We start from the raw sequence: 71,623 nt of genomic DNA on the forward strand, positions 1-71,623 counted from the left end.
GATTACTTTTCACTTTCAAAATTTGAAATCAGAATTTAACATTTTCTTTGCCCACAATTAATTGGCTTACTCAGATTCAACTTAAATTTTAAGATGCGTAAAGTAAAATAGGAAGAAAAAATTAAAGGAATATGTAGTTTAATAGTAATAAAATGAGTAAGAGAAATTAGTGTAGTGTAATCTGAAATTTATTTATCAAAAGTAATAGTGAAAGATAAATGAGACGTGACTGAAAAAGAAAATATAAACAACCTGCTTTAAAAAATACAGTAAACAACTTCTAGTAAAGAATAATAAATATTCAGTACTAATAATAATCTGCTGATATACCATCCCTATCAATCACTTAACTTCTTCAATAAATTTCCACCTATTCATATGAGTGTGCCTGTGAATATGTACAAATAGGAAGTGAGTTATATACAAAACATTTTTATAGAAATAGAGATTCACTAAGTTAAATATTCTATCTAATTTTGCCTTTTCTTTTAATGATTCCTGTGGGAACACCATAACAAACTGGTGATGCTCCAATTAGAAAGCCAAGATTGCAAGCATCTCGAGCTTGAGCCATAAACGAAGCAATCCTTGGTCTATGAATACATTTTGTGGGCATGCATCGGGCACACTCAGACGAAGCTGTTGACCGCTCCCTCAACCACGCGTTCAGCATTGCCTTCCCAAACCTGTCGATGTCTTTGTCCGTGACCTCCCACAGATTAGCTACGATGACAGGAGAGCCTGCCAGTATGTAAGAGAGGGGAGCCCCGTGAGGCAAGTATGATCCTCTCAGATAAAGGGAGCCGCTGCTGCATCCGAGAAGTAGAGTGGCAGCGCAACCATCCAGTTTCTGAATCTCGTGCCCGGGGATATATTGTGTGCCTGAAAAAGGCGATGATCAAAATCATATTGTGAGAGAATTGCTGGGGAGGTAGCTATGGAAACAAAGAAGATATTAGTTTTCTTGGGTGTACCACTTCCATGACCGAAATAGATGAAGAGGTCGTGGTCTTTTAAGGCGAGAGAGAGTTCCTCGACTGTGGGCACAGTTCCGATTTTTCCCTGTATAGCAAGTTAGTTGAAAGTAATCTTAGTCGAAAGAGTAATGGCACACAGGAAATTTGAAATTAAAAAACTTAGAATAGCAAGTTAGTTACCTCTATTATATTTTGATTTTTGAACCAACTCTCAAATTCAACCTGCGTTCTGCTGAGATCGCCATCTGGGTTCAACAAATAATATGAATCAAGGGGATCTATCAGAGGAAAAACCGGATCACTCGACTCTAATGGTTTTTGGTTTTCGCAGTGCCTGTCAAGTGTTGCAAAAATGCTACCAATGGAAGGCATTCGATAAACCTCCTGATTTCTTAATATTGGAAGACACTCCCATGGAAGCATCTGCAGAAAATTCATATTTAACATGTATTATGTATAAGAAAAAAAAAAGCAAGGGAAAGGTTTAGATCTTCATTTAGCAGAACAGAAAGTAAGTTTATGAACACACGTGATGATCATCGTGACACTTTGAAACAACAATACAGACCTCTCAAAAAAAGCTAACACGTATGAAACTGGTAAACCAACGACGCACCTGCACCTCAGTATCCAAAACCAAGATAATTGGCTTTCCACTGATGCACTCAGCCTGGTCAACACTATCAGACATTTCAAGCATGCTGTTGAACAATAACATAGTAGTTTCCTCGGATGTCAGACCAACATAGCATTTTTTTGTTACAACATGCTGCAAAAGATCCATCTCATCTCGGGAAAGGCTTTTCTTTATAGAGTCCAGATGGTTGCAGCTAGGCCACATCCCCAGAAGCAAATATTTCCAAGTACCCAGCCACAAGTCCTCCACATCTCTGATACACATAAATTTTGGCATGTTACTAATAGTTTTCTGAGGATAAAAACGATTCTGTTATCATAAAATTATGTTAACTGTATCAGTAATCCAAAAGAACTTATTCACAATTAAGGGAAAGCAGGAAACAAAATCCATTGAGGCTGCAGATTTCATTTAGTTTAACTCAAATATTTAAGAGTTGAAAACATTGTTTTGCAGTAAAAAAAGAGATTTCATAGTGACAATAATAATGTTAATATACTTAAATAAGATGAAGAACTTACTGCAAAAATTTGCAGAGGCATTCATTAAGTCTGTTCCTCTGTGTCCACCACAGAGATGTGTTTTCTCTAATAGAGTCCAGGAAATACTCTGAGGACGAATAGTAATTTCCTTCCAGTACATGTCTAAATACTGGGGCTATGTCATCGATCACAGAGGATATCCAAGGACATTGCCACTGCTTCACAAAATCTTTGCAGTTGTAGATAAGTGAGCTGGAACCGGATTCCTCATTTGAAGCTTCTTCTAAAAGAATGAAAAAGGGTAAGCTCAGCAGAAGAACTAAAGATGGCTGTAAATTCTTACAGGGCACTTCATGTTTGCAGTGTCCTCTAAATCAAACTACCTTTCAAAATTTCATGCACGGGAAGAAGTACAACATGTTGGTTATCCGAGCTCAAATGGGATAACAGAATCCATGCTTGAACTTTTGGAGAGCAATGCAGGAGGTCTTTAAGCAAACTAGCATCAGCACCTGCAACCAAGCTAATGCAGATGACTGGAGTTGATGGAAGGCCCTGAAAAAAATCTAACACAAATTCTTCCAGGTCCTCGCACGGCTCAGGTCCACACCTGAAAAAGGTACTGGTTAAAGAAACAAATATTCTAAGTATTTTAAGGCACTGATTATTAATGCTTATTTATTTACACTACCTGAGGGAATGAGGTAAATCCAGAATGTCTAAAACAGAGTCCAGATCCTGATCACCAGACAAAGAAGAAATGATTGAGCAATGCTTTGTTAATACATAAGTACATGTGGTGTAAAATGTGGTGTAGCCAATAACAGCCCCTTGACACACAAATTATGATAAACAAGTGCATATGCCAAAAACCTGTTCAATTAGAAGACAAGATCGATTACCTCAGAAACTCCAGCACTTTGATTTTGTTTCTTCTGCATTATCCCAGATAATAATTGTTGGTTAAGCTGAGTGCCAAGTGAAGATTGATGGAAGAAAGAAGCCCACTGACTTTCAGAACCTTGTTCATTTGAAGATAAAGAAAATTGCTCCAATGAGGTTGAAAGCACATATATGACTGCAAGCAACCTGGAGACCTGAAGCAGAGGGCAAATTTAGGTGGGGAAGAAGAGGTCAGACAACTTATTAGTCTTACAGGAAAAGAAAATGTTGCCTTGTCAATTGACAAGGACAAATTTAGAATAAAAATTGAACAAAGTGCACTATGACTTACTAGATGATAAGTCTAACACACCAAATTCCTTTGAGTTATCTACATCCACTAAAATTTGGATGCTATATGATTTATTCAGGTATAATCATTCCTTAATAATCTAACGTGCATCCAACTTTATTTAAGAAATAGTAGAAAAGAAAAACTCTAACTAAATTGTGCAAATCGATTATTGTCCTTACTTTTGTCAATACCGGGGTTTGGTAATGAAATAAATCTATCTAGATATTTCAGAAAAATTACAGACCTCCAACTGTTCCTTTTAAAGGACATTTTCGAATCCAAGGCAACATCCATCCATTCACAGAAAAATATTGAAATGAATAAATTAAAATCAAGCTAAATGAGATTCCAAGAGGTGATGTACTTCTTAAAAGATTAAATGGAAAACAAAAGTGTACAGTGACTTACTTTTTGGAGAAGTACAGGAACATCACGACACAGTATAAAGGACAACTTCAGCAAGGATAGCACCCTTACTGTGCCAATGCTAAAAAGCTCACAGCAGAAGTTTCTGTTTGATGACGGAATGCTGAAATAGTAAAGCCCAAGAGCATGAGAAGCCAAAAATTGTCATCATTTGAGATGGAAAAGTGATCTTAAAACAAATTTAGGACAAATCAATGTGGAGATATATTTCAGACATCACCCTCGTTTGCTCAAAGTGTTACCATTTCAAAATAAAAACTTGTTGGAATTGATCAAAACCAAAGTAACAAAGATATATGGAATGCATTTCATAGCAAGATTGGCATTACAAGCATTGTAGATAAGTCCAAAGTGTGTCTTATCTAAGACCTTATAAAATCAGATGGATAACAGTTTCTAAATACCTGGTAGCCTGGTAACAGTTACTTTTTACAGTGAACCAGCAAATAAAGTAAAGGAGGGTTGCACGTTCAACAGCCAATGCATCTTCAGGATAATACTTCCCAACCGACTCAATCAGAAAAGGAAGAGAATCTGAAGAATGCTTCGAACAATTTCTACTGAAGAGAACTGATAAACTTTGCATCAGAATTTCATGCGCTTCATGAACATGGCCAAACATGCCAGAAAATTTTCCTGGAAATGCATGAGGTCAAGTAAGAAATTCAGAATAAATGCTGCTGTGTAAAAAAAGCAGAAAACATTGCAGGCAAGACCTTTGGACATAAAAGAGACTAAAGGATCTGATGATACCTAGGCTCATAAGTAATCTTAAAGAAAGCTTTCTGTGAACAAGCTCCCAGTTCATGAATATGAATATGCTTAAATTGCAGCAGTCACCAGCTTCAACATGAAGACACTGCCAGCATTTCATTTTGCTGCAAAGAGATCTGATTTCACTTTGAAGATCAGCAGAAAAGCTTTTAGAGTCAACACCCATCAGATGCTCATTGGCTGAACCAGAAGAGTGACCTGTTTCTTTGGCAGCTGGTTCAATCACATGGGTGTCAACTAAAGAGCGATGGACAGACCGAGTAATCCTACGACTATGGCCACACACAGTGTCCTGTTTCTGAGAAGCAGGTTTTGCTTCTTTTTTTGTCCTTCTAGATCTTCTTGCTTCAACTTTGCTTTCACATTTATCATTTGCAAGAGATTCTTCAGAAGTAGAGTACAAAATCCCCCAGTCAGAAAGATTTAGCTTTTCTAGTGCTAATTTATACAATATTTTGGCACTAGACAATGTCTTTGGAGAGGGAGGCTCTTCACTACAGCAAGAACCGCTCAAGACTAAATCGCCAATTTGCTGATTAATAGATATTTCCCACATGCATAAACATTTTTTGCAGGAGATGTTATTAAGATTATCTGCTAGTCCTTTCTTAGCACTGGACAATTCTTTTTCAGATATGCTCCAAAGGTTTTGTTTGCGGTATAGCTTTCCTGATTAAAATATATAAGCATAGAGTAAGATGCCCACACAATCATGTGACATTTTAGATAAGTGAAAGGACAGGGATTATAGCACATCAAAGGACATACCCAACAGACAAGAAAAAGAAATTTCAAAAAGTGGCAAATTCTGAAACTGGGCCACATTTCTACCCCACTGTAAAAGCATTTCAGCCTCAGAGACATTTCCAAGAGTCTCTTGAACAAATCCAACCTACACAAAAAGATAATAAACGAAATAACCGATTACACAAAGTAACTTCATAAAGAAGCTTCAAATATGATAGATACGTGAATACCTGTAATATGCTTTCAAGATAACAACTGAGCACATTCCAAGGAGTAAGGACAGAGCCTTCATAATCACAAGAACCTTTTGTCACCACAAAATCATTGATGTTGAAGGTCTGAACACTGTAGTGAATCTTGTCAATGAGCTCGCCTTTCACGTCAAATGTCTCCACCACTTTCTCCACTGAGTATTCAAATTTTTGTTGTAAGAGTTTACTACGTAAGCGGTGGGCTTCTTTTGCATATGCAAGAGCCTATAGTATGTTACACACTTTGTTAAAGGAGAATGTGTATGCTGAACGAAGTGCAGTTCAGTGAAACTAACATGTTAATGTAACCACTGAAAAGATATGGAATTCATACAATCTACAATCTGAGTTACCCCACTCGGTTGAGTGCTTCGCAATTATGGAATTGGCATATGGCATTCTTATAGAAACTACATATTTTTGTTTCTGGTTTGAAGCTATCGTAGGAAGAAGCAGCAGAAATTTAGTCTCATCAAATCAAGTATGGGGGACCCATAGTGAACCTAATTTTCTCACAAACAAAACCTATAATTGATCATAACAAGTAAACAAATCGAATGGAGACGATAATGGAATTCTGGTGCAACTCCACAAGTGGATCAAAAAATGAAACAAGAAAACAACTTGAAGTGTACTTTTTAAACATGCATGTCCTGCAGAGTAAATTTGACATGACCTTTCTTTCTATTATATGAATAGTGAAATCTATTTGCAAACGATCAGCAAGCATAACTAGTTTTACAAAATTGCCAGGGAGGTATTCTCATATAACTTGCATAAAATCTTAATCTTATGCAGATCCCCCTTCCCCAGAACAGAACACACATTTAATATTATTTTCACTGAGAACATAAAAGGACATAAGAAATACAATGGAAGAAGTAACTTAATTTTGAGTTACCTCAATCATTTGTCCACTTGATATCAGTCTTGCAGACAAGCCATAGTATAGATTTGATGAAAGAAAGCTCGAACAACTGGTTATTGAAACCTAAGAAAATCAAAAGGGATAAAAACAGAAAATGTTGTTAAGCTTGCGTGTATAACAGATGATCATTGATTTACTAAAAGAGCTTACACTGGAAATGAAATCAGAAGCTGCTTGCTTAATCTCATTATTGATGTGATGGAAACCAACAACAAGAGGCTTCAGCTCCTCCATACACTTGGTCCAAAATATGGAAGAGTTGCAAAGTTGACTCTGGTGCTTAGAGAATGTGCTGATAAACATATGATTTACAGGTGAAGCACAGAGAGCATGACTAAGCCTCTTATTTTTCCAGAGCTCAGCCAGTGTTTTCGCGAACTGAATGTTCTTCTTGTTAAACAACTTGATCACGACATCATACAACCTGGGGTGAATTTCTAAGTAACCCTGGAGCAGGAAACATATAAGAGAGTCACAATACAACAAACAGATCAAAAACCTCATTAACATGAGCGGGCACATAAACATATCAAGTAAATTTAACCTTTATTGATAGCAAATCAATGACTTGATACCATAAATACAGCATGTCTTCGTATTGTTCATCTTCATGGCAATGATCTGGGTGGAGGCGGAGATTCAATGCATCATGAATGTCATCAAGAAAACCACTGTCAAACCAAAGTCAGTAAAATATCAACATTAGGACAACCATTTGCAATCATCTACTAGTCATCTACTCGTATAACATTGCAGTGGCTATTTGTTTGATATATTAGACTAGCCTTCCAGGTGATAAAAACATTGACTGTGGTGCTGCCTCCTGGGTATAAAGAGCACGCAAAAGGTAAGCATGTATAAGGAGATTATCAGCCTGAGAACTGCATCTTCTTCTTGAGACATATGTTAACTTCTGTCATTAAAGAACTTCTTGTCAACAGATAAACATTATAAGGAATCAAATAAACAATGAACAACAAGATTGTAGCATATAGCTCACCAATGTTGAAACTGCATCGGATAGACACTGGATGCCCTTATCTAGTTGTTCTAATCCTAGAGCTCTTAGTGATTTTGCCTTTTGAATAAGAACTCTGCACTTCTCCACAATACTTTCCTTTGTGATATAAATCTCTTCCAAAAGGACATTGATTACTTTCATTTTCATTTTGACACTGTATCTTGGATTCAAGTAGCTCTTTTCATTGTATGCAAAAAGCTCCTACAAATTCCACAAAAGAGATGTGAATAGAAGAGGACGATTTCAAGGTACATATTACAGTGGATTAAGACTTAGCACGTGTAAGTCTGGGGGTAAGAGGGTAGAAAGAAACCTCTTCCAATAATTTTCCAAGTGCCCTTTTAGATATCTCTTTAGAAGATGAAAGCAATGGATACAGCATTACTTCATGCTCGTTGTCGTCCGAAAGTTTATATTGTATCTGGGAATCATGTCAAAATCAGATCAAGTTGTCTTCCAAATAATGCTAAAGCAGGCAATGAAAAGTAAAACGTTACCTTTACCCATTCCTTTATCAAAGACACAGGAGCTGGTAGCGTTGCAATCAAATTCTCTGAATTGGACCAGCATATAATACTTTCTCTAATTATCCCATTGACCTTGAAATTGCACTCTTCATTAAGTTGCAGTAGAAAAGCCACTTTATCAGATGCCTCCATGACAAGATCTGGAATAGACTTTTCTGACATGTAGTCCTCAGATATTTGTGATTTGGTCATCTCTATTTGACAAAGATCTACAATATAATTCCATAAAGCTTTACAGCACATTTTTAAAGCTTTAAAAGCCTGCAAAGAAATATGGCATGTTGTTAGCGAATACTCAGGATACATAAGAAAACTGCATGTTTCAAGATCTTTATATCCAATAACAGATTAAGTGATAGGGAGTATTATGATTAAGCATGAAATATAAATATTTTTTCCTGACAAGCATAAAACAAAACTAGTGTTCTGGTAAGTACATTTCTATGAGAGTTTCAGGAAAAGACCCCTGGCATTGATAAAGTCACTAACGGATGCACTCTAGTGATCATCCAGTATGTGTGTGTGAATATTAAAATTTTAAAAAGCTACTCTTTTGACTTCCCAAATGGCAAATGGACTTTTAGACTAGATATACCTGACTTATTCCACATAATCAACTGATCATTTCACTTTTCTTATATTGAATTCCTTATCCAAATGTGTAGTTGAGAGGGTTACCTCCACGTTATATGTCACACTTCTATTCATTTTTATTAATAGAGAAGGTGGGGAAGAAAACAGGATGTGGAGCAATTTCTTGTACTATGGCATCTACCAAAATAAGGAGGCAAAAAATTGGGCTAATATATTGAAACATGCACAAGCAAGTCAGCAATCAACCTAAAAATGAAGAAGCAATTCATTTTATTTTATTGCCGGATATGGAGGTTTGCCGAAACTTAGCCATAAGGTTTTGGCAGTTGTGATTTTTAGTAATCAATTGAGTTTCTGGTAAAATGGATCTGATGTGTGTGGCAAAATAAAGTTGTTTCGTTTTGGCTAAGTTCAACGCATAATTTTGGATAAGTTTGATAGACATGGTGTATTCTTATTACCACAAGCATTACCATTGACTAATTTGGGTAAGTTTGACGGACATGGTGTGCTCTTCTTACCATAAGTTTAATGAATGACTTAAACTTCAAAATTCAAAGGTAGTGCTATAATTACTACATGTGATTGCAAACCAACCAAAGTTCATGTTTACAGGCAATTACCTACTCCCTCCTCTCAAGGAAGGGGGGAAGATGACCCCTTTTTTGGGCGGCACCGGATTTTATGTAACTTTATTTTGTGTGTTCAGTGGAGAGAATAAAGTAAGAGAGATGAAATAAAGTAGAGACAAAAGTGTTTCTATTTTAAGTAATGGGTCATCTTGGTTGGGACAAACCAAAAAGGAAATTGGGTGGGTCATCTTTGGTGGGACGCAGGGAGTATTTATTTGATCTCTAGGGAACAATATTACTAACATTAAAACTTAATCAATTTAGCTAACAAAATCTGAGAAATTCAAACAAAATAACTCTCCTAAAAAAGCAATAGTTGAATGACTAAATTGATAATTAATATTTAAAAATATGCTATGACAGTAATCATTCAAGTTATATATACTAATTGAAATTTCCTTAGTGTGAAATCCTATGCGGCACGGATACGGATACGCGTATCAGTATCTGAAGGATACGGATACGCGGATACGGCTCTTTCCCAAACAACCCGATACGCGGATACGTTTTAACTATTTTTTTAATAAATAATAATAGTGCATAATAAATTACAAAATAGATATTCTAATGTTATTATACAAATAAAAATAATAAAATTACAAAATATTAAAAGCTAAAGTCAATTTCTTTTATGGTCGATTACACCACATCGATTTTTTGGTTATACTTATCCATATTACCAATAATATTGATCAAAATATTTATTTATAGTTACAAAATTAGACAAAGTTAATGGAGTAATAAATTGGCCCAAAAAATGAGCCCCAAATATACTCCTTTTCCATCGTGACTACTTCTTGCCCAATTCATTCTCCCATTTCCAATTTTCTTCAATCCCTAGTTGAGGCAATAGCGGCGCCTCCCCTTTCTTCTTCTTCTTCTTCATATCCGATTAACTGTCGATTTTGTTCCCAAATCGGATTGAAGTTCGTAAATTGAAAGTTGCGAAGTTCTTCGACAGAGATGGACGTTGATTTCGAAGAGGAGAACCTCAGATCTTTGCAGATAGAGGAGGATGAAGGCCCAATACGGCCCAGCTCGCGGATACGCCGAAGGATACGTATCGAATCTGAGGTTTCCCGGCCCAATACGGCCCAGCTCGCGGATACGCCCAGGATACGTATCGACGGTGTATCCGTCGCGTATCGGTATCGGATACGTATCCGATACGCGATACGGCAACAGGGTGGCGTATCGGTGTTATATAGGTGAAATCAAATACTTACCTCAGCAAACTAGGAAACAAAATCGAACTGTATGAGAAGTGATGAAAAAACTATTGAATACCTCTTTCAGACGCTTTTTACTCTTCAATATTACTGCTATGTTATTTAGAGAAACATATAGATACTTAAGCCTCTTATTTGGGATCCACTGTGCAGAAATAACATGCTTTACTGATAGAGTACTCTCCTGCAAACACCATGCAAAATTTCAATATTTTGATAGTAAAATATAGTTATTAGAATAAAATTTGTGCTGACAATAACCACCCTCTGTTACTTTATGATGAAATCAGGACCTTGATGTTTTGGTTTGTTTTGAATGAGAGCATTAGAGCTGCCACAACTACAACCGATATTACTTTGTGATTGTCTCCAGATGTCTCTTTCTCTCTTTCGGTATCACTGCATCCATAAAGGAAAAGGTCATTGCCATGAAATTCTATCTCAGTAAGTTAAGAATACGGTCACGCACAAAAATGTTACTTCCCAGTTAAGAAGTATATTGTCTGTAAAAGAGCAAGTATTCTCATACGGCATATATAACATAAAGTACCTGAGACAATAGAGGAAGATATAGCAATATTGACGAAATGCGTCATGGATGCCACTTAAATTTTCCCAGCAGGATGCAATCTCTGCCTTGGAGAAAATTTCCTTCCTATTTACAAAAATAGACTCCGCTAGTTTCAAACAAAAAAATTTGAGCGCTTCCCGGTATGGTAAATGTGAAATTGCTTGTTCACAGGAACTTTTTTCTTTGCCAGCAGTATCAAAATGATCGTTCAAACAAGTGATAGAAAGAGCCACTTGTTGAAGCCTCTCTGTGTTATTGAGAAAAAACGGAAGAGAAGCTCCACCTTTTCCAGCGTCTTCCCCTTTCAACTGGTTTGATGAGCTTCCTAACAATCCACTTGCGTAAAGAGTGAGAATAGAACTGATGAAGAGGAAATCCTTCAGAAAAAGAACACATTCGCCCTTGTCAAATTATGGATAATAAGGTTAAGATTTAATGTAGTCCAATAAATGACAAGCACCCAACTTTTGAGCGAAGTGTACCTGATGAAAAAACCTTGCTAATCTATAAAGATATTGAGCAACTGGATCACTTAAAACAACAGTTGCACTTTTATTTGCACAGTAACACACAAGTTCCAGAAAACCTGGAGCTAATTTTTCGGCTCCATCCTGCATATTCAAACTTTGAAATATTTAGTTACTTAACTTGTAATAGCAACACATATAGCTAAAAGGGTAACCAAATTGTGCCGGAAGCGAATGAGAGAATAAGATCACTAAACATCATCAAAAGTATCCCTAATGCAAAGCTACTCCCCGGAGCAGAGTTATAGGCTCAGAAGCTTGAACAAACTTCAGGGTGAGGGTTATCCAAATTGACGCATGAGTCCTAGTGTCAACACTTAAAACAATAATTATACAAAGAATTCAGTCATGCCTTCAATCTCTCTGGTTGGCTTTTACATGATCAGAGTGGGATACTGTCTTGACTACATTAAGGACTATTAAACAAAAAGGCTAAAGTTAATAGCAATTAGCTTGAAGATTCCATTGACAGACTTGCTTATACATGGAACATGTGTTTGCCCTGGAAATCTTGACCTCCTCGTTTGTTGCACAGATCACCATGTTAGTACCATGCATACAGGCAGAATTTCAACACATTATATATTTCTAGTCTGACAGAGAAATTGCTCCTTGCAGGTGCAATAGATTCAATTAAGTCATATTAATGAGGTGTGCATATTGGTTTGAGATAAATCTAAACTAATGGGGCCGCACGGATTAGTGATTTTATGGTCCAAAGGAAACCCTGTAAACTAGCAGTCAGTATCATCTTGCACATTCCATTTCCATGGTACCAAATACAGAGGCTCTGCCTTTTCAATATTGAGAGTTGTCACTCATGTACCAACAATATTTTGGAGTAATATGTTTAAAGACAGCCCTCATGACCATCAGATAAAGTAGCATAAAACAGGATTCTCATACACACAACACATTCATAGACGTATTCAAAGCATGTCAGGAAAAGCACATATCCATCAAATGGTATTCTATATATGTACTGTAAATGCACCTATCATGCTAAACTACCTTGCATTCCGCAGCCATAAAATCTAGGACGTGTTTTAACACATCAAGTATGATGTCAGCGGACAGCTCATCTCTCTGAGAGAAAAGAGAATGACAAATCTTAAGTGCAACCTGAGCCAAAATAAAGAAAGAGAAAAGAAAGCATTAATAGCAGAACAGGATTAACCAGAAGTCATTGAGTTTTAATGATCTTATGTTCTGGAGAGTTCCCACCTTATATATTTGATCATGAGCACATGATTTCTTGTACTCATTGAAGGCGACTGCGGAGAACTCACGTATCAAGTCCACACTGAATAATTTTATTTCTGCTACTAAATATACAGTGATTATATGAAGGTTTGTCTCCAAGAAATGATGGAATTTCTCATAGTCCTTGGCGTCCAATATCCTAAATAGCGCAAACAAATCTAATCAGCTTCGTAATCTTAACAATTCAATACCAATTCAGGCAAACATACAACTAACAAAAAGATATCCAAGACCTCGCGTAAGCAAGCTTAAATCATACTTGAAACAAGACTCGGATTCGTTCACTAAAGAAATGACTCTCCGGTAATCAGCTTCAATTTTGCTCCTCCTCTTCGATACACATTTCACTAAGGTCACAACGACCTCCAGAATTATAGCAGCAAGTTCTCGATCCGCTTCCTCCTCCTTCTTCAACTCAGGAACCAAACGCGCCTTCAATTTCCGCGACTTGGCTTTCAATTCACCTCCGGCAATCGCATTTAGCCTCTCCAGCACAACTAAACCCTCGGCTTCCGCTTCTTCAAACAAACACCAATTCTCCAGACAATGAACATACCGTATCCTCTGGACTTGAACAGAATGCGGTTTCCCAGAGAGCTCGGAAGCAATCACTTCGAGACAATCGATGCAGAGGCGATAGCTGTCGAACAATTCCGTGGCGGAATATTGGGGGATTTGAGGTGACTCGCAGAGACGCTTGGGGATGAGAGAGAGGGCCTTGTGTATGAATGAAATGAACTGTTTGGCCAGAGGGCGGATGGCAGGGAGCTCGATTTTGGGTTTGGATTTCGATGATTTGGCCGGCTTTTTGACGTCTGCGGCGGTTGGAGCGAGGAATGGAGTGAAAGGGTGGAGATAGGCCGTGAAGAGGCGGTGGAAGTCGGATGGCGATGGAGATTGGAGTTTGGAGAGGATAGATGCATCCGATTCCATTGCGGCGGCGCCGGCGGCGTTTGGAGAGAGAAACGGTGGTGCGAAGTGTGTGAGAGAAGTGTTATATGTTCAGCGTGGGCGGGAAACAGACCGCAAAAAAGGCGATGGAGTTTGAATTTTCGTGCAAATTTATTACTCGTCTAACAATTGTTCATTTTTCCATTTTCATATATCCATTAATAAATGTCTCGTTTATTTTTTACTAATATTTTTTTTATATAATTAATTCTATATTTTACTAAATTTATTTCGCTTATATTAGACCACTGACTTTATTTTACTTAGTTAGACCTTGTTGTTAGATCTCTGGATTATACTAAATAATTATTATGTTTTTTAAAAATACCAACTATTTTCATTTTGGGTAATTTCTTAAAAATAAAAACTTTATAATCTTTATATTTTAGGCTATGAACCCTACAATCCACTAACTCTACTTTCACTATTTTTTTCTTCATATCTCTTACTTTACTTATTTTACTTTTCATCTATCTTACTTTATCAATTTTTTTTTCTTACATTACCAATTGTGCATTAAAACCCGTGTCGTTACAAATATTTCTATTTATATTGGAAATTCTAGTTTTAGTTGAAGTGTTTGTTGAATTAATAATTTTTTTGTGTTTAAAGAAGATTTAGTACTATTAGTAGTATATTTTATGGATATATAATTGTGAAATTTGTTTTCAGTTGGAATAAAAGTATTTGGTAGCTTCAAATATCTATCCAATAATTTGAGTTTATTCATAAGTAAAATTTTTTATTTTTGCCAAGATCGTTCATTACACTATAAAATTAATATTCTATCCATCTCATCTCAATTAAGTTAAGTCAAAATTTTTGGACTTGGAGATTAAGACATTGTGTTGAAAAGTAGAGGGGAATAAAGTATGAACGATAAATAGATAGTATAGTAGGTAATAAAATGAATTAAGAGTGATTGAATGTTTTATTTTTTTATCAAAAAGAAATGACTCATTTGGACATTCCAGAAAGGAATACGACTCAACTTAGTTGGGATAGATTAGGTATTATACAAAAGTAAGATCAACTTGTCCCTAATTTTTTTCTACTCACTTTCTACTGCTCCCTTTGTTCTATTATATATAATGATTTCTTTTCGGATGTTGTTTCGGCGGAAAAGTGGCAGCTGGAATCATCCGCCTCCCCATTTATGATGGCTTTATTTATTGGGTTGCACAGTGTTTTTTCACGCGGGCCTAGTAGGCCCATTTTATTTAACATGGGCTCACTTTTGATAGCTTAGCCACCAAACGAGCAATTGATGTTATTTTTGGTTATGGATGTCAGTGTAGCTCGAAACCCGTATATTGGCTCGAATCGTCCGTCAAATTTTATAGGATTACGGCTGAAAAATTATAGCCCAATAAAACTGAAACCCGATTAGCTCGCAACCCGTTAAGGCCAGACCCGAAAATTCGATGGGCTGACCCGAAAACCTTATAAAATTTCTATTATTCTATTTTTAACTCCTAATTCGACACTTCATTGATTAATTTTATAATATAGATAACTAAAATAATAACTTTCAATTTTATATTAAATATACAAATTATATATTAATTTTTTATTATTATAATAATTGATAAATAAATTAAAAACTTCAAATTCACTAAAAAAAGATTTAAATTTCTAAAACATGCATTAAAATTTCATGAAATATCTCTAATATTAGTATTTGATCATGTTTATAATTGAGTTTAAGCATATATCTCAAATTTATCATAATTAAATATTTTACATTTTATGAATATTATTAATTCTCATCATTATTTATTGGATCGATCGCATGTTAATCTTATCGGAAGCAACCCGATTAACCCGCTGAGCTAGCCCGAATCCCGAGCTTTCAGGGTTAGGGTTGAACCTTTATACCCGAAAAGAAATTACAACCCGATTAACCCGCAACCCGACTAGGACTGGCCCAAAACCCGACGGGCTGACCCGATTGACATCCCTTATTTTTGGTACTATAAAATTCATGTCATTAAAAAATTTAGTTGCTGGAGCAGAAAATCGGCGAAGCTGAACGATGAGGACGAAGCCAATCGCTGTGTTCATGGCATTTGGTACAAAAGGCGACGTTTATCCCATTGCTGTAACCCTCTAATTTCTCTTCTCATATTCGTATTGCTGTAAAAACCAGCTCCTTGTTTATGATTATTTCAATCTCAGGCTATTGCTGCGGCTTTCGCTTCCGATCAAAAGCGCTACGAAGTCGCATTTGTAACCCATTCCGCGCACGAGGTTGGGGACTTTTGATTGTAGTTTAATTTGCTTATTTCTGCTTGTCTGTTGCAGTTAATTTTAATGGCTGCTGTTTAAACTTGTAAATGAAGTGCATTTACATACATTTCTGTTGCAGTTAAGTTTGATGATACCTGTCGCTTCTGTTTAAACCTGTAAATGAAGTGCATACACATCTATGCATATGCTTATTTGGAATTGTTAGTGTATTCAATGTGCTGATCAGGATAGCAGACATTTTTCTTGGAAGTTACTTGGAATTCTTGCATTTTGGGGGTTGGTTTAGTCATTATTTGTCTGGAAAATTTTGGTGGGAGTAAGGAAGGTATTACAGATCTCATAGTTCATAAATAGGGAATTTGGAATTTGGTTCGACAGTAATTCATTGTAGATTTGTTGGAATTCCTTGCGAGTTACATTGGATATTAGTTGTTTAAGTGAGTTGTGTGTAATCGATCGATAGTTTTTTATTGTATCCTGGGCTGTGTGCCCCTTCCGTTGCTAGACTCACATCAGAATTCCTTTTGGAACGTGAAGTCCAAAGCCTATTCATGCCTATCATATGTTGTATGCATAAAAGAGTTGAGGTTAAATTAACAGTTAATTTAAGTATTTTTAAGCATCATTCTTACATCACATTTTTTAGATTTGAATTATAGTGTTTCATTAGCATTGACAGTTTCGTTGTGTTATCATAATTGTTAATTCTTCTGGTTTTCAGAACATGAAAGGTCACTTGGGAGCAAAGCAAATTTCATACTTCTCAATTTCTTCACCGCCTGTTTTGTCTTTCTATCAAAACCATGATCATGGAGGTCTCTTTTCCTAGTATAAATTTTTTCTTTGCCGCGGCATTCTTCAGTAGGAATTCAAGAATATGGGTTTCCATAAACAGTTTGCACATCCATATTCATTCTATATATATTGTAGTCATCTAAATTGGCATGCTTTGCTATATGATCTTCTCTAATATTTGATCTATATTACAGGCTCTATTGATGAGTCTTTTCCACGACAGAAGAAAGAGATTACAAGAAAACACAGACAAGAATGTGTTTCAGTTGTTGAAAGGATATATAGAGAGGACCCAGTAATGGATGGCGATCTTATCTTCATAAATTTCTTTGCCCTGGTGACTTCTGAGCAAATTTATGTGCATTCTTAATAATCATATTTTGTTAATCACATATATGTGCATATAGATATAGTACCGTTAATCTTCAAACGTTGGCAATGTATAGCTTGTATGAAGTTTGCTGAGTGGCATATTTATTGCAAATAACTGTAAACTTATTAGGACATAACTGATGCGTCTTTTAAGTGAGGACTTTGGTCGTGTTTATGATGAGCTGTGAAGAATAATAAACAAGAGTCAGGAACGAAGGATAGTTTTGAAAAAAGTTGTCGGTGCATTTTTTAGTTTTGGCAAGTTGTAGTAGTTAGAGGACATAGTTCTACCGAGTGATTTCTTATTACAAAAGAAAGATCAACAAGCAATACCTATAATGTTGTCAAATTAGTTAGTTCAAGTAAAAGATGAAAACCAATGTGTTTTTACTATAAAAAAAATGATAACCGTTACCTTGGATATGATTCATGCGTGACATAAACAACTCAATCTGGCTATCGAATAATTCCTCTTGGATTTGGACTCTTCTGATTTGGCTAGTTTTTCCTTCATTATTTTGTTTGGTCTTGTTGAATCTATACAATATGAAAAATAAGTATTGCATGAGAAAATGAAACGCATCGAGTATTATATAATTTGAGATTGACATTAATAAACCTTTGAGCTCATTAGGCAATGCAGTAATGCTGCTGATCAATCTGTTATTCTGAGTACCTAATATAAAAAATGAAGCACTATTTTCCTTCACTTTTTGATCAATGACATTACGACATTGCTTAATGAGCCCAAAGGTTTATGGTTTATTAATGTCAATCTCAAATTATATAGTACTCGATGCGTTTCATTTTCTCATGCAATACTTATTTTCTTATTGTATAGATTCAACAGGACCAAACAAAATAGTGAAGGAAAAACTAGCCAAAACAGAAGAATCCAATTCTGAGAAGGAATTATTCGATAGACATATTGTGTTGTTTATGTCACACATGAATTATATCCAAGGTAACGGTTCTCTTTCTTTGCACATTTATAGGAAGGCTGGAGTCTTGCCGAACTTTTTCATTTCCGATGTGTTGTTGCTGCTCCTTATGTTGTTCCATACAGGTATAGATTTTGTCAAATTATAAACCATTTACTTTTTTTTGTGGTTGAATCGTTGAAGTCAATTAAATATGTATGTCGGGTTTCAAGGAATACAAATTTCGCTAGGATTCAAATCGGGCATTTTTTAAATGTTAGATATTCAAAATTTGAGATGCTTGTTGCATTTAGAGGAATATAAAATTCTATAGTTACCATCACTATGAATTTTAGATTTTTACCCCATTATTCTTGGAGTTCACATGGAAATGAAAATTTGTTTGGCTAGAAGGATTTTCTTAGAAAATTTACTAGGTGTATGTTTGGTTTCATATGTAAGTTCTTAGATGTTTTTCTTGGGAAAGACAATAAAATGAGTAGTTTGTTAATACTCCTTCCGTTCCCTCATAGTCGAGGCGAAACTTTACAGCACGAAGTTTAAGAAAGGGATGTTGAATGTGTTAAATAAATAGATAAAAAAGTGAGAGAGAGAAAAGGGAGAGAGAATAAAGTAAGAGAGTAAAGTAAGAAAGAGAAAAAAGTTACTATGAAAATGACTCAACTATGAGGGAACTTCCCGAAATGGGAAAATGACTCAACTATGAGAGAACGGAGGGAGTATAATACACTGGACTTTTAGCTACTCTTTCGTTTTATCAAAATGAAGAGTTCCAATAACTTAATGATTGCCTTTTCCTTTTATGCAAGCTAGTGCACCCACTTCTTTCGAACGCCAGTTTAGGAATGAACTTCCTCTTCTGTACAAATATCTTCGAGAAGCTCCGACCGGTAAGGTATGTAATCATAGTTTTTTTAGCCTCATGGTTTTTATACACTTGTACAGTGTACTGCAATGCGTTTTACAGTCTTTCAAATGTGAATTCCAATCAAATCTAGCTTCCATATTTTTTTGTTTTCTTGTACTGCAATATTTTATGTTATTTTTGGTTCTTTTACACTACCTTTTTATCGTAGATTGGGTGGGAAGATGTCATCCACTGGATGTGGCCACTTTTCACTGAAGATTGGGGGAAGTGGAGAAGCCTGGATCTGAATTTAACTTCCTGCCCTTTACGGTAGTTAGAGGAGCCATTAAAAATCTCATGTAAATTATGTAATATGTGATCTACATATATGAAATAAGACTAATGTTTCTTTACTAATACAAAATCCATCTGATATAAACCAGGATCCTGTAACGGACGTACCGACATGGCATGATAGACCTTCATCTCCCCTGCTACTGTAAGAATATATGTTCCACCCATGATCTCGGTTCATGTTCTCTAGGGGCTCCTAACAGTAACAAATGTTAGATATTTGGTGTTTGATTGCTTTTCTTTAGTTTACCAGCTCAGCAGGTTTGAACACGAGAATATGCTTTTGCAGATATGCCAAGTTGCCAACAAGCATCAGTTGACCCATTTTACGTTTATTTCTTCGTTGGGATATTTGAAGAGTTGATATTTTCTTGTTTCACTATCATTTTTTTTTGCAAAGCTCTTGTCATATTATTTTCTAAATACCTATATTTGGTTGGCTCTAGAGTTACCTGTCTCTTTTCCCATCTTGGATTAGCAGATATGGATTCAGTCAAGAAGTTGTTGAATGCCCTGGTAATTTTCTAATAAATGTTTTTGTTGTTTCATTGCAGTAAAAATAACAGTTTCTTTGTCTTCTATTCATCTGCTGTATTAGTCTCTGGATATTTTTGCACCATCATAGGTTACTGGCCATCTGCATTTCCTCCTATTCAAATTAATAAACTATCTTGATGCCTACATTGCTGGCTGTTTAGGTGCCTTGAGCTAGAAGTCATTAAAACGTTTTCAACTTTATATTCATGCTTTTGGTTTCCTCATATATGGATTTACTACATGTGAGAGCCTAAAAAGTGATGCATGCAAAGACTGATTTGGAGGAATGTATATCTGGTTAGATCAAACCAGGAACATAGTGATTATCATGATTGGGAGCTTGGTTAATACAATTCAGTGACATTCTTGCACCATCATAGGTTACTGGCCATCTGCAGTTTGGGTTTGTGGCTTTTGGTTTCTACCTGCTGAATGGCAGTTCTCTTGTGCCAGATGTGCAGAAATCTCATCTTTGATTTCCAGTAGGCAATTGAATGATGGGAAAAATTGGTGTCCAAGTCATGCAAAATTGAAGACTTTCCTGGATTCTTCAGAAGATCACCTTATTTTCATAAGTCTTAGTTCTGTTGGTAGGTAAGTCTGTACTTAGATGCCAATTTCTTCCGTTCTTGATTATCAACTGGTGGCATTCAGTTAAAAAATGCCATGCGTAGTTAACTTCCTTCTTTACATATCTATCTGTATTTGTTGGCACTATAATTTCTTAAAGAAAAAATTTACATGTTATTTTCCTAATAAAAATTATGCATCTCAACTGACATACGATTATAAGTTAGAATTCAGGTACTTATCATGATTTTATGAGCTCAACATTTGTTCTTTATGTTTATATGTTTATTTAGAATTGAGAAACAGTGCCTTCTGGGTTTGTTAGTAACCAATCGACTTATTATGGTTGTTTTATTAAGTCAGTTTAATGTTTCTAAATTCTGGAAATAAGAGATGAATTGTTTATTAGTAATCCGACTTTAGATAGTGATTAATCGTTTATCACCAAGAGAGGTACTTGGAATCCGCTGTACACACTATTTACTGAGTTGATAGTACACACTATTTACTAAGTTGATAGTACACCGAGAGTGGTACTTGTAATGTGTTGCACATTATATTTACTAAGTTGATAGCACACACCTATCATACATATGGCGATTTATTTCATTCTAATGAGTTGCTTTCCTGCAGCATGGGTTACTTCCAAAGTCAGTTTAATGTTTCTAAATTCTGGAAATAAGAGATGAATAGTTTATTAGTAATCCGACTTTAGATAGTGATTAATCTTTTATCACCAATAGAGGTACTCGGAATCTGCTGTACACACTATTTACTGAGTTGATAGTACACACTATTTACTAAGTTGATAGTACACACCTATCATGCATATGGCGATTTATTTCATTCTAATGAGTTGCTTTCCTGCAGCATGGGTTACTTCCAAAGTCCTCAGATTTTCTTACGGGTCCTTAGAAATGTTCTAAGTATTTCAAGCCATAGATTCATTTTGTTCTCGGCTGGCTATGGACCTTTAGATACTGCAATCAATTTGCTTTCTCAGAGACCACAATCCGCTTCAGAGCAAGTGCAATCTAGTGAAATCCAGATAAGCCTTTTTGATGGCCGACTGTTTTGCTTTACTGGGTGAGTACTTGCAGAAATGTTCTAGAATATAAATTGATCAATACCTCAAAATGACATTCTTGCTTGCCTGAATATTTTATGCTTTGGCTGTTATTCTACTAGCTGAATGGTACGAATTATGAATTTAATTGTATGACTTCTAGACATTGAATCTGTTATAAGTTTTGCTTCATACAGTAGATTGGTATTGTTGATCTACTATATCTTTGTTCACAGAGCTTTATAATACATGATTGTTATCCTGCAGATTTTATTGGTTTCCTTTTTTTCTTTCCTTGGGCAGTTAAATGCCTTTTGAAGCTGATGATATCAATTCTTCTTTTGAACAGTGAAATACCATACAACTTGCTATTTCCCAAATGTGCTGCTGTTATTCATCATGGTGGAAGGTGATATTTCTTGGTTGATTTTTACTTCTCTTCCAAGCTTATTACTGTTGTGTAAATACTGAGAGTATACAGTGTTTCTAATCTTTTATTATGACCACTTATGTCAGTGGGACAACCTCTGCTGCTCTGCACGCTGGAGTTTCTCAGGTCTATTTTACTCCTGTTTTTATGCTTTGCCTTTGTGGTTTTATAATACCCACTCTCACCTAACTTAGAAGTTAAAAACATTACTAAATTATAAAATATTTTCAGTTAATACTTTTCAAATGAACCACAAATAATACTAGTAATTAATGACTTATTTTAAAATACAATAAATATACTTGGCCCGGAATTATAACTCATGATACGAAATAATAAAGCCCCAAAATAAGCACTGCTAGTTTTTAACTCAACTTCATAAATGTAAAACACTATATCCAACATGTATTATAATTACGTCTAGTTGCAAAGTAAATGATGAAGTTTACCATGTTACAATTTGGATCTCACTTTCAAACTTTGCAAATAAATACCAAATATTTACATAGTTTGCAATTGGGGCTTCTCAAAATTTTCTGAAAAAAATGAAGTGGATGTCTACATGTACTGAAAAGATGACATGGTTGCCAGTGAGGACTAAAATCCGATAGAGAAGGATTAATCAACGTGGCTTAATTAAGCACACAAAGTTGCAGATTCGAGGATTGTACATTTTAATTTTGGGCTGAATTGCATAATAGAAGACATCCTTTTGTCCATGCTGGTGTCCACATCATCTTTCCGGTGGCTGTTAAATTGGAAAGCCCAATTGCAAAAACTAGAAATATTTGGTATTTATTTCCAAAGGCTTGAAAGTGTGGCCGTAATTTCAAACTGGTAAGTTGTCTTTTTTTATGTGGCCTTGGTTGGACCTGCTCATGGTCCCTGAAAAAATCATTGTGCACATAGGTTTTTATGCCCCCCTACCTATCTATGATCATTGACATGGTCCTACTTTCAAATCAGCAATCGATCACTACTTCTAAGCACACAAATAAAGCATAAAAAGCAATAGTTTTAAATAGCTAAACTTTGTCATTAACACTTAAGCTTTATATGTTTTGCTAAATGGCAAACTGGGAGGAACTTGCATTTTGACTTCTTTATGCTAGGCAAGTTGTAATTACACAACAGATTTTATAATTTGCTTGAATAATGATTGTAATTAAGTTGCTAACTCCATTAAAAAATGTTTGCGTGAGTTTCGTTGCATTGAGTATAGCAGCTAGAGAAAGAGATGGTTATGAATTCTTGTAATCTTCGTGAGACATTTAACATCTTTCCTCTTTAGACAGTTCTTTGTTTGCCTGTGAAGTCTTTGGTTCTTCATGTGTAAATGCATAATCTTCAGATATTTGTTGAGTATAGTTGCTTGATCTCCTAAAAACTCATTGGTGTGTTGTAACAGGTTATCTGCCTGTTTATCCTAGATCAATTTTATTGGGCTGAGAGAATGTTCTGGCTGGGTGTCGCCTCTGAGCCACTCAATGCTAGTTCCGTGCTCCCAGATAAAGACGATGATAGCTGCATATCAGGAGCTGCTAATGTGCTCGTTCAGGCAATCAATAAGGCATTGTCTCCTCAAGTCAAATCGCGTGCAAAAGAGATTGCTGATAGAATTTCCACTGAGGTAATCGCGCATCATCCTTAATATTGAATGAAAAAAGTCGAACAGCTGAAGGATTTGCGTTCACGACAAGTATAAAATAGAAAATTTGACATCATCTTGCAATGAAGTTTCCTTCTTCGACTAAAGAAAATGTCTCTCGTAATTTTAGCTCTTCTCAACTATTTTTCTACGCCTGCAAAATAATTGGTCCACCCTTTACTACCGAAGATTGAAATTTGATCTCGTCTCAAACTATTTTTCTGCGTCCGGTCCTGCTTATCGATGATTTGAATTACTCAGGATGGTGTATGATGCCAACTTTTAGCAAGTATATTGCAGCTTAATTTCCTTAGATTAAGGTGGTTGTGTGTGACAATACTATTGTAACTGAATTTCTTTTTAATATTTTGCTTTTCTATTCATGATGACAAAAAAAGCGACAAGCACTAATTTGCAATTGAAGATTATCGACTAATAAAGATGGTTGGTAATGACTTTTTTGGCCTGAATTTGAATACTTAATGTTACTAGTTGTTTCGGTAAAAACCCAATTGTTAGAAAAAGTCTACTCTCTCACCAAAAGAGTCAAAAACACATCCTCACAAGTCCACAACTAGTGTGAAAAATGATTAATGTCGACTTGACCACACATAGTGGGTTGGTTAAAAATATTTATTGCAAAATTAAATTCTAAAGACAAAGATGCACCAATTGTGTAGTGATGGGCAAACCCTACAGTATGTCAGTTCTGGCAATTGAGGAAAAATATCGAGTGCAATAAGTTCACAAAACAATCCCACATGGTGCGCAGACTTCGGCAATCGATATCCGAGGGTTAACGACGGATCTAGTATACATAATTCGGAGACGTTGAAGTTGTTGGTGTTAGCTCCAATGGTTGGATTTAATGGAGTTTTTCGGTTCTTATGGGTTGGTGATGGAGTCAGTCGGCTCCTTGACTCCACTTGAATGTGTCATTGTTGATTGCTCGTTTGTTGTGAGGGATGAAAGTGTGTTATACTATATCCATAGTGTTTTGATGTCTTATTTGCTTCAAATTTATATTCTGTGTGTCGACTTGTTTTGAGATATTAAGTTAATGCCAAATTCTAATCAGTCCTATAAGGTTTGAAATCGGAATATTAAATCAAAGATTTAATTTTCTTAACTATCTCATCCAAGTACTTGTCTCCTTAAGGATGCTCAAAATGATGTGTTTCATTAAAAACAAGTAATGTATAAGTATGAAATAATTAAGAAAAACTAAAATTCATGATTTAATATTCCGATTTCAAAAGTTATAAGACTGATTAGAATTTGACCGAACTAAATGATTGAAATGGCTATTATCTAGATTTTATAAATATGTTAGTTTAAAATATTTTAATTTTACCCTTCGATTATATATATTTGTTTAAATATTTTATATTACTATTCAAAGACATCTCAATAATATATATCTTACACTAAAATCTCATTATTCTAAAGATATTAGGTACTAGTACTATACACATGATTTTATTTGTTGATTGATGGGCCAACATTTAAGACTGGATATGATTTAAAATAGAAGAACATATGAATTTTCTCTACTCCATAGCACTCTGTCCTTTTTTTCCTTTGAAAATTTATTGTGGGTCCACCATCAAAGCCCAAAACCATGATTCCCATTGTCTATAAATCAACCAATTTGCAGTTTGATTGTATTGTACCACTACACAACTAGATAGTAGTGTATCTTGAGTGAGTGAGAAGAGTATATAGTAGTGTGTGTTTCTTGCCTGAGAGAGAGAGAAGATGGCTATGGGAAGAGGCAGTGCGATAGTTGTTGCTATAATGGTAGTGGCTATGCTTATGGTGTCTCAAGTGGCCGAAGCTGCCACCTACACGGTGGGCGGCTCCGGCGGCTGGACCTTCAACGTCGCCACTTGGCCCAAAGGCAAGCGCTTTAAGGCCGGCGACACCCTCGGTACGTCAAACTATCATTTTCTTAACATTGCATGAGGTCAAATGGTTCAAATTTGAGAATCGAGACGAACTTATGTTTTCTCTCGGTCAAAAGTCGAACTCGCTAACTTCGTAGTCCAAGAGATATTTACATGCTCACACACTCGTCACATCGACACTAGCTAGGGGTTTGAAGTTTGAACTCCCGACTTATTGGTTGGAGGAGAAGTATCGACTGAGTTGCCCATTGTTACTACTAAAGTTTTGTTAAAGTGTAAGTGTTTCTTAAGTCAAATGTTTTAGATCCGAATTCCACTAACGCTTTTAAATGAAACATGTAACGCCCATTACTCGATTATTAACACACATTTTTATAACCTTTTTTTCTAAAAATACAAAAAATTGATTAAAGGGAAAAGTGTTTTACCAACTGAACTTCGTGTTTTTCAGTGTTCAACTACAACTCGGCTATTCACAACACCGTGCCGGTGGGCAAGACCGGCTACAACAGCTGCACGGCCCCTTCGACCGCCAAAGCTTTTCAAACTGGGAAAGATCAGATTAAGCTCAAAAAGGGACAGAATTTCTTCATCTGCAGTATTCCTGGCCACTGCCAATCTGGAATGAAGATTGCTGTTAATGCTGTGTGATTTTGTTATACAATGTCAAATTAATCTCCCACTATTTGATGGAGAGGTATTAATAAATTATAATGTAGTGTTTTACTATATAACTAATTATCAACTTTCGTTTTTTGAGTAATTTGAGTGGGGTTGCTCTAGTTATATAGTAGTATTATGTGTAGGGTAGCGTTATTCTCCTATTCATCCCTTAGATCTTTTATTCTTCTTAATATGAGCCGTTAGATCTCATTCATCAACGGTTCAAATGATCTGCATTATTACACTATAATGGTGCATTATTAGTCGGTGTGCATTATTCAACTGAAAATCTGTATTATTAAATGACACATGACGTCAATCTAACCGTCGGATGATAAAATCGTGGCCGTGGGGCTGAGATTAAAAAGAACAAAGAACAAAAGATACAAAAAGGAAATGAATACATCCCATTACGTGTATTCCCATGGGACTGCTTTTGAATTGTTGTTACCACCACGTTTTGGTGACAATGATTGACCGATATTGTCATGATGTGTGTAATTGTTACTAGTTAGCTTTTGTTTTCTTATTTTTAATCGTTTTAAATATAACGCTTGCTTTGTTGTTATGTTGATTTCATTACTTTTTGTTGTTGTTTTTATAGTGAACTGTATTGTTCTGTTAGCTCGCCATTTTTTACTTGATATTATGTATAGAGTAAATTTAAGTCTTTACTATTTTGTCCAAAGATTACTGATGAGTAAAGATCGGCTTGTCGTAACATAAAATTGACCTGAAATTATCAGAGAATAACTTTGTCACACATGAGAGCATTTCACACAAGTAAAAATACTTTACATTGTTTATCCAATTGAACAAAATTCATCAAACACATCTTATCTAATGTTGTAAACTAATTAAGTTGTATACTTGAAATAAAAATTAACAGTGTCAAAATTATGTACTCCTCCATATGCTAGCTGATGCTGAATCTGAATCATTAATAAAAATTTGATTAATACTGTCGCTGAAGTTGCTCACAAATACAAATCAACTATTGATGCAATAATTAGTTAGGATCTTGCAAATAAAGTGTGTTAACTAATTTCAAGAACCCAACAAACAAATTAAAATAGTTGGATTGGAAATTATGAGAGGTAAAGAATCACTTGATCATATACAACAAGAAAGGAACACTCTACTTTTGGCTTTTCAATTCTCTCATGCATTCTTTCACACTCCATTTACCCATAATATAACATCCATTCAAGAATTTGAAGAGCACTCATTCAAAACTAATACTGCTAGTATTCACTAAGCTATACATGGCAGTGGTCATCAGTCTTGGAACATTTTTTCTCATCATTTTTCTATTCATAGCATCAACAGGTAAAATTTCGCACATTATCATTCTCATTCTATGCTGTTGTATCTTGTCTAGTTAGCAGCACCCCGTCATTCTAAAATATTCAAATTTTAGCCAAAACCTATCTATTTTTCTGCATTCGCCCCTGCCTGCTCTGATACGTATTACTACAGAATGCACGAACATTACAATCACCAACAACTGCAACGAGACCATATGGCCCGCGATCCACCCGAGCAACTTTAGCATCGGAGGCTTCGCCCTCCGCCCCAACCAGTCCGCCGTCTTCACCCCTCCGCCCGCCTGGCACGGCCGCATATGGGCCCGCACCGGCTGCGACTTCGGCCACAACGGCACGTGCCAGACGGGCGACTGCGGCCCTAGACTCCGGTGCACCGCCCCGGGCCAACCCCCCGCCTCCATCGCCGAATTCTCCCTCGGAGGTGGCGGGGGCACGGACTACTACGACGTCAGCCTCGTCGACGGCTTCAACCTGCCCGTCCTCGTCATGCCGGCGGCGGGCGGCGGCAAGGGTAACTGCAGCTCGGCCGGATGCGAGGCCGACCTGCGGCCCAACTGCCCGCCCGAACTGGCGGTCAGGTCGGGCGGGCAGGTCGTGGGGTGCCGGAGCGCGTGCAACGCGTTCGACAAGGACGAGTACTGCTGCCGGGGGGCATTCTCGACGCCGATGGCGTGTTCGCCGACGGATTATTCGAGACGGTTTAAGGCCGCCTGCCCGGCGGCTTATAGCTTCGCTTATGATGATCCAACAAGCATCGTTACGTGCTCTGCTGCGGATTACATAGTCGCATTTTGCTCTTCTAAGTAAGTCTATATATTGTGCAAATTAACTAATTAAATTTTCAATTAATTACGAGCTTTTATACATTCTGCAATTTCAACATAGTATGCTATTAGGAACAAAATATCCAATCTGAATAATCAAAACGAACCAAAAGTTTGGTAAATTGGTTCACAATATTTTGGACTTTGGTTTCAGATCGATTTGAATTGATCTGATTATATGAAAAATATCCAAAATCCAAAATTAATTCAGTAATATTAATATTAATTGACTTATTTTAATATCTTAATTGTCTAATTGGATATGTTAATTGATGGAGTGTATTTTTTTTTATTTAAGGTAAAAAATGAGTTTAAAAGTTTCTCAATTTTCTGTTTTTGGATAGTTTATACATTTTTCTTCCAGTTCTGATTTAATAATTCGCATTTTTAGATAGTTCGATTCAGTTCGTATACTTTTTTCATGAAAGATTCAATTTTTGGATAGATTCAAACTAGAGAGAGATGATATTAACGTATATTTGATAGCTAGAGAGTCCACATAACACATTTTGGATGCTATATAATATTAAGCTCTACGTGTCAATTTACGACTGACTAAAACTTCATTTTTTTCGCCAGTCGAAAATTGACACGTTGAACTCAATATTAGCCCAATCCATATATTGAGATAGCGTGATTGCACTTTTGCAATGTCGATTTTGATGAGGCATGTTGCGTCAACTCATTAAATTTTTTTAGAAATTTAAATTTGCAACATACTAAAATAGGTGGGGACAAAATTATTGCAAAAATAAGTATAAGCATAAAATTAGACCTTGATCAATTTATGACTGTTGCAGGAACCAAACGGTGTCGTCGCAGTGTACGTATCGTGACAACAAGTGCAACGGAGCAAATGCAATGTTGAAGATGAAGCAATTGTGGCGACTTCTCGCAGTTGTGGCTGGAATTTTTGCACCAATTTTGATGTAATGAAATAATGGATATTGTTTTTCATCGAGATTTTGATTTATACATGATTTTTTAATTAATTGTTACTTTTATTAGAAATTTTTTTTATCACTAGTCGATAATTTACTTCAAAATTATATTATATTATAAAAATGAGATTTTATGTAAATTTAGTATAAACCTTTAGTCTTGATTTGAAAAGGAACCATTTTCATCACTACCCCATTGCATAATACATTGTTCGCTTTATTAAAACATAACCTTTATCTAGAACGATTGATGTAGCAAATTCAAATAATTAATGACATATTTAATTCAAGCATAAGAAGATAAATGAATGAATTAAATTTAAGCAGCATTAGCAGCAATCTTCATCCCAAATCCGCAGTGTCGAGGAAAGCCGCAAATGAAGTAGTTTGGGCCTTTGCCAAGAGTTATTACATCGTTGCCGGAAGAATACGATTTTGCATTTCCAGGCACAACGCAAGCATCGTAGCTAGCCTTGTCCTCAACCACTACTTGAAAACTTCAACCAAATATCAAAGTAGTCATTGTTCGATTTATAGGGTTATATAGTATGATATTTTTCATTAATGAGGAGACCAAAAAAACTATAAAAGGATTCCATGTCTCACTATGTATTTAAATTGATTTATTTTTTACTTTATGTTTTCGATGCAACCCACTTTATATTCCAATGCCCTTACACAGAAATAATTCATGTAACATTGATATTAACATTATTCACAATTTATCAGTATTATTAGAAATTAATAGTCAGGCAATAATATGAGAATGCTTGTATTTTATGACTTTAATACCCATACATGATTTTTTTTGTAATGACACATTAAATTCTCATAGATTTGACTTGGCATGCTGGATCTGATGCGACATGTATATCTACATTCAGATGTCGAATTTCAAATGCCAAATTTGAGCCTTGTGGCAACACCAAAAGAAATCTAGAAATGTTGTTTACTAATTTTATCCAAGATTAAAGCTTCTCAAAAAGAAATAGTGTATAAAATCAAAGTGTGATGTTAAAAAAAAATTCTAAGGTCATGGTAAAATATGGTATTTTTGTCCAAAATTTATAATTCGTTTATACGGATATACATACCTAGAGTGTCGCAGGCCTTAAAACTTTTGCCGTTTTCCCAGCCTGCGACGTTGAACTTCCAACCCGTTGCGTCCCCAACGACGTAGCTTGCTGCGAGTGCCGGATTGCTGTGAAGCAACACATTGAGAAGCACTATTCCGGCAATGATGGAGTTCATTTTTATGAACAATTGTTTGTTATCTTAATGTATCTGAATTAGTGATAATATTGGGTAATGGCATTTGGGCTCAAGTTGGCCGAATGCTTATATAGTGATACAATTGAGTCAATTTGAGTAACAATTTTATTGAATTTTGGAATTGAACGCAATATTTTTTTTGATACACCTCTTGTAATAATAAAGAAATTTCTAAACACGTGCGACCAAAAAAAGTAATTGTGAATTAATATGGGGATTGCCTGCAATTTGGCTGATTTATTTATTAATTTGCTGGATACATAATATATACGGATTTGGAAATGTCTCCAATTAAAAATAAAAAGTTATTGCTCTTCACATAAAATTAAGTGCTAATATATAAATTTGTTTTGCACTTTATAATATACCCGTCTTTTAATTGAGATAGTTCATTTTTAATTTTCACCCATATTAAGAACAATAAGATTATTCATTAATTGTTTATCTCATCATAATTATTTTCATAAGCATTACACAAGTTTATGTTAGTAAAAGGCAATAAAAAGATGATTCATGGAGTATTAGGAAAGGAACTATTATATTATAAACAAGGATAAAAGAAATTGTGGACTATATGAGACATGAAGTATTAATTGTTTTATTTTCTGCATGAAATTTATGTTCCGTGAAGAGGACATATTAAAACCTTATCTTTTATTATCTTGCCAAGAGTATAATATATTTTATTCATTTAATTTATTTATTTCGAAATCGGTTGAAATAAACAGGAAAACTTATTATTGAATAATTATATCGCATGTTATGGATCATTGTCCTTTGAAATTCATTATGCCAATTGAATTCTAGAAATTTGGTTAATCATATACAATTGAACCCCCATATTTAAATCGTTTTAATTAAGTAAATTGATCAAGTTAATTATGATTGATATAGAAACCAAATTAACATCGTCGCAGTGTTCGTATCATGAAAAAAGGCTTATATGCGACGTAGCAAATGGAATGTGGAAGATGAAGCTATTGTGGCGACATGTCGCAATTTTGGGGAAATTTTAGGGGGATGGATCCCTTGCTGTGTAGTGAAAACACAGCACCCCTAGAAACGACGACGTTTCATGTTCACTTCCTCTTTTCTTATTTATGTGAGTTTTATTTAATAAACTTTAATTGGAAGCCAACAACGCCGCATTCTTAGTAGTTGTATTTTTATATTTCTTTTCTTCTTTACTAGTAGTTCATTTTGTATGATAATTTAATCTTTAATTAGTTATTTTATTGATACATTTTTATAAAACTAAAATAACTTGCTTCTTTTTTTCCTTAATTAATAACTGTAATTGGTAGTAGTAATAGTTAGTCAGCGATTCTTTATGATTAGATTTAATCGGATCCTAAAATTACGCCGCATTCTTATAGTGTTGTTTCAATGATAGTATAATTAGTACGTATTGAATTATATATTTTTGGTAATGCCAATAATTTATTTTTAATTAGTCATTTAACTACATGTTTATGACACTGAAAAAAAAACTAATTTGATAATGTCCAAAAAACTATTTTTTTAAATATATCAAAAAACTAAACTAAACTAAACGTAATTAGAGATTTAAAAATTAGTAATTAAATTTGTCAAACAATAGAAGTAAACCAATGTATTTTACTTTCCTCCATCCTTTAAATTTTATCACATTTTTTCATTTCCGTCCGTCCCACTAAATTTGTCACATTTCACTTTTTACTATTTTTGGTAATGGACCTCATATCACACGTACTCATTTCAACTCGCATTTTATTATAAAATTAATATATATAAAAGTAGGATCCACTCTCCACTAACTTTTCAACTATTTTCCATTACTATATTTCTTGAAACTCGTATCCGGTTAAAGTGTGATAAAATTTAAGGAACGGAGGAAGTAATAATCTTTTGCAATTTTTTTTGTTTATATAGCAAAAGTATCAGTACTAAGGTTAATTAATTAAATTTGACGATAGTATTTAAGAGAATAATTAAATTTATCAAACAATAGAAGTCCATATGTTAGAATAGTGTATTTTTAAAAATCTATTCCAATTATTTTTATTTATATAGTAAAATATTAGTCCTAAGATTAAATTTGGTAATTCTTTGGAGAGTAATTAAAATTTGTCAACAAATAGAAGTCCATATCGGTCCCTTATTACTGTAATATAATCAGTCCTAATTCCATAATTTTTTAATCTCAAATTATAGTTTAGTTTAGATTTTTGGTATATTTTAAAAAATAGTTTTCACAGACATTATTAAGCTGGCTTTTATTTTAGTGTAATAAAAATGTATCAATAAAATACTAATTAAAGAATAAATTATCATACAAAATGAACTACTAGTAAAGAAGAAAAGAAACATAAAAATACTAGCTACTAAGAATGCGGCGTCGTTGGCTTCCATTAAAGTTTATTAAATAAAACACACATAATAAACAAGAAAAGAAAGGGCAGTAAACATGAAACGTCGTTGTTTCTGAGGCACAGCATGGTGCTGTGTTTTCACTACACAGTAGGGGATCCATTCCCAAATTTTAGCATCAGTTTTGATGTAATGAAGTATTTTTTTTGCATCCAGATTTTGATTTATACATATTTTTAATTTATTGTTAATTTTATTATTTATAAAAATTGATTAGTATGTAGAGTCGATTTTTTACTTCGGATTTATGATATTTGAATTTTTAAGGTTTCAATTTTTTTAATTAACTACTATTATATATTATCAAAATTAATTTTTTCTTAGTTTTGATTTCAAAAGGAACCGTTGCTAAGTAATCAATTTTGTGACTACCCGATTCATAGAAAACATTGACAGCAAATTTATTATACTAATAATGACATATTCGATCCAATCAAAAGAAGATGATGAATGAAGTAAAATTTAAGCAGCATTAGCAGCAATCTTCATCCCAAATTCGCAGTGTTGAGGAAAGCCACAAATGAAGTAGTTTGGGCCTTTGCCAAGTGTTACCACGTCGTTGCCGGATGCAAACGTTTTCGCATTTCCGGGCACAACGCAAGCGTCATAGCTAGCCTTGTCCACGACCACCACATTGTGGGCACCCGGAGCGTACTTGAAAACTTCATCAAAAAATTCAAAGTAGTCATTGTTAGATTTATAGTAAGATACATATTGGAGTACTAGCTAATTTTGGAATTATATAAAATCAAAAGAATGTGATATTAAAAAAAATTCAAAGGTTATGATAAAATATGGTATTTTTGTCCAAAATTTATAATTCGGTTATAGAGGTATACATACCTAGAGTGTCGCCTGCCTTAAATTTTTTGCCGTTTTCCCAGCCGGCGACGTTGAACTTCCAACCCGATCCGTCTCCAACGGTGTAGCTTGTGGCAAACGCCGGATTGCTGTGAAGCAACACACTGAGAAGCACTATTCCGGCAACGATTGAGTTCATTTTTATGAACAATTGTTTGTTATCTTAATGAATATGAATTAGTGAGGATTGGGTAAGGCATTTGGGTTTAAGTAGGCCTACTGCTTATATAGTGCTAAATTTGAGTCATTTTGGGTATCAATTTTATTTGATTTTTGAAATGGAAAACAATATTTTGTCGATACGCTTCTTTGTAATAATAAAGAAATGTCTAAATACACGAATTAATTAGAATAGAATTTTCGGCAATTTGCATTAATGCTGTATATACACAATGTGTAGGATTGGAAAAATCTAATTATTGATTTATCTGGCAAAGAATAATCAGGTAAAGATATATTAATGAAATATGCCAATGTGCTCTATCCTACTCATAAAAATAAATTATTTTTATCTTTTTGAGCTGTCAAATAAAACAACTTTTATTTTATGATTTTTTTCACTAACAATACTCCAACTACTTTTTTTTTTCTATCTACAAATTGCGCATTAAAAATTGTAGTAATATTATTTAAAAAACAGTATATTTTTACAGGACGAAGGAAGTATTATATTGAATCAAACTACATAATTATATGCTCTTCGTCAATCTACTTGTGTCATTATATAATGATCCAGAAATTACAATCGAGAAAAATAGAGGTATGAGATGATTTTTCAATTTTTACTAAGTAATTTAGTATTTCCACATAAAACTAAATGCCACAGGTGAAGATAGGGAAGCAATCAAAGTATAATTAATTATAAGTGTATAACTAGAGAACAAATCTCAGCCACACAAATAAAGACAACAAATATTATTTATTTTAATAATGTAAAATAGGAAAATGGCATTTTTGGAAATCACTTTATGAAATTCATAAGCTGGAATTGGCCGTATCTGGATACCAATTTCACTCTGAGCTCCGATTTTTTGAGAAATTCCTCCAATTTCACCGGATCTTCTTCCTCCTCTCTCTGCGCCACCGCCACCATAGTCTTCGAAACCGCCTTCGCCGCCGCGCCGCTCAGCTTAGAAAATATCGAGAACAAAAACGGCGAAGCTCCGTGGAATGAGAATAATTGCATGGATTTCTTCATCAGTGATGTCATCGATGGTTTGTTGCGTCGTTGGGATATCTTCAGAAACAGATAGTGTAGTGCTTGTTGGTGTGATGCAGATGATTTGCTTACTCCTAACTGATCTCGAAATTATATGGTGATTCATTCGCTAAGTTTGTTTTGATTGTTGATAACTATTTAACCAGTAACAGCTTATTCATTGTAGCTCCTAAATATATTGTAATACAGCTTGTAAGGGAGCTATATTGTAGTTAGTACTATAGCATACCAATTTCAATTAAACCTCTAATATTAGCTTTATTTGTTGAATGATTTTTTTAATTTTTATTAGACAAATAAGAATATTTAATCTCTGACTTAGTGCAGTTAACATCTAGCATTGAATTAGAGTTGGTCAATGATTCGATTTTGTTGAATTTCCAAGGTTAGAATGAAGTTTCTGTGTTATTTTCGTATAGTGATGTATTTTGTTAAGATTAGTGAATTAAGTACATACTTATAGTGATGTGTCCATGCTTAGAATGAAGTCTCTGTTATATTTTCATATAGTGATGTATTTTGTTAAGATCAATGAAGTAATTACATGCTTAGAGTGATGTGTTCCAAGACTAGAGTGAAGTAACCATTTGAACAATACAATTGTCGCGTTATTAAATCAATAATCTCTATTTATAATGAGAAATGCAGCAAATTCAATATATTAATTAATGACATATTCAATGCAACATTAAATATATGAAAAAAGAAAATTAATTTCATGAAGCATTAATCTCAATCCCAATCCCAATCCCAATCCCAATCCCAATCTCAATCAGGTGTAATGGCAGCAATCTTCATCCCAAGTTTGCAGTTTTCAGGAAAGGCACAAAAAAATTGTTTTGGCCTGCGTCAAGGTATACGGAGTCGTTGTCGGATTCATACGTTTCCGGCCTTTCCGGCACAATGCAAGATTCATAGTCATCCCTATACACATTGTGGGTTTGTACTTTAAAACTTTAAAAATATATATATAATTAGTTCTTTCAGTAACAGCCCATTAATTCTTAAAGAAATGAAGTAACAAGTCAGATCATGCAACATACAACTTATATGTCTACATTATATCTAGGTTGTCACGTCGAACTTTCAATGACATAACCAGAAAACAATATGAAAGCATGCATTCCAATTTCATCAAAAAAAGAGAAAAAAGAATTATACAGAATTAAAAAATTGAATGATATAAAGAATCATAAAATATACTCCACCAGCTTAAATATAATTCGGTTATACGATTATACATATCTAGCATCTCTTGCGACGTTAAATAAATGCCATTTTCCCAGCCGGGACGTTGAACGTCCAGCCCGCCGCATCTCCAATGACGAAGGTTCGGGATACTCCGGTGGTTACCCAACATAGTTCCATGTTACCGCTAAGCCACAAAGTGCATGTGGTGCCATTGAGAAAGGGGACTCTTACATCTGCGCCGCCCTATGTGACTATTGGATACACGAGAGTTGCGCGCTCCCCACACTGTCTAGTATAATAGTAGTGTCTTTTAAAAAAATGATAGAGACTAATATTACTCCCTTCGTCCCACTTAAGATGATACGTTTTTTTTAATTTGTCCCAACTAAGATGATATATTTTCTTTTTTGGAAACTTTATCTCTCCAATTAATATACCCAACCACTTTTTCTCACTCATATTAAAATATTCATCTTCCTTTCTCTTTCTATGTTAATATTTACACCCACCTTTTCTCTCTATGATTAACACTTTAACCAATAAATCCAAAAATCTCGTGTCGGCGAAGAAATGCGTCATCTTAGTCGGAACGGAGGGAATAATAGATAATCTAAAATAAAAATATAAAATTATTTTTTATAGATGAAAATAGCGATAAAACTTTATATACCAACCTGGCAACCTGCAATAATGATGAATCATTTCATAAATAAGTATAGAGCTTATGGGCTATGGCATTAAAATATAATAACAGATTGTATAATGAAAAACCAATAAAACTTTTTGTACTACTATGTTAAATAAATTTCTAAATTTTGTACAATGAGTACGTAATTATTCCATAGAACATCCAAAAATTATAATCTGGAGTTTAAATGGATTATCGAATCGAATCGAATCGAATCGAATCGAATCTGTGAAGTTGAATCCACAGTTTATCCATCACAAAAGTAGTCGAATTATAGATAAGGAGTTGAAAAAGAAGAGCATATAGATTGAGTGAGTGCGTTTAATGGCATGGAGATGGAGAGAGCATTTGTTCGTCCCCCACTTCTCTCTCTCCTCAGAGACACCAAATCTGGACAATTCTATCCACTCTAGAGAGATCAAAATTGAATCCTTTGTTAGAGAGAGAATCGCTCGGAACCGATGCTGTGCTGGGAATGGGGAAGGCCGGTGATCAGCAACTGCCAATTGTGCAGCAGCCGCCGCAGTCGCAGCCGCCACGTGGCAGTTCTAGAACCTTCCTCTGCCATAGATGTGCGGCGGGAGCTTCCAGGCTCGTCAACTTCAGATGCGCTCTAGTTTTGATGCTCAGCCTCGCCGCTTTCCTTTTTGCTGCTTTCTGGTTTATTCCTTCTCGATATAGGCATCCTGGATTTGATGCGAAAGCCTCCGTCAAGCACAGTGGTGAATTGGATTTCTACATGTTTTGATTTGGGGGTTTAGGAAGTAATTGATCTGGAATTAGGTTTTTATGTTATGAGGTTGATTGAATTTCTTGTGCTTGCTTGCTCGAAACCCTAATTGATTTAGATTTCGGTTATGGCGTGTGATTTTAATCTGAAAATATGCTGGGAATGACTATTGCTTATTTTACTTGAATATGCTTATAGTAGTAGTTCATACTGGACTAAGTTCATGTGTTGATTTCTTTCGAAGTCCAAAGGTAAAAGTTGGCTTCTGGTGGGTAACCTCATGGTATAACTGCTAGTGAAGCTCATGATTATTGATAGAGTTGGAAAACATAGCATGGAATCGCCTCTGCAAACGAAGTATATATAACGCTGGTATGGCAAGATTGTAGCAGTGAATTGTTCTTGCATTTCGTTTGGGCTGTTGAACAAAATGATTATGATGTATGAGTTGAATGATGTATGTTTCTTTAATCCAACTAATTCTGTATAGATAGCTTTGATTTAGGTCTTTATTGGAATTTACTTACATGCAGACTGCAGACAGCGATGCTATTTATGCTTTTACATGAAATTGCTGATCTGCAGCACTTGAAACCTGTGCTGCTATCCCAGCCTTAAGATCCGATCCTCCGTGAGGCAGGAGAAATGTTCCTCTGATGTCCTGATAATCTGATTGGCGTACTGTTGCCAATACTATTGGTAGCCTAGAATCGGACCATTAGGTTTTCTATCAGACTATCAGTTGCTCTATTTGAATAATCTAGAACAGCTTATTAATAATGTTGTTGCAGAATCATCCTTTAAGCAGCGAAGGCTGCAGTAACATTTAGAAAAAAAGTCGTTACTATAACAGCTAGTGGGATGGAGTTTGTTCTTACCATTGTTACAATGTTATGTCACATAATTCGTGTTTTGCTTTCGTTGAATCTTTTAATGATTTATTATCATAGTTCTAAGTAGCAAGACTCTACATAGAAGAAAATGGTTGTTTATTATTGATGATTCTGTTTAAAATCTCCACTCCTTATCCGACTAATGGTTCTTGCTCTTATTTTCAGCAACTGTTCAATCATATTTCCAGCTTCAAAAGCCGATTTCTGAACTTATACCATATATCTCAAGACTAGAATATGATGTCAATGAGGAAATTGGTGTCCTTTCCTTGAAGGTTTGGCCTCAATCTTCTACTTCGTACAGTTCTTGCCTTTTCAACCATCAAATTCAAAGGGAGAATTGTTTGATAATCACTTATTTTTTTGTCATAGGTTGCTGTTCTGTCCATACACCAGGCAGACTTATCTAACTCAACTGATGTGGTGTTTGGTTTCCTTCCTGATCCAATTAATACTACAACAAATCTTGTGGCCTTGAGTGTGTTGAAATCATCCCTGATTGATCTGTTTCTTCAACAATACAATTTGACATTAACCCCAACAATTTTTGGAGAATCTTCTTCATTTGAGATTCTAAAATTTCCTGGTGGAGTTACTATAATTCCAGAGAATAGTCCATTGCTGTCTTTGCCTTTAGTCAATTTCACTCTCAATAGCTCAATTTATGATATTAAAGGAAATCTTCCAGAGTTGAAAAAACAACTAAAACTGGGATTGCACCTGTTGCCCAATGAGGTAAAATTAAATTCTACTTTAAATACCATTATAATTGTATGCCAGCAGTTCAAATTGTCAAAGTTGATTTCCTTAGCTCAAATCCTGGAACTTGTTGCATAACATTGTTGTATTAATCTGCATTAGGAGATGAGAGAGTCAACCTTTTTTTGATCTGGTCTACCTACTAGTACTATTGTTGCTGCAGCTGCCATTTTTCTCAATTCAGTTTCATTCCATTCCTTTGTTGAGTCTTCAATTGATATGTTTTCCATTTCCATTTGTAGTTATAGGCCTATAGCTTTTGAAATAGAGCCTTCTGTCTCATCTAATTGAGTCGTAATTTGGTTTATACATTTGCTCTTGACCTGATACTGATGAAATCTTTCTTGATGCAGATGGTGTACATACAAGCAACAAACGAACATGGCTCAACAAAAGATTCGCCAGTGATGGTTGAAGCTTTAGTTGCATCTGACATTCCAATACAGCCAGAGAGATTAAGACAGCTAGCTCAGACAATTACTGGGTCACCTACTAAAGAAAACCTTGGGCTTGATCATTCTGTTTTTGGAAGAGTTAAGGAAATAAGCTTGTCATCATTTCTAAATCATTCCCTTTTCCCTCCAGTGCCAACACCTAAACTGACACCTACACCTTCTTCATCTCCATCACCATCACCGTCACCAGAAAGCGCTTATTATACCAGACCATCTATGGTGCAATCTTATTCTCCTGGTATTTCACCCGACTCACGCCATGCTCCACCACCTTGCCCTACATGTTATGCCTATGAACCTTCACCCCGTCCACATAATGCTCCTCAACATTCTTTATCTCCAAATTCTGATTCTCCCACACCCTTAGGCTGTCAGCATTGTGGTTCTGATGATTCACCAAGTCCATCTCCAACTTCTCGTCTTGACCAAATTTCACCAAACTCGTCTCCTCGTGCCACCAGAAAATCATCTGAAGCAGTATCAACACCCCAGACCTCACCAGCCAGTTCTCCGCTAGCTGGTATTCCACATGGTTATCAAAGTCCAGACAATAGGAGTGGAAAAGGTTTGGGATCACCACTTCTTGTTTCGGCGACTTATACTTAATTCACGTAAGTACCAAAACAACAATATCTGTTATTCCCCTCAGCCTCAAAGTTTCATACTTATTCTTCACCTTGTTACCTGCTCGTATAATGTCATAAAAGATAGTACTCCCTCTATCTACAAAATATAGTCTCATCTAGTTTAATGTTTAATGCTCAATTAGTAAAACATGAGAGAAAAAAGTGAGTAAAGTAGGAAAGATAGAAAAACTGTGGTGAGAAAGTTCCTTAAATAGAATCGAGACTAATTTTATTGGACGGATCAAAATGAAAAAATATGAGATTATTTTTTGTAGATGGAGGGAGCATATCTTAAATAAACAAGCTATGGCAAGGGGGAGGGATTGTAGGTTTTTGAATAACCCTATGTCCCTATCAAAGTAGACACTAGTTTCAAATCAATTTCTTGTGTTGTCTATGGAATCCTATCCCAATAACTAGCACTAACCATTCCTAGAAAACCATGCTACGAGCACTAGGATATTTTCTTCTGTACAAAAACATAAGTTATTTTGTAGATATTGCTTAGGTCTAAGTTTTTTATTCTTCGAAACACTTATTAGACATTTACTCTCATCTATCGGAAGAAAGCTTTTACTATTTTATAAAATACTGTCATTTTGTTTTATTGAAAAAGAGATGAGAGTGGTTCAGTTCAAGATATGGTTTATCTTACATAAATTGCTATTTGCTAGGGTAAGTTGCATGAAGTTTGGTCAATTCTATTCAATCCCGATTTATTGATTTTTTGTAAATTTGTATATCAGTCACAAATTTATTGATTTTAATATGAAATATATAGAATACTTTAAGATTCGGTTAAAGTATTATGGCTTCCAAATCGAACATAAATTTCCCCCAAATCTGAATCAATTGGACAATTGAGCAAAATGACAGTAATTGGCTATTTTTGAAAGTTGCAGGACTAGAATTTGACAAAAACTTCATGATCTTTCTAGCAATTTTCCCTCAAAACAAATACTATATGAATGGGGAAAACATTCTATGATGCGTCCATATACTAAAATCATGATTTTGTTTGCTAGCTAGAATTTTCCAGCAATTGTCTAAAACTCAAATTTCTGGAATAGTATGCATAAAATATATGGTCATGTGCTATTGCTCTGTTGTTCTGTGCATAATTATCTCTTCGTGGTGAAATTGTTTCAGTCACCTAAATTTCTCCAAAATCTCTTTCGTGCGTATTTACTTTCCATCTTTTGATCTACAATATTCTTGTTTCTAGACTTGGCTAAACAATAATGCACACTTGCATCTTACAGTCTTGAGTATCCAATTCTTAAACCGACTGCTGATGTTCCTGCTCCTGCTCCTGCTCCTGCTCCTGCTCGGGATGTCCTAGATGATACCCATGTATTTAAAGACAGTTTTGATGGTGGAAAGAGCAACAAACAAGTGAATTGGAGTTGATACCTAATCTTATAGAATGGCCGTATGCGACCTAACCATAAAAGGAAATTGGTAGGTTGCCTAGTTGCAGGTTTCCAAAAGAACAAACTGTAAAAATGCACGTGTTCTTTCGGGGATCTAGTTGCAGATGCGGAATGTAATGGTAACGAAAAAAGAGTAGATATTTGTACAGTTTTAGTTAAGAAATGAGAATTATTATCACATGCTCCCACCTCGTATAAGATTTGTTGGGTTAGTGTTTTTTTCTCGTACTCAAAATTCAAGCATTTTAGTACTACCATTTTTTACATAAATTTTTTTTCTATTCTATTATGCGATGTATTTTATTTTAGAGTGAACTACACAAAAGGGTCCTAACTTTTTCGCTGTGTAACAGTAGAGACCCCTAACATTTAAAAATCCCATCAAAGGGATCTAACAAAATATGTAATCGCAAAACGCGTATATTTTGCCATTTTTCGGACGAAAATGCCCAAATGTGCTGAAGGGCAATTTAGACTTTTTACGTATCACACCTGCACCCCTATGCCTGCACATAGTCTGCATGTGCAGGGGCTGTTTTATCCAACATAATGTCAGAAGAACATTCCTTCTCACTAATGATGGTGAAGTGAATAAATAGGAGTATAATTTATGAGAGGTGATGGAAGATTGGTCAAATTAATTAATAAAAAATATTAAAATTTACATAACTGTAAGTGAGAATGAGGCTGTCGGTGCATTGACATCGAATTTGACTTGGGAATTATATATGGTTTTCTGGTTTCATGAAATAGATGAATTTCCTTTTTCAGATAAAAAACCTAATCATATTGTAATCTTGAATTTAAAATAAGTCAGAGCAATAAGATAACGAGCAAAATAAATAAGTTTCAAAATCAATCAAAATTTTTAAAAGTAATACAAATAGGATAAAGATATTATTTCTTAAAATCATTACAATTAAAAAATATTAAAACACTGAATACAAACTTATGTACTATGTATTATAGCTCTAAGATATTCAAATCTTATCACATTTTAGATTTTTTTATTAGAATTCACCTATTTTTAGATTTACACTAAAATAAATTCAAATCATTTTTTAAAAATTTTGAGTGAAATAAAATAATAAAAAAAGAATATTCTTTTAAATATGACTTTAGAGTAATTAATTAGGGTAAGTTCATTATTGGATGTAAATAAATAAAAAACACTTACAAATATTGATTTGAAATTTATAGTTTCCATGACATTATTTACATGTTTTCATTTGTTAGGGGGGGAGGGGATGATGTATGAAGCATGGCTGTTACATTAAAAAATTAGGAAAATAAAATGCATCATCACGCAATAGTCGGTGAAAAGGTGTTTATAAAAAATGTCAATGCACCGACAGCCAAGGTTCGAATTGCTTTTTGAAGAAAAATTAATTGGTTTACGGTCACATCAACTGCTTTTCGCCATCACATCAACAGTGCATGCAGCAGTGGCAGCCATACAAAATGGCGATTTTAAATCGCCCTTTTGAGCCCTAAGAGTGTTATGGTCCGAAAAACACGTTTTGTGATTACATATTTTGTTAGATTCATTTGGTGGAATTTTTAAATGTTAGGAGCCTCTACTGTTATACAGCAAAAAATTAGGACCATCTTGTGCAATTCACTCTTTATTTTATTTTTCTTTGGCGTTGCTTTCTTTGGCTCGGAATTTAAAGATATAACCTTTGAAAAGTGAGGAAATTAAATGTGATGTGTTTTGTTGGGAATCATTAAAGGTATAAGCCTTGAAAAAGAGAGAAAAGTAAATGTGGTGTGTAATAAAATTGAGTTGATTTGCTTTAATTTGAAACTTGCTTTAAATCGTGTAATAAAATTGATTTGATTTAAACAATTTGTATAGTGCATTAATTCTTTCTCACACTTTTTTTTTCTTTTGAATTAAATAGTATGAACCTTAGTTATTTGGTACTCGTTTTTTTATTTACCTTTCTTAATATTACTACTTGTCAATAAATTTCCGATTCCAATGTATATTCTTAGGTCGCACTACAAGTTCGCATGATTCCGCATATTATTACTCAAAATTTTGAAACATTTTAAGACACATTCAGTGCTCCATATATTTCCAACGTGAGCGGTGATAAGAGGGAAACTATAGAAAAAATTTGTTACACGAAGAATGCATGGAAATGCCTCGAGAGATTATGCACCCTATAGTTTTAACTATGTTAGTAATTGATAACAAAAAGTAATGTATGGGTGTATCATCATTGATCAAATAAACAATGCTGTCTATTCATATAGAAAAATGACACTATTTGGTAGATATATATAAACATTTATTACACATATGCGAATATAATTTTAACTATGTTAGTAATTGATAACAAATTTAAACTTCATAGTTTCTCTAGCTGATTTTCAAAGTCACGAAATATAATACCAAAATTACACAAAACTTCATGATTTTTTGCAATTTGCCCTTGATATTATCAATTGTTTACAGTGGCGGATCCAGGAATCAAAAATCGTGGGGTCGAACCGATCAAGATTATAAATATAATATTTTAATAAATATCTCTAAACAAAAATACGTAAAAATATAAATACCACAATCTTATGCTATGCGAGATAGTTGGCTTCTTCGAGTATCCATTTTCTGAAAACGACTCAAAATCCTTTCATTTGGAATAGTTGCAAACACATCCTTCTCGCTATATACCGTCAAACTGTCGTTCAACCAGTCATCTCCCATCCTATTTCTCAGCTCTGACTTCATAAATTTCATTGCAGAAAACACTCTTTCAACGGATGCTGTAGCTACTGGTAAAAGTAAGACCAATTTTATCAATCGATAAACCAATTGAAAAATCTTATCTTTCATCGTTTCAACCATCTTCTTTGAAAGAGTTCCCAAATCTTCAACATCTGAAAAACGTGCATCTCTTCTTACATCACTCACAAAACTTTGAAGTTGTTTAGTTAACAAGTTAAGCTCAATGGATGAAAAGTCTTCCGGATAAAGGGTGGCAAGATAAAATATCTTATTAAAGTCTTTTAATAAGATATTTATCCATTAACCTAAAAAAAAGTAACATAAATTTAGAATTTATATTTAATCATTTTTCATATACAAAATAAATGAATAATCCACAACTCCAAAGCAATTAAGCAAAGAATTTGCAATATCTACTTAAATGATGATCAATTTAATAGTGCTAACGGCTACTTAAATGTAAAAACTGAAAAAAACAAACAAATAATAGTATTACTAACTTAAACTTGAATTATGATTTATTGATTTTACCTACCTCGAATCCTTGATACAATGAATAAGGCAGAAATCGAAGCTGTTTTCTTACTGCGTATAGCTAATTAGCCTGGTTTTTGGGAGTGGAGATCAATTTTTGTTGTATGCCTTACTGATTTGAATTCTCTCTTTGCCTGTGTTGTGGGGTATCATTAGTTTGAGGTGAGGCAAAAATATGAGTGAAATCGTGAACTACTGTCTACTATTTTAATAGGTTAAAATGTGGTCTACTCATATTAGAATTGGGTCAATTAAAATAATGAAGCCCAAATTGTAAAGCCCAATTGTAAAAGCCCAAATTAGCAATCTTTCTTCCTCCTCCTCTGCAAAAAATGGCGACGCTGGGCAGTGGGCAGGAGACCTTCTCCCCTGCAAAATCGGCGACGCGGGGCAGGAGATTGCCGGCGTGGGGTCGGCGGCTGAGGGAGGGCATTATCCGGCGATTCTCCGGGGACAGCGGTGGGGTCGGCCGACCCCACCTAGATCCGCCCCTGATTGTTTACCAACTTACAGTTTTTCTTGTTTGAATTTAATTGATTTAAAATTTTCTAGTTTTTGAAAGTGTCGAGTGATTTGAAAGTAAATCGTTTTTTTTTTCAAACTTTCGGCCTATTTTATTTTTATAGAACACCATGAAACATATAATATGGTTGTAGCCTAATATTTTATTTAAGGCCCATACAAACCCAAAGTAGTCCATAGTAGTGTATCTTGATTCTTGATAGGATTATATCTAACTATATACATGGAAGGGTACATGGAAGGGAGGTAATTAAATGCAAACTCTATATACTGTATAAATTTTAAGTTATAATCTAGATCGTTCAAGATTTAGATGCCAAATAACGTCAACAAAAAATGTCAACACAACGGCAACATTGTCAACTTATTGATGTTGTGTTGACATTAATTTTCTGTTGACGTTATTTGTCATTTGTTGACATCAAATATTGAAATCTAATAATCCAGATCATAGTTTGAAGTTTGTAGGAAAGATACAGTTTGAATTTTATCACTACTCATTAACGAAAATTTTAATTAGTTAACTATATTGATAACTACACAAATTTTAATTTGACTTGATTTACACAGTTTATAGTGTATTAATTCTTTCTCACATTGTTTACTTTTGAATTGAAAGAATCTTGAAGACCAACACGTTGGTTTTGATCAAAGTAATCAATATGCATAATGCTATAACTATTGTTTCAATAAAAAAAATATTTGGTACTTTTGGCATACTACATCAATATTAGAATCCAATAGTTCATATCTAAAGCATAATTTACCTTTTATCTATTCTTTGCTCGTGCTCCAAGTTTATAAGTAACTTTTTCCCATCTAATTTGTGATGAATTTACTTTATTTTCGTTTCCTTCTCTTGTCTTTTCTTTATTTCTTTTACTTTTCTTTCTTTCTTGTTGAAATGTGAGAAAAGTAAGGGTGGTGTGTGTAGTACTAAAAATTGCTGCGATAACAAAACAATATCTCATTATATTTTTTTTATATCTTGTTCCTTTTTCTAGAAAAAAGAATTTCAATATCTTTTTTCTTCATCATTTTATACTCCAATGAAGGTGAAATATAGCGATAGTATTATTCGTGAAAAAAATGAATAAGAAGAAATGGGAATGTTATCTTATAGTATTGGCCTACATTGATTTAATTTGGTAATGCATATCATTTCATCAGTTAAATTATCAAAACGTTAATTTTAAACTAAAATAAGAATATAGTACTGTATGAGATTCTGTGAAGATATATAATCTAACTTTTAACTATTGCAACAAAAAGCCGATTCCGTCGTCTTGGCAGCCCTCACACTCTGACCCGACATCATGTGAGAGGATTCAATCAGGGTACGCATTAGCCCGTTAAGGGGGATGCCTTAACCCACTGGCTGCAAATATACCTTTTAACTATTCTTTACTTGCGTTGCCGTGATCATGATTCTTTGTATTAGTATTACTTACTCAAAGTTTTGCATCATTTAAATACATTTTATCCGTACTACAAGAATATGAACTTTATAATTTTGGAACTCTTTTCTCTCTAATAAGGTGTGGCTCATTCTCCACCAATAATACTTTAATTACTTTTTCTCTCTACCTCTCTTACTTTACCAATTTCGCATTGAAATTCATGCCGAACCCAAATTGCATATTCTTGTGGGACGGAAAGATCAAATTAAAGGTAATTTTATAAGGATTCTAACAAGATCCTAATTGAATATGTTTTGACGATAAAGTTTAATAAATTTATTTGAATTTTCGATATTTTTGACAGTCAGATTCATTGCAACATATAGTACATATAACGTCAATCATATACATGTTCTATGTCAATCAAATTTAGTTGACATTTTTACGATACCGGGTTGACATCACGAAAATTTCCATATGAAGAAATGACTAAAATACCTTTTTCGAATTAATTAATATAAAATGAATTTTCCACGTGACACCATTAGATTACTTAGATCTAATGACTAAAAATTGATACTCCCTCTGTCCCAATCATGTTTAATTTGTCTCCTTCAAATTTCCAATTACCATATTTGTACATAAATCATTTTCTCATCCCTTTATTAAAATATTTAAGTATATTTTTCTTTGACTTACTCCACCTAAAAATTCTTTCTAAAATTCAGTGTCACTAACAATATGAACATTTTGAATAGGACAAAGAGAATAATAGTTAGCCATTAGCAAATAATTAACAATTTGTTGCATTCCATAGTCTATATATATCGTTCTTCACTTTACAACCAATTAAAAATGTGCAAGAATAACACCAAATACAAACTTTTGGATCATTTTTATATGAAACATAAAATAAGGGCCATAAGTTGTAGCCCAATATATTAGAAGTATCTATCACATATTCACATATAATTATATAAACGGAAATTCTAATTAGTTAATTATATTGATAATTCATTACTAATATTTAATTTAATTTGATTTAATTTAATTTACATGTATTAATTCTTTCTCACTTTGTTTTCTTTTGAATTGAAAGAATCTTGAAGACCAACCTTAATGTCACCCGTCGGTTTTGATCAAAGTAATATCAATATATATATATATATATATATATATATATATATAGGGGAGCGTTATTCTCCTTTTCACATCTTAGATCCTTTTTCCTTCTTAATATTACGCGTTAGATCTAAGGCATCAACGAATCAGATTGATTCTATAAAACTGGTTCCGTGTTGCATTATAGAAGGTGGTTGTATGCATTACAGGGTTATTATTGACATTTGACGGAAAAGTAACTGCCACATTTTGGTATCTGCGAATAATGCACCACATGGTCACGAGTAATGCATATAATTGACTATATAATGCACAATATGTGAACTGCAATGCATACGAATAAGATGTACCATGTTATGATGTTTGGACACACGTTTCTTGTTTCCCCTAAGGGTTTAATAAGCTTAGGGGCTAGGGTATAGTACGTAGACACGTATGTAATCTTCACATGGTAACGAGTAATGGATATAATTGACTATATAATGCACAATTTGTGAACTGCAATGCATACGAACAAGATGTGTTGTGTTATGATGTTTGACACACGTTTCTTGTTTCCCCTAAGGGTTTAATAAGCTTAGGGGCTAGGGTATAGTACGTACGCATTAATAACAAATTATAAAACGATACGAATAATTAACCAAATTGTCACGAGCAATGGATGTTATTAACTATATAATGCACAATATGTGAACTGCAATGCATACGAATAAGATATACCATGTTATGATGTTTGACACACGTTTCTTGTTTCCCCTAAGGGTTTAATAGTCTTAGGGGCTAGGGTATAGTACGTAGACATTACTAACAAATTGCTGTTATTGGAATATACGTATGTGCATTATTTGGTTTAGGTAGTGCATTATGTAGCTGTTAATTGTCATTATCTCAGTATATTATGCATTATTAGAGGTATTGTGTATATGGGTTAATCAACGGATTGAAGATTACATACATGCATTTAGTAATGTCTACGTACTATACCCTAGCCCCTAAGCTTATTAAACCCTTAGGGGAAACAAGAAACGTGTGTCAAACATCATAATATGGTACATCTTATTCGTATGCATTGCAGTTCACATATTGTGCATTATATAGTTAATAACATCCATTACTCGTGACAATTTGGTGAATTATTCGTATCGTTTTATAATTTGTTATTAATGCGTACGTACTATACCCTAGCCCCTAAGCTTATTAAAGCCTTAGGGGAAACAAGAAACGTGTGTCAAACATCATAACACAACACATCTTGTTCGTATGCATTGCAGTTCACAAATTGTGCATTATATAGTCAATTATATCCATTACTCGTTACCATGTGAAGATTACATACATGTCTACGTACTATACCCTAGCCCCTAAGCTTATTAAACCCTTAGGGGAAACAAGAAACGTGTGTCAAACATCATAACACAGCACATCTTGTTCGTATGCATTGCAGTTCACATATTGTGCATTATATAGGCAATTATATGCATTACTTGTGACCATGTGGTGCATTATTCGTAGCGGTTTCCAGCCATTATTAGATTACTATTGTACCCTCATAATGCACAAAATAGGACAAATAATGCAACACGGGATTAATTACCCAATGTTGATCTTGACCGTCCATTTCTCTAATCTAATGGCTGATATTAAGAAGGAAAAAGGAGGAAATATAGGAAAAGGAAATGAATACATCCTTATATATATATATATATATATAGGGTTGCGTTAAAGATAGAACCATTATTAAGTGTAGAACCTAGAACTCTACATATTTTATTCATTGGATGAGGAAAAAATGACGGTCAAGATTAAAAATCATACATATTAGACTATGTTTTCACGACATTCCGGACTCAACATGTGAAAAAACTCACATGTTGATCGAAGAATGAATGAAACGAAGAAGAGTCCATGCATGCTTTATTTTTTCACTTATCTGCATTCACCCATTAATAATAGTTTTGGTTGTAAAGGGAAGTTGTTGTGCAAATCAACACCATTGGATTAAAAGATCTAACGACCTCCGTTTGGCATTTGTTCTACGTTTAAGAATGGTTCTACGTTTAAGAATGGTTCTATCTTGATCACAATATATATATATATATATATATATATATATATATATAGGGTACTGTTAGGTTGAGATTATTTAGCTAAATTGAGAAATGAGATGCAATCTCAGCCACTAATCCACAAGATTAACGACATGTCAACAGCTATCACATTATGTCAACACGGGGGTATAAGTGTCATTTCGTGTTTTAATGTGTCTGATTGTTGACATGGCTTGGATGTCTAGTTGACATGACTTATAATTGTTGTTGACATGGTTTCTATGTGCAGTTGACATGGTTGTACGTGTAGTTGACATTGCTTGTAACACAGTTGACATGGCTTGTACGTGTAGTTGACACGATATGTACCGTAGTTGACATGACATGTATGTGCCGTTGACACGATATGCACCATAGTTGACATAGTGTCACCAGCTTATATATCAAATGTCAACAACTTATAGTAAAATGTCAACAACTTGTATATCAAATGTCAATAAGACATTAATTAATAAATTTCTAAAACAAATCTTCAAAAACATCATTAATAAAAACTGTAAAATTAGGGGCAAAAAGACAAATAAGCACTAATTTATCGGTTAATTTGTAATAAATGAATTTTACTTGAACCGACAAACATTAGGGGATTGGCACAAATCTGGGATCCCAATTTCTCTATTTCATCTAAATCATTTTATCTTGAAGATAGCTAATCACCTGCTGAAATGGAGTCGGCGGGAGAAACTAAATCGATTGCAATCGATAGCATCATTCCGCTGGAAGATGCCGGCCTTGAGGACTGTTCCCTACCGCCGGATTCCATCAGGGAGGCATTTTGGAAGGCAGCCTCAGCCGTGAGATCGATCGTTTCGGACGAAGGCGGATGCGTGGAAGATCCATGGGAAGAGTCCTCCTACGAGGGCTGCGTGGTGGAGAAAGGCGGCGGATGGACGGAGGCGGCGGGAGATAGAGTGGTGGTGGTGGGGGATGCGGAAGAGAAAGTGGATGACTATGTGATTTGGGATATAGGTCCATGATCTAATTGATTAGGTTGTTTGAAATCTGTAATTTGAAATCTTTTTTTGCCGAAACCGATTCGGCGACGGGGGAGACTTTGACGAGCGGAGTGGGGGTCCAGACGGTGGTATCGTGGCGGAGGGCGGTGGAGGAGACGGCGAGGCCGCGGAGGAGGAGATGGCGAGGCCGCGGCGGAGAAGACGGCGGAGAGGTGGTGAAGGGCGGTGGATTTAGCGTTCACAGCAAATTGGAAGATCCCTTGTGAAATCATAATTAGAATATAAAATTACCACTATGGCCTTTTATAATTAATTAATCTAAAAATATTTTTTGTGTGGTAAAATCTGGACCACTCATTTAATAGAAATGAGTGGCTGAGATTACATCTCATTTCTCAATTAACCTAAAAAATCTCAATTGATCATGGACCTATATATATATATATATATATATATATATATATATATATATATAGGGGAACACTATTCTCCTTTTCCACTCTAAGATCCTTTTCTCTTCTTAATAATAACCGTTAGATCCTTCCAATCAACGGACCACGTTAATCCTTATTAATTATGTCCGCGTTGCATTATAGCTCCATTCGTTGTGCATTATGGGGTTAATATAGTAAAATTGATAAATTGGAACTGCCATTTTTTTGGGAATTGCGAATGTCACGCGAATTGCAATCTTCCTCTCTTCAGTTTTCTCCTATTTGCTCCAGGAGACTCCTCGACTCCCCCCACTCCTTCCCCTCTCTAAACCCTAATTACATCCGCCACATTTCGCTTGCCACAGCCTCCGCCACCAATTTGCGTCGATTCCACTCCACGGCGGTTGCAGCTCCCACAAAATCGACCGGCGTTGACGTGTTTGCACGCCATATTCAACAAATCTCGCAGGTATGTAAAGGGAAAACATTCAACTGAGCGTATGCCTAGGCTTTAGGATATCGGAATTAACTAGGTAATCGTCTAGGGTTGTCTCCGATTATGAGTGCTCGGCATTGTGTTGGGTTTACAACGTCTCGATTCAGGTATCTTATTTCTTTCGGTTTATTCCAGATCAAATATGCCAAAAAGAGGTCGTCCACGCTCGCAAGCATCACAGGAAGCAGGTAAATTGCACTCGTTGGTTGTGCTTTTCAGTATTATTTTTGTTGTAAATTGCATGTTTCTTTGATGCTCACAATACAGTGTAAAAATGATTTTACTGGACCATTTTAGGTAATTGTTTTGAGGTCAATTGGTTCGAAATAATCTTGACTGTGTTTTCACCTTTTATGAATATGAATAGCCTTATTTAGATGTCTAGTTTCATTACTTGCTGTAAAACTAGCATTTTAGGGGTATTTTGATGTGCATTATGTCAGAATTCCGTGTGCATTTTTTTGGCCAGACAGTGCATTATGGGTAGGTTTGTATTCATTATTTGTTCATTTTGGGTAGGCCCGACGATACCTCCACAATGTTCATTATTTTCTTTATCTTCTGCATTATGGGTAGGTTTGTATGCATTATTTGTTCCTACTGCATCATGATGTACTCTTATTTAATATGTAGTGCATTATCTAAAAGAATAATAGCATACCTTTCAGTATATGGTGCATTTTAGAGGTGGGTGCAGTGTATTGTGTGTTATGCAATGTATTTTGAAGACTTATAGTTATATGCATTATTGAACTTAGCCTGTGCAGTATTTACCAAGATGTATGCATTATAGTATAAATATTAAGCATTATTGTATTAATATTAAGCATTATGTATGTGTTTGGAGATTAGTGCATTATTTAAGTGATTGGAGATTCATTGTGTGTGTTACATTGTGCATAATGTAGTCTAGTGTGCTCCAGAATACAGTACGTAAGAATTCAGTGTGCATTTTTTATGCCAGACAGTGCATTATGTATCATTATGTATGCATTATGTTGGTTTTAACACTGGTCATTGGTTGTATTGGTTTGTTGCCACAGATTTTTACAGAGGAATCTGATTGATGATTTGATATAAATTGACTAAACGTGCATCAACAGTGTTCATTATTTTCTTTATCTTCTACATTATGGGTGGGGGATTATTCATTATTTGTTCCTAGTGCATCAAGTTTGTGTGTTATACAATTTATTTTTAAGACATGTAGTTATATGCATTATTGGACTTAGCTTGTGCATTATATACCAAGATCTATGCATTATAGTATTAATATTCAGCATTGCTATTGGTATTAGCCATGGTGGTTAAGAAACACACTTAAGTCATTTATTTTGTGTTAATGCACCGTGTTTGCTATGGGTAGGGTTTTATTCATTCATTATTCAGCTGGTGTGGTTTTACTAGCTATAAAGTGCATTATGTAGATTAAAATTGCATATGTTGAAGTATATGATGCATTGTATAGGTGTATGTAGTGTATCCCGTGTGTTATACACACTGGCTTCAAGAAAAAGTTTTGGGTGCATTATTGAACTTAAATTGTGCATTATGTACCATCATGTATGCATTATAGTTGGCATGTTAACCATTAGTAATGGTAATTGCTGTGGTTGTTAAGAAACATACTTAAGTCATTATTTGTTATGCCTTAAGCATAATATGTTGTTAAATATGCAGTACTCAGTCTATATAATCTGTTCATGATGTGTTGTTTGTGTCATTTCAGATAAGCTGCTTAGAGTAGACATAGAAGATGCGGTAGATGGCATAATTCCAGTTGCGCTTGCAACAAAACTCAGACAGAGATTAGCTGAGATAGCTCCTGGGACTTCTGGTTGTCAGGATGAGCCTAGACCAATTACAGGGCGAAAGCATGATCGACTATACTCCCGTCGAACTCCGTCCGAATTCATAGACTGCCTGAAACGGCGGAATCCCCGACAAAAAAGGGCCGTCACTGATATAGGATTTGGGGCGGTCCTAGATTTTGTATTGTCGACGAACCCCTACCGAGATTCTGAATTGTATACAGAGTTTAACTCCATGAAAGAAAGAAGCCGTCACGGAACTTGTACATGAGTCTAAGAGTGAATGCAATATTTGTACATTATTTAGCTATTTATATGCATTATTTATCATTTTTATGCATCTTTAGATTGTTGTTGTATATGAGTCTAAGAATGAATGCAATATTTGTATGTTCATTACTTGAGTGATTCTGTACATTATTTGGCTATTTGAATGCATTATTTATCTAGTTTATGCATCACGTGGTTGCAGTTGTACATACTAGATCCTAGCCCCTAGGCTTGTTAAACCCTTAGGGAAAACAAGAAACGTGCGTCAAACATCGAAACACAACACAACTTAAATTAAACGGGCCAGGATAAATATTCATTCCATATTACAAATAATGCATTACAGAAACTAAACTACGCATTATACTATACTAAAATGTACATTATGTATATCTGTTTTAAAAAATACCTACGCGCTATGCATGTGCAACCCGAGATGAATTACTGCAGCTCGTGTACTTGGACAACGTTTTTTAGACTTAGAACATACTACACCCTAGCCCCTAGGCTTGTTAAACCCTTAGGGAAAATAAGAAACGTGCGTAAAACATCGAAACACAACACAACCTAAATTAAACGGGTAAGGATAAATGTTCATTACATACCACAAATAATGCATTACAGAAACTAAACTACGCATTATACTACACAATATGTACATTATGTATATCTGTTTTAAAATATACCTACGCATTATGCATGTGCAACCCCAGACGAATTACTCCATCTCGTGTATTTGGACAACGTTTTTTAGACTTATAACATACTACACCCTAACCCCTAGGCTTGTCAAACCCATAGGGCAAACAAGAAACGTTCGGCAATCAACGACACACGGCACAACTTAAATTAAACGGGTCAGGATAAATGTTCATTACATATCAGAAATAATGCATTATAGAATCTAAACTATGCATTATACTATATTAAATATACATTATGTGCAACCCAGACGAATTACTGCAGCTCGTGTATTTGGAAAACATTTTTTAGACATAGAACATACTAAACCCTAGCCCCTAGACTTATTAAACCCTTAGGGAAAACAAGAAACGTGCGCCAAACATCGAAATACGACACAACTTAAATTAAACGCGTCATTATAAATGTTCATTACATATCACAAATAATGCATTATAGAAACTAAACTACGCATTATACTATACAATATGTACATTATGTGTACATTATGTGGATCGACGACCGAGTTCACGTTCACCGGTACTTCAAATTCCCCGAGTTGAACCATTCAACTCACTAGCGCAACCTCTTCTACATCCGCGTTTTGCTCTACCTCACCTCTCTCGAGGACTCCGATTACACCAACCTCTCCGCCGGCAAAAAATCTAACGACTTCGCTTTATCGCTCGACGACAATCAGACGATCTACGATGATTTCCTCAGCGCGAGAGTCTTGTGGTTGAATCGCTGCAACCCCAGACGAATTTCCTGCTAAACAACGTTTGGGATCGGCGACTGATATGAAAATAATTTACAACCTCTGATTTCCAATTGTATGCCGTCACGTTTGTAAGATTGCGGACTAATTCACTAACTACATGAATATTTTATGAGGATTCTCTGATCCCACCATTTTTGTTTGACTAATTAATCCAACTTCCGGCTTCGGCATATTCGGATCAATTGTGAGTGGGGTGCGCTATCTGAATCGGATGTGGTGAAGTAATTGAGCAATCTGTGAAAAGAAAAAAAACGTGTAGATCTTCAAGGGAGGAAATTAAGGAAGTTTCCATAACCACCAAAATAGTATTTACCAATTATGTCCTTTTCAGATTTTAATTGAATTAAATTTAATGGTTAAAGCCTATAATTTAGGCCATTGGATGGAGGAAATCAACGGCTGAGATCAAGAAGGAAAAAGGAGGAAATATGAGAAAAGGAAATGAATACATCCCTATATATATATATATATATACATATATATATATAGGGGTCATTATAATGATAACCCCAATTTGTGTGATAACCCTATAACTAAATCTCCACCATACATTTTTTAAATATGTGGTCTAGATTTAATCTAACAAAGCTATCATTTTATCAAATAAAACTATCATTTTTCGCATATATTAAGGGCATAATTGTCATTTCGTTATAAAATTGGATGGGTAACAAGAAAACGTGAATTAAACGCTGGATTCAATTTTTTTCACACTCAAACCCTCTTTCCAGTTTCCAGATCGAAACGAATCGATTCCACTGACCTCAATATCAACAAAATTGCACCCAAAACCACGATTATATCTCCTCTTTCTCTGAAATTCATCGTAATTTAATCACACTACTTCAATCAGTAATTGACGCCATGCTTTTGGCTAAAACTTGAATGATTGTTTCCGATATTTATGCAGCTGTTGAGATGAAATTGGAAATCTCACTAGTCTACTGGGCTACTATATACATCTGCTGAATTCTTGGACTTGGACTTCATCTTTGCCTGCCACGTCTCATTTTTGCAGAGATCAATTCTTCTTATTTACCATTTTTATTTTATTAATTTCTTCAATTTATCGAAAAATTAGTTTTAAAGTGGATGCAGCTGAGGTAGATGTGCTCTTCAATTTTACACATTGCCTGAATCTTTTTTTTTGAATGATAGTTTCTTGGAATAAAATGATAGCTTCGAATGATAAAATGATATAGTTTGGCTGGAATCGGAGCAGCAGCTGCTGCTGTTCGGCAGTTCCGGGCGGTTTCGGAAGTATCATTTTATAGGTTCGAAGTATCATTTTATCTGCTGTGAGTATCATTTTATCTTTTTATTATTTTATCAGTCAAAAGTATCATTTTATCAACTCAGAGTATCATTCTATCCGGTAAAACTATCATTATATGCAGATCTTATCGATGGTAATCGAGAGAGGCGATGTTGTGGCAACGCATAATGAAGAGAGGAAAATATTTGAGAGAATGAATCGGTAATTCTTATTGCTTGATTTGTATGTATTACAATCTCCCAATATATAGAACAATATAATTCCTAACTAAGGAAAAACAATTAATTACATATCAATCTATTTTAGGGTATTGATATCAAATCAATGATTCCCTAATCTCCTCTCCTTAATTCATGTAATTTGACACTCCCCCTCAAGTTGAGTAACGGTATCTCCGATATTCAACTTGCTCAGTATTCCCTTGAAAATCTTTGGATGGACTGCTTTGGTTAGTATGTCAGCCAACTGTTCTTCAGATCTAACAAATGGGAACTCTATGATACCCATTTCGAGTTTTTCTTTGATGAAGTGGCGATCGACTTCCACGTGTTTGGTTCTGTCGTGTTGTACTGGATTCTCTGAAATGCTGATTGCTGCTTTGTTGTCACAGAATAGTCGACTTTTCCGTGTAGGTGGGAAGCCAATTTCTGTCAATAATCTCCTCAACCATATTATTTCCGTGAGTCCGCTCTTGATTCCTCGAAACTCGGCTTCAGCACTAGATAGAGCTACTACCTTTTGCTTCTTGCTCCTCCAAGTAACGAGGTTACCCCCAACGAATGTGAAATATCCCCCTGTCGACCTTCTATCGACTGGATTGCTTGCCCAGTCAGCATCAGTGTATCCATGGATCTCCAGATCTTCTCCTTTTTCTAGAAACACTCCATATCCCACAGTTCCTTTCAAATATCGAACGATCCTTAAGGCAGCTTCCATATGATCGACCTGTGGCTTGTGCATGAACTGACTAATCACGCCAACTGCATATGTGATATCCGGCCGAGTATGTGAAAGGTAGATAAGCCTCCCTACTAGTCGTTGATACCTTTCTCTGTCAGCCAGGTCAGCTCCTTCTTCTATTTTCAATCCATGGTTTGAAATCATGGGAGTTTCTGCGGGCTTACACTCCAATAAGCCTGTTTCTGCCAACAAGTCCAAGACATATTTTTTCTGCCTCAAGAAAATTCCGCGTCGGGACCTTAACACTTCAATTCCAAGGAAGTACTTCAGTGCTCCTAGGTCCTTCATCTCGAATTCTCTGAACAAGTTCTCTTTTAGACTCTGGATTTCTTCAACATCATCTCCAGTGATGATCATGTCATCAACGTAGATGATCAGACATGTCACCTTATCATCTCTCTTCTTTGTGAAGAGTGTGTGATCTGACAGACTCTGCTTAAATCCTAGTTTGAACATTGCTTGGCAGAATCTTCCAAACCAAATCCTTGGGGACTGTTTTAGCCCATACAACGTCTTCCTCAAACGGCATACTTGTCCGGTTCCAAATTCAGCTGAACATCCTGGAGGGACTTCCATATATACTTCTTTGTCTGCCTCGAGTTCTCCATGAAGGAAGGCATTTGTAACGTCGAACTGGTGTAGGGGCCAATCCTTGCATGCTGCTACAGACAGTAAAGTCCGAACGGTATCCAATTTTGCCACTGGTGAAAAAGTTTCTTCATAGTCTACCCCATATACTTGTGAATATCCTTTGGCCACAAGTCTCGCCTTGTACCTCTCGATTGAACCATCAGCTCTTCTTTTGATCGTAAATACCCATCGACATCCTACTGTCTTTTTTCCTTGAGGCAATGTACACTTCTCCCATGTTCCATTTTTTTTGAGAGCATCTATCTCCTTCTTCATGGCTTCCCTCCAATGTTTATGTTTCACAGCTTCCTCGAACTTCTGTGGGATTTCTTCTTCCTCATACAGTGCTGCTTCGAATGCCCTGGCCATTTCGGAGAGTTGTCCCTGTGCAACATTGGTTATTGCATATTTGGCCTTTCTTCCCTTCCAATCCGGTGAATACCGTCGGGGAGGAATTCCCCTAGTGCTTCGCATGGGCAAGTCATATGACTCTCTATCTCTCCCGCTAGTTTCACCGTCGTCTCCATTGTTCCTGGTTTCATTAGTATTCTCAGGAAGTACAATATCCATATCGGAACTGTTTACCTCAGGAATCGAAGACGGGGTTGACGGTTGATTAGTGTCACCTAACTCCACGTTCTGACTAGTGGGGTTTGACGGCCCGGCGGTGCTGCTAACGTCCTCTGTTGGACCAGCGTCTATGACAGGGATTGGCTCTGGCTCTGGCTGCTCTCCCCCTATCCGGTTTCTCCCTTGAGTGGGTAAAGGTAGCCAATTTAGTAGTTCACTATCGGGACTATTGTCTGGTTGGTTCTCCCCCTGAGCACTAGATTGGCTATAAAAGTACTCCCCCTCAACAAAGTCGCAGTTCATGGTGGTATGCATACGGAGAGTGGCTGGATCATAACATCTGTAACCTTTTTGGTTTTTTCCATAGCCAAGAAAGACACATTTGAGGGCACATGGTGAAAATTTGGTACGTTCCTGTTTGGGGATGTGGACAAAGACCGAACAGCCAAACACCTTGGGTTCAAGAGACAAAGATGATGGCAGTTCAAAATGTTTGGAGAAAACGTCAAAAGGAGTTTTAAACTCAAGAATTCCAGTGGGTAATCGGTTTATCAAGTATACTGCAGTAGCTATAGCTTCAGGCCAAAAAGTTTTTGGTACGTTGGATTCAATTAGAAGGGCTCGGGTTATTTCTAGGATATACCTGTTTTTCCTTTCTGCTACCCCATTTTGCTCCGGAGTGTAGACACAAGAGGTTTGGTGAACTAAGCCTTTATCCCGAAAGAAATCTTGCATTTTTGTATTGACAAATTCCCCCCCATTATCTGACCTCAGAATTTGGATGGAGTGATTATACTGAGTTTGGATTAGGCTATAAAATTCAGTGAATTTTTCAAAAACATCAGACTTATTTTTCAAAAAATAAACCCAAGTCATACGAGAATAATCATCAATGAATAGGAGAAAATAGCGAAAACCCTGACCCCCAGTAACCGGGGCAGGACCCCAAACATCAGAATGGATCAAAGCAAAAGGAGATTTCATACGAGTATTGTTCAACTTAAAAGAGTGTCTGTGGCTTTTGGCCAGTAAACAAGTCTCACAATGAAAAGATTGCATAGATATAGCTAATTTAGGATAAAGAAGACGAAAATATCCTATGGATGGATGTCCTAACCGACGATGCCAAAGCCAAGCCTGTCTGTCTGCCAGTCCGTGAGAAAGCATCGCAACACTCTGTTGGGCTATCTCGTCCACATAATACAGTCCGCTTCGCTCAGTGCCACGCCCAACTATCGTCCCCGTCTTGATATCCTGTAACATGCAAAAGTGTGGTTGCATTAGTAGTTTACAGTTAAGCTCTTTGGTTACATGACTAATGGACAAAAGCTTATGGGATAATGAAGGAACAAAAAGACAGTTAGATAGGCGCAGAGTTGGCGAAATATTGATTGTGCCTGCCCCCTGAACTGGAGCGAGGTCCCCACCGGCGGTTTGGACAAAGGTTTTATTTGATTTGGATATGGTTATGAAATCAGAGGCGTCGAACGACATTGTGTCTGTAGCCCCACAGTCAAAAATCCAATGTGGATCTTTTGGTCCGGATGTGGAAGTGGATGAACAGGCTAAGGCGTCAAATGAATTTTGAGTCGGGATCTGAGTTTGGAAAGATATAGGATAATGGGGTGCAATTTGCAAGGTCTTAGCAGTTTGGGGACTGTTTTGGTTATTTTTGGGAAGTTTGGGCCCAATTTCGGATTTGTAGGTAGGGTAGGGGTCGGTTTGAAATTTTCTGGAGTCTGGGGGTGTTTTATCGGAGGCTTTTTGGGGCTGTGGTGCTTTAGGTGATTTGGGGTGTTTTTTGGGGTTGGTTTGAAATTTCCAAAGAATAGAAGGATTGATAACAGGTAAACCCTCATTTGGTGAGGATTCATCCGCCGCCTCCACTATCCTACAATCCCTCGCCGCCATGGGAACCGTCGCCATCGGTAAATCGTCGCCGGTGGTGTTCGATTCCGTTGTCTCACCTTCGGACCATGTCCTAGCCATCGAAACCGAGGCTATAGCCTTGTCCCCCGATCTATTCTCGCCGCTCGCGGTCGGTAGGCCTCTGCTGCCCGCCGGACTTTCGGTGTAGGTAGCTTGGTTGCCGACTGTGGTCGCCGCCGCTGCTCGTCCACCGCCACTGCTGTTCCGATTGGCATTCCGGGCCTGTCGGGCCTTCTTCATATCCTCGTACCACTCCGGAAAACCGTGAATATGAAAGCATGTATCTTTCGTATGCTTTTTGCCTCCACAATGGGTACACACTAGCTTGCTTTTATCTTCATCCCTTCGATAATTTGAGTTTCGGGACGGTGGTGGTGGCGGTGGAGGGTTCTGTGCTCGATTTCGGTCGAAAGCCCCTAATCCAACTCCAATATCGGTGGGGGCTGTTGGCTCTGGATTCATCAATTTCTCGTTCACGGATTCTCGTCTGACCAGGCTGTACGCCTTCCTTGCTGTTGGAATTGGCTCCATGTTCAAGATTTCCCTCTTGACCTTGTCGTATTTCTCATCGAGAGCCCATATAAATTGATACAATCGGTGCCTCTGGGTATTCTGATTGTATCTCTCGATGCTCCTCGGTGAATCCATTGGATTTGGATCTCGGCTATCTATGGAAATCCACAGATCTTGAAATTTATTCCATAGAGCTTCTAATGTCATATTACCTTGTTTCATTCCATATGCTTGTCTGTGCAGATCTGAGATTTGGAATGAGTCCGCTCCACTTCCATACGTGATTGCTAGGCCTTCCCATAGGTCTCTGGCAGTCTCGTACTGTGAAACCTCGTTCACCAGGCTTGCCTGGATGTTGTTGATGATCCAGTTGAAGCAGCAGTTGTCTCGTTGCTCCCACTTCGGGTAGTTTGGATCGGTGGGTGCTGGGGGGTCTGAAACTCCAGTAATGTGAGACTTCAGACCCTTCCCAGTGATTGCCCGTGTCATTAGCTTCGCCCACAGGGAGTAATTATCTCCGTCGAGCTTGGTTGATACATGTACGTCGCCCAGTGATTCTGGCTGGGTTGACGGTGGTTGATTTGGTGGTTGATTTGGTGGTTTTTGAGACATACTCAGTCTCATGAATTCGGCGAATTGCGCCGCAAATTCGGGTGTGAAGTTCACACGGCTATTGGTCTCGGAATCGGATTCTGACATCCTCTTCTCCTTGTTGTTTTGCAGGATCTAAAAGGTCGGGAAAGGTCGAGACTATGATGATAATTTTCTGAGTCTCAAACCAGACAAAACCTGCTCTGATACCATCTTATCGATGGTAATCGAGAGAGGCGATGTTGTGGCAACGCATAATGAAGAGAGGAAAATATTTGAGAGAATGAATCGGTAATTCTTATTGCTTGATTTGTATGTATTACAATCTCCCAATATATAGAACAATATAATTCCTAACTAAGGAAAAACAATTAATTACATATCAATCTATTTTAGGGTATTGATATCAAATCAATGATTCCCTAATCTCCTCTCCTTAATTCATGTAATTTGACAGCAGAAACCTAACATTTATAAGCCAAAAGTATCATTTTATCAACTAAGAGTATCATTCTATCCGGCAAAACTATCATTGTATGCAATATAACCGTTGAACTATGCTCTCCTCAACAGGTTTGCTGCATTTGCTTAGCGAAATATGTGAACAATGACGAACTCAAGGAGCTGCCTTGCTCTCATTTCTTCTACAAGGACTGTGTGGATAAATGGCTGAAAATCAATGCCACATGCCCTCTCTGCAAAGCCGATGTTGGTGATACCATTTTCAGCTCACTCACTGAAGCAACGGCCAACCTACGTAACAGCACAATGCTTTATCGCTGAGGAAAAAGAAACACGTTCCAGATTGTTCTTTCGTCAGTTGTGCATAGTCGGGTGGCGAAACTATATCTCCACCACACATTTTTAGCTTTGCATAATTACGGTGGTGAAACTGAGAAACTGAGTTTGAGATCGGAGAAAGGGAAGCAGTTGCCGCCGCTGATCGTTTTAACTCCGATTTTGAATCACTAACATCTCCGTTTTAATATTTAGCTTGTATACCTATTAGTCGGTGTATAGTCTGAAACAGGAACAAATCAAGCTACAGTTTGATTTTTTATATTATGTTTACTTGCGATTTTTTATGTCTGATAACAATTTATCTTATCAATATAAAACTTTTAATATTATTTAATAGAATATTATATGTAGTTCTGCATTAACTCAACCAAATATTATAGTCGAGAATCTTTGCTTACACAACATTTTTTAAAATTTGTTTCTAATTTGAAACTGTCATTTTATCATTTCAAACTATCATTTTATCCACTGAAATTATCATTTTATCATTTTATGCAAAAGTATCATTTTATCATTTGAAACTATCATTTTATTCACTGAAACTATCATTTTACCAAGTGCAACTATCATTTTACCCCCTGAAACTATCATTTTATCCCATGAAACTATCATTTTATCACCTGAAATTATCATTTCACCTTCTAAAACTATAATTTTATCCTCTGAAACTATCATTTGGGGTAATATTTTATCCCCTATTGTATTCCACCTAAAGTTGAAAAATATCGTTTTAAGTTTTGGTGAATGCTAGATTAAACGGATAAACTTAAAACAATGCTACTCCATATGAAATACTCATTGTATCTGTGTGACATATTTGTTTTTTGCATGGTTTTAGAGGGTGGTTTTGTATGAATGTGATCATATTTCGTCTATTATTAGGCGTGTTTATATCTACTTCTCTATTATGTTGGTATGTTGACCTTTTTGTTAAGAATGTGTAGAAAAAGGTGTAAAATAGGTGGATATGCAGCATCCTTGGTTTGAGACAATTCTTCTAGAGATTTTGAAGTCCAATCAACACCCACTGCATATCATTCTCTTCGTCTTCGAAAGAGCTTCGCGTGGGTATCTCAAACGCCCTAATCAGAGTTCGGATGAGAGAGATATGGCCGATCTACGAAAGCCGCGCACAGGTAACGCGGCCGGGTTAATTTACAGTGCAAAAATACAACCCGGCCGGGTTGAGCCAGAATCCAGCAACTGTCCTCAAATGGTGACCCGGCCGGGTTGAATTTCCAGTTCAAAAATACAACCCGGCCGGGTCGGATTGTCTGACGCGTCTGAAAGCTGAAAACGCGATTTTTGAAGGGAAATAAGAGGAGAAAAAGCCTAGGGTTCGGACACACATTACACCTACCGCCCCTACACACACAAAGACCCTCAAGAACACTTTGGAGAGAGAGATTTGAAGATTGAAGAGTCCACATCGAAAGATTGAAGCTTCACTCCATAGATCGATCTTACAGGAGTATTTAGTATCTTTATTTTATGTTTTTGATGGATTACTTTGTGTTGAACATGGCTTCCTTTATGAACATGGGTAGCTAAACATCTCTTGTAGAATTCTTGGTGATGATGCACTAACTTCATAGTTTTTATCCGATTGATTTTGTTCTTGCCTTGCTCTTGTAGTTATTTGATTATTCTTGGGTTATTCCTTTCAATTGCTTGATCACCACTTGATTGTGTAGAGGATTAATTAGATTAATCGGGAGATGAAATAGTTAATCCGGAAAGAAGAATAATTCACACCTTAATACAATAGAACTCGGGAGAGTTGAGGTTTTGAGTGAGGTCATTAACCTAATCAAACTTTTGGGAGTTAGAGGTTTTAGGATTAGAAGGGGACTTCAATTCTTGCATCTAATCTACTGGTTTCTCACCTCGGGAGGGGGTTTAATCTAGAATCGTGGTTGACTTAGTAACTCTAGAGACACCAAAAGGAAAGGCGAATCAATTGGATAAGAGCTTGGAATTGTGCATCGGATCCTTGAGTTCTACAATTTCTCCATATTTTCTTTTATATCAGTTTCACACCATGTTTTCTTGTTCTTAATTGTTACTTGCTTATTTTATGCTTTTATTAGTTGTTAGAATAACCAATTTGCACTTGATTGTCTAGATAGTAGTTGATCTTTGTTCGTGGTAGTTAAGTTGATACAAATTTGTCTCTGTGGGATACGATACTCTTGCTTACTGATTGCTACACTAGCCCCGTACACTTGCGGGTAATACTTGTGTTAAAATAAGTTGAGTCAAGTTTTTGGCGCCGTTGCCGGGGACAATTGTGTGTCATTATAGCTTAATATCGTGATAATAATTGAGATTACTAATCTAGATTCTACTTGCTTTATTTTTAATTTTTATTTTTGAGTTCTCTAATAGATGTGTTTCCTTGTTCAGGGTGTATGCACACGCGTTCTAAAGGTCCACCTCTAGAGCCTATCGATCTCGAGATCGAAGCATCCAACAGAAGGAGGAACGCGCAGAGAAGGTTAAACCAAAGGATTCGGGTTTCTTCACCCGCTCATAGGCGTCCACCCTCTCCTATCCAGAGAACTCCATCACCCACTCCATCTCCACCTCCGTCACCTATACAGTACGAGCCTCATTCTCCAATTCTAATGGATAACGGGGAGGAGAACAACAATGAGGATCCTGTCATCCGCCAACTCCGTCTACAGCTGGTTGCCATGCAGAGGCAATTGGATGAACAGAATGTGAGGCCAGTGCCCGTGCAAAATCAATTTGCCTACAGACAGGTTGCTAATCCACCAGTCAACAATGCGGGGATAGCGGCCAACAGCTTCGAATTGAGACCGGGGTTGATAGACAGAGCAGAAGCAAACGCATTTGGTGGGACAGGTTCAGAAGATGCCAACAAGCACCTCACCAAGTTCATACAGATCAGCAACACAGTGAAGGCGAATGGGGTCACAGATGAGCAAGTCCGCCTCCGATTATTCCCATTCTCTTTGAAAGATGAGGCAAGGGACTGGTATGACAGCATGGGTCCTAACTCTGTGCCTACATGGGATGCAATGGTGGAGCTGTTCTTGGAGAAATATTATCCACCTAGCGAGGCACTCAAACGCCAAGCTGAGGTCATTCAATACAAGATGCACCCTCAGGAGAATATCATGGAGGCTTGGAAAAGGTTCAAGCAGCTGATGAGAAGATGCCCCAATCACGGGCTAACTCCGGGACAACAGATCTTAACCTTCTACAGGGGAGGCACGCTGGAAGCAATGCGTGAACTAAACATGAGCGCCGGAGGATCTCTCTTGAAATTGGGGGAAGCTGAAGCACTTGAAGTGATTGAGAGGGTGGCTTCAAATGATGATGGATGGAGAAACGACAGAGGAAAATCTTATAGGGTGGCATCCACCTCCGATAATGATAGGATGGATGCAATATCCAAGCAGCTGGAATTCATAACTGACAAGCTTGGGTATATGGGAACAAGTCAGTTTGGGACTGAGATGCAACAAGGAGTCGAAGATGTAAACTACGTTCATCAAGGTGGCAACAACAGAAATTTCAACAATTACCACCCCAACCAAGGAGGAGGCAATTACAATCACTATGGGAACAAGGTGCATCCCAACTTGTCATACGGGAACCCAAATAATGCCCTGCAACCACCACCCGGATTCCAGGTATCAAATGGCCAAATCATAGAACCGAGGAAGGATGAGCTGAAAGATGTGTTAATGGCCTTTATGAAGCAAACGGGAGAGTGCATGAAGGACTCCAACAAACGGCTAGTGCAGGTTGAAGCTAATGTGAATGACCTTAATATTCACATGAAGAGCATCGATAACCAGATGAGCCAGATTTCACAGGCAGTGGGTATTCAGCATCAACCGGGCCAATTTCCGTCACAAACAATTGTAAATCCTAAAGACTGTAAGGATTGCAAAGCCATTAATCTTAGGAGTGGAAAGAGCTATGATGGCCCAACCTTGCCTGCAGAGAAGGAGAAAATCTCTCAAGAAGAGGTGGTGGAAGAAGATGAACCAGTGGAAGAGGTGCCGCCTCCCAAGGCAAGCATCGTGATACCTGCACCTCCTGTTGAGGTTAAGATCCCATTTCCACAGCGCGTGCAGAAGAAGAAACTAGATGATCACTTCTCTAGGTTTCTTGACATATTTAGAAAAGTGCACATCAACATCCCGTTGGTAGAGGCGTTACAGCAAATGCCAACATATGCAAAGTTTCTAAAAGATGTGCTCTCCAAGAAGAAGAAGTGGACTGACTATGAGACGGTGAACATATCTGAAAATTGTAGTGCCATAATTCAGAAAAAGCTACCGGCCAAGCTTAAAGATCCTGGGAGTTTCAACATCTCATGCGTTATTGGAAATGACAGACAGACAAAGGCACTTTGTGATCTGGGGGCGAGCATAAATTTGATGCCATTATCATTTTTCAGAAAGATGAAGATCGGCACTCTCAAGCCGACAACAATAACACTACAGATGGCAGATAGAACCGTCACCTATCCTAAAGGAATTGTTGAGGACGTTCTTGTGAGGGTACATGACTTCATTTTTCCCGTCGATTTTGTAGTATTGGATATGGAAGAAGACGTGAATATACCGCTTATCCTGGGGCGCCCATTCCTTGCAACGGGAAAAGCATTGATAGATGTGGCAAAGGGAGAGCTCACTCTTCATATGGGTAACAAACGTCACATCCTATCTATCTACAATGCTATGAAGAGTCGTGAGGAAGAAGAACTTGTTATGAAGAAAGAGTGCAAAGCTGTGCACGTTGCAGAGGTCCAAAAGGCACAAGAAATTGAGTCCACATTTGGGGATTTTTCTTTACCGCAATGGATGTTTGGTTCATGTGGTGGATCAACTTCTAAAGAAGAGACTACATCAAATCCTAAAGTGAAGGTGAAGAAAACAAAAGCTGAAAATTTATCCAAAGTGGAAACTGAAATTTCTGATGGAGCTCTGAAAAATACTTGGTGGAAGAAGAGATTGGCTATATCATATGCTTCCAAGATTGACAGAAAATCCAACGCCACCATTTATGGCGTGACATGATGCAGCTCATGGACGACGTCGAGCCAACGACGATAACCAAAGGCACTGTAGGGGAGGTAACCCCTAGTAGGTATCTTTTAATTCTTTTGTTTCAGTCTATTTTTGGTGTGTTTTATGTTGCTTGCATACCATGTTAGTCTCCCTTCTCCACCAACTTTTCAAACTTATTCTTTGCATAGCTTTGAATAAGTTTGGGGGGATGATATGGTGGATACGGACACTAACGAGGTACTTATCTTTTTGCTTTAGATTGATTAGTTGTGTTTTGTTGTTTTTATTTTGTTTTAGGATAGAATTGCTTTGTTTAAGAAATTCATGAAGTTTTGTGTTGTTTGGTTGTGATTGATTGCAAATTTTGGGCTTGAATAAAAAAAAAAAAAATTAATTTGGTATAATTGGGGTGAAGACTAGTCTTCTATGATAAAAGAACCATCCATTTTGAGCTATCACTTGACCATTGACTTGAGAGTTTGAGTAATTGGGTGCATAAGTAACGAATCGCTTGTTTGCCTTGATTCATGCTATTTACCCAAGTGAGATTTTGAGCCTTCAATTCTTTCATGTGTGTTTTATCATCAATTGTGCATGTGTTTCTAGAACTTGCTCCTGGTCTTCTTGAGTCTACAAAGTGACCTTAAATATAGGGGAAGATGTTAGACCATCGTTGTTAGCCTCATTTTTACCTAAACACTAACCTTAGTATATAACACCCTTGTTAGCCAAGTTTGAGCCTTAAGCCTTTTCTTTTGTCAAGCTAATCAAGTGGATTGGGAATCCTAGACTCTAAATTTGTTGAGATTTGAAAAAGAAGAGTTGGGAAAGTATAATTGAAAAAGGTTGGTTGAATTTGTAGTTAGAAAAAAAAGTGAAAGAAAAAAAAAAGAAAAAAAAAAGGAAAAAGAAGAAAGAAAAAAAAATTTGTATATAGAGAATAATTTGAGGTCTTTGGAAGTTGGGAAGAAATTAGACAAAGTCTAGTTATTATCTAGAAGTGTTTTGAGAATGGTTGAAGTTAAAAGTTGATTGTTGTGATTTCTTGGGATTTTACGTTTTGGAAATTTCAGTCACTTTAGCCAAATATTTCCTCACCTTACCAAAGAGCCTACATTATAACCTAAATAAAAGACCTTTCGAACTCTTGATTTATTGTCACACGAGGTAGAGGAGAGGTCAGACATTGAGCAAGCTTATGGTAAACCATGCATTTTTGCTTGATTTGAGTGACTACTTGATACGTTATACACTTTTTAGTGAGGTGAATATACACACATATATACATCCCGAGTGAAGTACGAATCCAAGGTGATATACGAGTTAGTAGCAAAAGTGCATTCGGCAGCTTAACTTGATGGAATTTGTATTGTGATATGCTCCTTTATTCCATATTCTTTGAGACGATGATGATGTCTAAAACCCCTTTAAATCCAAGTCTTCTTTTAAAATTTGTTTCTAATTTGAAACTGTCATTTTATCATTTCAAACTATCATTTTATCCACTGAAATTATCATTTTATCATTTTATGCAAAAGTATCATTTTATCATTTGAAACTATCATTTTATTCACTGAAACTATCATTTTACCAAGTGCAACTATCATTTTACCCCCTGAAACTATCATTTTATCCCATGAAACTATCATTTTATCACCTGAAATTATCATTTCACCTTCTAAAACTATAATTTTATCCTCTGAAACTATCATTTGGGGTAATATTTTATCCCCTATTGTATTCCACCTAAAGTTGAAAAATATCGTTTTAAGTTTTGGTGAATGCTAGATTAAACGGATAAACTTAAAACAATGCTACTCCATATGAAATACTCATTGTATCTGTGATATGCTAATATAATATTAATATAATGTCTTGTTTTGATTTGGTATGGTATCTAAAAAATTTGAAGGAAAATTAGTGAAATATGTTTCACTTTTATATATTGATTTATAATGCATTCCGAGTGTAATAAAATAGTTGAATGAGTTTCACATATTTAAAATGTAATTTTTTTATTTATGTTGTATTAAAATAATAAAATAGATATCTTACAGTAGGGAGTATGAGATTCCACAAAATATTTTGTGTAATTCGAGAACCGTAATTATTTTACGACATCTTCCTGCACCCTCGCTATTTTATGTCTGATTTAGATAACATATTTGTATTTATGTTTACTTGCGGTTTTTTATGTCTGACTAAGATAACAATTTATCTTATCAATATAAAGCTTTTAATATTATTTAATAGAATATTATATGTAGTTCTGCATTAACTCAACCAAATATAATAGTCGAGAACCTTTGCTTACACAACAATTTTTAAAATTTATTTCTAATTTGAAACTATCATTTTATCATTTCAAACTATCATGTGAAACTATCATTTTATCATTTGAAACTATCATTTTACCATTTGAAACTATCATTTTATCCACTGAAACTATCATTTTATCCCCTGAAACTATCATTTTACCAAGTGCAACTATCATATTATCCCCTGAAACTATCATTTTATCCCCTGAAACTATAATTTTATCACCTGAAATTATCATTTTACCTTCTGAAACTATCATTTTATCCCCTGAAACCATCATTTTATCAAGTGTCCTTCACTGTTGATACTCTGGAGCCTTCACCTGATGCTCTTAAGAAAGGTGATTTTTTCTTCATTTATTACAGTATTGTTGTCGTTCATAGATCCTTTTCATTGTGTCCTCAATAATTGTTGTTTATGTATAATTGGGCAATGTTTTTCTATTGTATTTGTGGTTTAATTTGTGCGCATAAATGGACAATGTTTCTCTCTTAATAATTTAGTTGAGCTTCTTAAACTGAAGCAGATTAAATTATATCTGCTTTTGGAGGTTCGATTATAAATCATAGTTTTTGGAGGTTCGATTATAAATCATAGTTTTTGGAGGTTCGATTATAAAGCTTAGTTTCAATTTAAAAAGGTTTCTTTACACTACAAAAGAGCACGTTACTAGGAGATTGGGATATTGTTGCTGCCACTGTTAGTGGATTTGGTAATATTAAGCTCAATCACATGTATTAAAACTTATATAAGAGAAGCTTTTAATGTAAAGTAGTTTTCTTACTCAATTTGTTATTTTACAGTGGCCAGCTTTGCTAGGGCTACGGGTGATTTGCAAACACTTTCGGATGTGGACTTGAAGCTCATTGCCTTGACCTGCATCATAAAATGATAGTTTGAGGGGATAAAATGATAGTTTCAAATGATAAAATGATACTTTTGCATGATAAATTGATAGTTTTGAGTTCTTTGGTTGGATAAAATGATAGTTTCGGGGAATAAAATGATAGTTTCAGTGGGTAAAATGATAGATTCAGTGATAAAATGATATTTTTGTTTCATAATGATAGTTTTAGATTTTTGGCTGATAAAATGATACTTTTGCATCATAAAATGATAGTTTGAGGTGACAAAATGATGGTTTCAAATGATAAACTACACACATGATTTCACTTCACTCTTAGATTTTTGACTGATAAAATGATAGTCACATTAATTAGAATTAAAATTATTGTAGCTTCCTTTTAGGGAAAGTGTTTCTATTTTTTTTATTTGATATTCATTTAAAATTTCTGTATAAGCTTAATTAGTGTAAACATGTATTAAGATGTCACTCATGAAAAAAGAAATC

The 71,623-nt window shown here is 35.7% G+C and overlaps 7 protein-coding genes and 1 pseudogene across 9 annotated transcripts; 5 read left to right on the forward strand and 3 right to left on the reverse strand.

Annotated features, from left to right (window-relative positions):
- Positions 1-284: 284 nt before the first annotated feature.
- Positions 285-13,831, reverse strand: LOC121758961 (separase-like). 3 transcript variants are annotated; one of them, XM_042154429.1, is made up of 27 exons: positions 13,083-13,831; positions 12,785-12,962; positions 12,572-12,682; positions 11,516-11,644; positions 11,013-11,410; positions 10,756-10,861; positions 10,521-10,646; positions 7,978-8,268; positions 7,794-7,901; positions 7,460-7,681; positions 7,245-7,369; positions 7,004-7,130; positions 6,610-6,906; positions 6,433-6,522; positions 5,511-5,756; positions 5,302-5,425; positions 4,513-5,202; positions 4,164-4,395; positions 3,742-3,862; positions 2,999-3,193; positions 2,788-2,834; positions 2,480-2,706; positions 2,136-2,379; positions 1,594-1,867; positions 1,158-1,400; positions 975-1,062; positions 285-882 (listed from the first exon to the last, which is right to left on the reverse strand). In XM_042154429.1, exons 1-27 carry the CDS (start codon positions 13,754-13,756, stop codon positions 467-469), a joined length of 6,129 nt encoding a protein of 2,042 aa, XP_042010363.1. In that variant the 5' UTR covers positions 13,757-13,831; the 3' UTR covers positions 285-466. The 3 variants fall into 3 exon arrangements, with proteins under 3 accessions (XP_042010363.1, XP_042010364.1, XP_042010362.1); XM_042154430.1 differs by having other exon boundaries at positions 2,136-2,376; positions 7,245-7,372; XM_042154428.1 differs by having other exon boundaries at positions 7,245-7,372.
- Positions 13,832-15,787: 1,956 nt separating this feature from the next.
- On the forward strand, positions 15,788-24,007 carry LOC121758964 (annotated as a pseudogene).
- Positions 24,008-25,243: 1,236 nt separating this feature from the next.
- Positions 25,244-26,252, forward strand: LOC121758962 (basic blue protein-like). The gene is made up of 2 exons (XM_042154431.1): positions 25,244-25,514; positions 25,943-26,252. Exons 1-2 carry the CDS (start codon positions 25,343-25,345, stop codon positions 26,140-26,142), a joined length of 372 nt encoding a protein of 123 aa, XP_042010365.1. The 5' UTR covers positions 25,244-25,342; the 3' UTR covers positions 26,143-26,252.
- Positions 26,253-27,344: 1,092 nt separating this feature from the next.
- Positions 27,345-29,298, forward strand: LOC121758107 (pathogenesis-related thaumatin-like protein 3.5). The gene is made up of 3 exons (XM_042153543.1): positions 27,345-27,483; positions 27,634-28,285; positions 29,107-29,298. Exons 1-3 carry the CDS (start codon positions 27,420-27,422, stop codon positions 29,237-29,239), a joined length of 849 nt encoding a protein of 282 aa, XP_042009477.1. The 5' UTR covers positions 27,345-27,419; the 3' UTR covers positions 29,240-29,298.
- Positions 29,299-29,566: 268 nt separating this feature from the next.
- Positions 29,567-30,498, reverse strand: LOC121757915 (basic blue protein-like). The gene is made up of 2 exons (XM_042153369.1): positions 30,342-30,498; positions 29,567-29,733 (listed from the first exon to the last, which is right to left on the reverse strand). The coding sequence occupies exons 1-2, from the start codon at positions 30,496-30,498 to the stop codon at positions 29,567-29,569; spliced, it is 324 nt and encodes a 107-aa protein (XP_042009303.1).
- A 2,892-nt stretch (positions 30,499-33,390) lies between these two features.
- Positions 33,391-33,960, reverse strand: LOC121758548 (basic blue protein-like). The gene is made up of 2 exons (XM_042153930.1): positions 33,772-33,960; positions 33,391-33,590 (listed from the first exon to the last, which is right to left on the reverse strand). The coding sequence occupies exons 1-2, from the start codon at positions 33,926-33,928 to the stop codon at positions 33,391-33,393; spliced, it is 357 nt and encodes a 118-aa protein (XP_042009864.1). The 5' UTR covers positions 33,929-33,960.
- Positions 33,961-37,027: 3,067 nt separating this feature from the next.
- LOC121758805 (synaptojanin-1-like) lies at positions 37,028-41,963 on the forward strand. The gene is made up of 5 exons (XM_042154212.1): positions 37,028-37,609; positions 38,676-38,785; positions 38,883-39,245; positions 39,623-40,335; positions 41,613-41,963. The coding sequence occupies exons 1-4, from the start codon at positions 37,363-37,365 to the stop codon at positions 40,328-40,330; spliced, it is 1,428 nt and encodes a 475-aa protein (XP_042010146.1). The 5' UTR covers positions 37,028-37,362; the 3' UTR covers positions 40,331-40,335; positions 41,613-41,963.
- Positions 41,964-50,868: 8,905 nt separating this feature from the next.
- Positions 50,869-51,180, forward strand: LOC121757916. The gene has a single exon (XM_042153370.1). It carries the CDS (start codon positions 50,869-50,871, stop codon positions 51,178-51,180), a length of 312 nt encoding a protein of 103 aa, XP_042009304.1.
- The last annotated feature ends 20,443 nt before the right edge of the window (positions 51,181-71,623 follow it).

This window comes from Salvia splendens, chromosome 12 (genome assembly GCF_004379255.2).
Source record: "Salvia splendens isolate huo1 chromosome 12, SspV2, whole genome shotgun sequence".
Taxonomy (NCBI): Eukaryota; Viridiplantae; Streptophyta; class Magnoliopsida; order Lamiales; family Lamiaceae; genus Salvia; species Salvia splendens.

What these genes read in the sequence shown, in the direction of transcription:
- LOC121758107 (XM_042153543.1), top strand. Translation starts at nt 27,420, where the DNA reads ATGGCAGTGGTCATCAGTCTTGGAACATTTTTTCTCATCATTTTTCTA. An exon ending in TCTATTCATAGCATCAACAG is followed by an intron (nt 27,484 to 27,633) that starts GTAAAATTTCGC and finishes GTATTACTACAG; the next exon opens with AATGCACGAACATTACAATC. An exon ending in GTCGCATTTTGCTCTTCTAA is followed by an intron (nt 28,286 to 29,106) that starts GTAAGTCTATAT and finishes TGACTGTTGCAG; the next exon opens with GAACCAAACGGTGTCGTCGC.
- LOC121758961 (XM_042154428.1), bottom strand. Translation starts at nt 13,756, where the DNA reads ATGGAATCGGATGCATCTATCCTCTCCAAACTCCAATCTCCATCGCCA. An exon ending in ATGTTTTTATCACCTGGAAG is followed by an intron (nt 7,131 to 7,244) that starts GCTAGTCTAATA and finishes TTGGTTTGACAG; the next exon opens with TGGTTTTCTTGATGACATTC. An exon ending in AACTGTTACCAGGCTACCAG is followed by an intron (nt 3,863 to 4,163) that starts GTATTTAGAAAC and finishes TTACTATTTCAG; the next exon opens with CATTCCGTCATCAAACAGAA.
- LOC121757916 (XM_042153370.1), top strand. Translation starts at nt 50,869, where the DNA reads ATGGAGTCGGCGGGAGAAACTAAATCGATTGCAATCGATAGCATCATT.
- LOC121758962 (XM_042154431.1), top strand. Translation starts at nt 25,343, where the DNA reads ATGGCTATGGGAAGAGGCAGTGCGATAGTTGTTGCTATAATGGTAGTG. An exon ending in TAAGGCCGGCGACACCCTCG is followed by an intron (nt 25,515 to 25,942) that starts GTACGTCAAACT and finishes CGTGTTTTTCAG; the next exon opens with TGTTCAACTACAACTCGGCT.
- LOC121758548 (XM_042153930.1), bottom strand. Translation starts at nt 33,928, where the DNA reads ATGAACTCAATCGTTGCCGGAATAGTGCTTCTCAGTGTGTTGCTTCAC. An exon ending in TAAGGCAGGCGACACTCTAG is followed by an intron (nt 33,591 to 33,771) that starts GTATGTATACCT and finishes TTTTTGATGAAG; the next exon opens with TTTTCAAGTACGCTCCGGGT.
- LOC121757915 (XM_042153369.1), bottom strand. Translation starts at nt 30,498, where the DNA reads ATGAACTCCATCATTGCCGGAATAGTGCTTCTCAATGTGTTGCTTCAC. An exon ending in TAAGGCCTGCGACACTCTAG is followed by an intron (nt 29,734 to 30,341) that starts GTATGTATATCC and finishes GTTTTCAAGTAG; the next exon opens with TGGTTGAGGACAAGGCTAGC.
- LOC121758805 (XM_042154212.1), top strand. Translation starts at nt 37,363, where the DNA reads ATGGGGAAGGCCGGTGATCAGCAACTGCCAATTGTGCAGCAGCCGCCG. An exon ending in TTGGTGTCCTTTCCTTGAAG is followed by an intron (nt 38,786 to 38,882) that starts GTTTGGCCTCAA and finishes TTTTTGTCATAG; the next exon opens with GTTGCTGTTCTGTCCATACA. An exon ending in TGCACCTGTTGCCCAATGAG is followed by an intron (nt 39,246 to 39,622) that starts GTAAAATTAAAT and finishes TTCTTGATGCAG; the next exon opens with ATGGTGTACATACAAGCAAC.